Genomic DNA, 72089 nt, shown 5'->3' with positions numbered 1-72089 from the left:
CCAGTGGGAGCCGCGATCGGCCAGACCTGCGGACGGGGCAGGTAAACAGACCAGCCCGCCAGGGGCTTTCCCTACACAAGCGTCAACCCCAGTTTGAGAAACACTGATGTAAAGGAACAAGGACACTGAAATCAGTGAAAGTTAGGAGCCTAAATACCTTTGTGGATCTAGGCTGAATGCTAAACATACTTTAACATGCTTCCTAAATGCCCTAGAAATGACACAGAAATAAAGAGAAGATACAAAAATCATAATGTTTTGATATTTTATTAGAATCTCAGCTGTAAAGACAGATACATGAGTGGGAATACTGCATAATTATGGAAGATGTAAAAACTGCAGTCAGTCACAAGTGATTATTGTAAATTTATCTATGTTCCTGACATATAAACAGACAGTGACAGTAGCTGTGCTCTGCAACAACAGTTGACTAAATTTAGTGAGCATAGGGCAATCCTGTCTAGTGCGCACATTCGCTTTGAAAATGGAAAACTTTTACTAGCAGTTTCACTTCTCCCGTGTTCCTAGCCCCAAGATGCACTGGATGGAAATGTTGGGTTTATATGAACGCTGAGAATACCTGCTAGTTTGATCATGAAACCAGCAGCTTTGCCACAGCCCTGAGACACCCCCCAACAACACACATCCTTCACTTCTCACACACTGATATTTTCAGCTGGCAGCCAGCTTCATGCTTCTCTGCTCCCAGGATCTTCAGAGCACCAGCCTGTCCCCAGGCTGCCTGTCTGTCCCCAGTTCAGAACTTGTAACTAGGAAATGCTGCTCTAGTCTCAAAGAAATTTTAAAAAGACCATTTACTTTGTTCTGGGGCCTGATGTATCCCAAAATGCACTACACAGTCATGAGGAATCCTTGTTCATGTTCAGACTTTTGAATGCTTAATCAGAGCTTGTTCAAACTACCTCACCTTTTTCAGTTTGAAACATTCGTCCAAAACCATCACAAAGCCTCCTTTCTCCCAGTGCATCAGCACTTATGTTTCAGACTCCAGTCAAACAATACACCAGCAGTGCAGAGGTTGGTGAAAGTGAAAATGTTACATGACATTTTTCAAACCTCAAAAACACATTTAGGGTAAACTTGGATCAGTTCTTATTGTATCAGAACCTGTCGCCCATCCCTAGAAGTCCAAACAAAACAGCACATACATCTTAAAATGCTGCTGTTACCCAGCAGAACGAAACATAGATACTATTTTAATCACTGTTCTTATGCTAAGATAAGAAGTAAGGTTCACCTCCATCCTCATTCCTTAAATGTAGACACTCGTTCTAATTTGTTCATGGATGAATTGGAAAGTATACACAGTTCAGCATGTGAATGTTTTAACATGCCATACACTCAATCCTGCTGTCTCTTATAATTCTTCCTTCTGTTTTCATTGTGGATCCAGTTACCTGTACATTATACTCTGTGTTAATGCCTTTAGTGGAACAATATATTATAACATAATTGGGGTTTAGCTCAGGACTTCAAAACAAAGCTCAGAAATTTTTCACATTTCGCATATCAGATCACCACGAAAGCAATCAGTCTAAGGCAGGTGGAAAATATGACATTCTAGAAGGAGCTTGGGGCATGATCCCCTAGAAAATCAAGATAGGTTGGTGCATTGTCTATGGATGAAGCAGTAGACAGGTTTGTGTTTTAAACTGAGAGTGCTGGATTGCAAAATTAAGCCAGGCAGGCAGAAGATTCTTCCTGGTTTCCAAAAGGTGCCATTTTTGTTATCAGTGTCTTTTTATCTTTATACAACACAATTATTTTCTACCTCTCAGCTGGAGGTTGCAGCTTCTTTGTGATGCTAATCCTGGCTGAAGCTTTTATTCTTCAACTTGTCTAGAGACAAAAAAGCCCCCTAGGGCGATGTAAACTCAATGGTCCTAAGAAACATGTCCATCTCAGGAAGTGACACACCATGAAAGGCAGATTCTTTATGCTTTGTCTGTAGGGAAAATATCCAATACCTGGACCTTTGTGAACAAAAGAAAATGTGATTGGCCCCAGAAGCTCATCATATTAAAACAGATATTCAAACAGGTTATTTTACTGAGAAGTCATGTTTACAATAACAGAAATGGAAGCTCTTGCCAAGCCGTGGGAAATGGGTGTTTCCACAGCTATTTTCTGCAGGTTTCAGAGAATCTGCAATCCTCTCTTGCCTGCTTGTAGCTGCCTCTACCTCTAACTTCTCCCTCTATATATCTTTTCAAGGAGCATATGGTAGGTGGTATTACTCAGTTAACAGATATGTCTTAACAATGCCTTTGATTTGTACTGTGCATGCAGGGGACTAGTAGTATATAAATGGAATTTGGTAGCACTTGATAAGGCCATTATACTGGCTATTTTTGTTATGTGTCAGCAAACTGGTGGACTAAGAGAACCTAGAGCCATATATCTGACAAAGACCACGCTTTTATATGTTGAGTACTGTAGATTGGCTGTTAAGACAATCTGATTTATTACCTTTTATACAGGCCCTCTGCTATGCTTGCACAATGGGTACCTAGGCAGTCCCTTTCATTATTATCCCATAATGGAGTATTTATGATACCACTGTTGACAAATGGAGACATATTTTACATCTCTGCATAGTAAGTTAAAAATCTGGAGAGACACGAGTTTAGTGTCAAGGAGTAATAAAATAGGTTTGGTTACAATTACCCCAGTGTGATCTCTGACTATGCTAGCAATAACCAAAGCTAAGGAAAAAATGCAAAATTACAAGTCTTAAAGCAGCCTGAGAAACAAATATTGTGTTAGTGAGCGATATCTCACAGTGAAGCCTGGTAATAGGGATATGTGGATACTGCAAACCATGATAGATACTGTAAACTTGTAAGGAAGTGGATATTTTCTCTTTTAATTACATTAGGCCTGATTCTACTCTCATGGGTGTAACCCCATTGGCCTAAGCAGAATTACCAGTTTTAGTGGGAGTGAATTAGGCCCATCAACCGTGATGTCTAATATTCTTCTCACTATGTGTATAAACATAAAACAATGCCCCACTACCCTTCAGTTCAAAAGCAGATTTCTTTCAGAGTGAGTTGTGATTGCAATTTTGGTTCATTATTTGGTTCATCACTCACCCTCATCGGTTTCCACCACCCCCATTGGCCTGGGACAGCGAACCGCAGCCAGTGGGAGCCGCAATCGGCCGAACCTGCCGACATGGCAGGTAAACAAACTGGCCCGGCCCGCCAGGGTGCTTATCCTGGCGAGCCACGTGCCAGAGGTTGCCAACTCCTGCTCTGGACTGTACTCCGATATGTCACAAAGGTAATGCTTAAATCAGGGGTGGCCAACCTCTGGCTCCAGCGCCACATGCGGCTCTTCAGAAGTTAATATGCGGCTCCTTGTATAGGCACCGACTCCGGGGCTGAAGCTACAGGCACCAACTTTCCAATGTGCCAGGGGGTGCTCACTGCTCAACCCCTGGCTCTGCCACAGGCCCTGCCCCTACTCCACCTCTTCCCGCCCCCTCCTCTCAGCCTGCCATGCCCTTGCTCCTCCCCTCCCAGAGCCTCCTGCACACCACGAAACACCTGATTGGGAGGTGCTGGGAGCAGGGGTGGGGGAGCTGATGGGCGTATTACTGTGGCTCTTTGGCAATGTACATTGGTAAATTCTGGATCCTTCTCAGGCTCAGGTTGGCCACCCTTGGTTTAAATGTTTGCTCTATAACTATAAAAATGTTTGCTAATTTAACCCATGTGCCTAATCGGGAGATATTTCTTTAAGAGATATATAGAGAAGTGAGTGTGGGAATGAGTTGTGTCTGCATCATTGTTGCTAGGTCAATGCACAATTAGCAATCCACACCCACTAGTTTCTGGAATTGGGTGTGGTAGTTTGGGGCCATGCTGAATAGGTTCCTTGTAGTTCAAGGGTTCTCAAACTGGGGGCTGGGACCCCTCAGGGGGTCACGAGGTTATTATATGGGGGGTCGCGAGCTGTCAGACTCCACCCCAAACCCCACTTTGTCTCCAGCATTTATAATGGTGTTAAATATATAAAAAGTGTTTTTAATTTATTGGGGGGGGGGTCGCACTCAGAGGCTTGCTATGTGAAAGGGGTCACCAGTACAATACTTTGAGAACCACTGCTCTAGCTGTATTAATAGACTCCACTGAGGGACAGTAGTTAGGGTAGCTGCTTTACAAAAGGCCATGTGACCTGAATGGGCTGGGAGAAGCTGAGCTATAGGAGCTGTAAGCAGAGACTGTTTGCCCCTAGCTCTACAGTATTTTGTAGCAGATTGGTGAGGTTCTTTAACCCTCCAACGGGGAAGCCCTGGCAGTCTTGATTATAGGATGGGGAAATTGGGAGGGAAAAGTGATTTCTTTCATTTTAATTGTATACTTTGAATGTTATTTGATGTTAGCCACACTGTTTTAGATTGTCTCAACCAATATTGTTCACCAACTCTTCTCTTATTTAAATGTGGTGATGGGGAAAGAGTCAACTATATTTTGCTATTCTCCATTTTTTGTATTTTTCTTGTAACTGGGTATTTTTATTTATGTACTTAATCTGAGTGGTTGGCTAATTAGTTAGCTGACTAGCTGAGTGATTTCAGCAGAGGAGGAGGAGGAATCTGCATGGATTCCAGCTAGAGGTTTCTACAAGCAAGAAGAGAAAAGATATTATTGCAGTGCTTTTGACTCAGCAGACCGTATAGCTTTTGATGATTGAAGCCTGACTCAGGCGAACTCAACCTAAGGTTTTTGGAACTCTGAATTACTTCTCACTGTGTTTCTGTGGGGGCTGGCCTGTTTAGATTTAATTTGTTTACTATGTTTATATATAACTGTGAAGATAATGTATGTAGATTATAAAGTAGCTTTGTTAGGTTGCAGTAATTAAGTTATGTTTCTTTATCATTGTCAGATTTTTACTAAATTTATTCCTTCCGTACTTTTGGACTTACTAGTATTTCCTTGCTGAAAATCCTCAGTGACTGAATTCTGGGTTTCTGTGTGCTTTTCTATGGGAGTTGGGTTTTCTTTTTTAGGCACGGGAATAAACTTTAGCCCACCCAAAGTTTCACTAAAACTGTAAATCCCCGCCAGTCAAGTGAGAAGCATTACCAAGTGTGAAATACTAGTTCACCACAAGAGGTGTTATCTCCTTCCCAGCAAAAGAAGGTCTACAGTCATCAGACAAGCCATTGTGAATAAAACCATTTCTTTGCATTCCCCACAGCTCTGCCGAGGGTAGGTGCCCAAGCCCTTCTCCCATCACAGCTTGAACACTATGAGAAGGGAATAAGAAGGCCTGTTAAGGAGAACTTATTCCTATCCTTCTTGAACACTGAGAGGTGAAAATTTCTAAACATAAGTAAGAAGTCCCCAAATGTTTAGCGAAGCTTAGCCCTAAGACTATATTCAGTTTATAAGACATATAAAGTTTGCTTATTATAGAAGTTTCTATTATCGTTTGGAATTTAAGACTGTAACTAACCTGTGTATATGCTACCTGCTTTAAGCTTGTAAATAACTCTCATTTCCCTAGTTAATCAATCCATAGTTTGTTTGCTTTAGGATTGGCTATAAGCGTTGCCTTTGGTGTGAGATCTAAACTGCAAATTGACCTGGGGTAAGTGACTGGCCCTTTGGGACTGGGAGTAACCTGAATATTTTGTGATCTTTGGAGTAAAATGACAATCTATCAGAGAGGCTGGATGGCAAGATAGACTGGAGTGCCCAAGGGGACTGACTGTGACTCCATGGTAAGGCTGTTATAGCACTTTAGGAGTTCACGCTTGTTACTGGGTTGGTGAAATCTAATTCTAGAATATACAACCAGTTTGGGGCTTGTGACCTACCCCTTGACTGTCTGCCCTGAGGTTGGCACTCACATTCGACAGCGTGACAGCATCCTTCTCATGACAATGTTGGCACGCAAGGCAGAAACTAGTCTCCTCCATCCCTCTGTCATCAGCTGCTGCTTCTATCTGCTCTGCGCTGTTGAGACTGTCCTCCCTGCTAAGGGTTCTTCTTAAGTTTTCTTTTACGCGGCCTCATGTCCTCACATTAGTTAGGTTTCACCTCACCACTTCAAGCTGTGTGTTGGCATTTGGAGTACCTGCCCAAAATGTGTCTAATGCTTCCTTCTAATTCTAGTGAAGACAAGCTGCTAGTGGTGATTTCTCGGATCTTTGTCAGCGATAAAGTTTCTCCATCCAATGCCCAGAATCTTTCATTGGAATTTATTTTCAAAGGCAACTAGTTTTCTGTGTAACATTTTAATAGCTCCCTCAAGCGCTCACAACCATATGTTAGCACTAAGATGACTTAAGTTGAAAATTCAGTTTTATTTTGGTGCTGTATATCTTTGATTTCCATACATTGTTGAATTTTGTGAATGCCTTTCCTATCCCTGATGTCACCTCTTTTTTGAGGCTCTCTGTGCTAATTATTTCATGCTTCTCAGCAATGAGGCCTATCTTGTGCTCTCTTTCAGTCACCCAACCCCTGAATGTTACTTTTGATCTGAGGGAACCAAGGGCCAGATCCTGAAAGTTATTTAGGCACCTAAAAATGCAGATAAGCTCTTCTGTAAATACCACTAGGCACCTAAATAACTTCAGGACACTAGCCCTAAATGACCATCAGAGCTCAATTAAAGTCAGTGTCCTGATCCTCCATCCCCCATGTGCATAAGTGCTACTCAGTATGAGCAGAGTTTGTGTGCAAGTTTAGGGGATATTCTTCAATATAATTGCAAATGTGTTAGGCTGTTTGTATAAGGAAGCTGAAACCTTTGTTGTCTTGTGCAGCTATTAGGGATCAAGCTATATTCTAGTTAGTTCCAATACTGCAGTAAAAGATACAGTAAAACAATGGATTTACATAACTCATTAGCTCTACAACATGATTCACGCTTCAAACACCACTTCAAAGGGACTGTTCTTCAGGAGAGTTTTCTGGTCTATCAGCCTGCCATTGAAATACCGCCATTTTTCCATTCACCTTGCCAGATCATCAGAGAGCACCCTATGTGCCTTGTTATTTAATATCCACAATGGCAAGAGTAATAGGACTCTGGAGTAGGCCACACACTCAGGTTTCAGTGTCAAAGTAAAGTATCCTTGGAAAGTGCTCTTTTGTTCAGGCATTTCATCATCTGATGTCCCATGAGAGAGGTTTTGCTGTCAAGAGAATACCTGAAACATAGTCTCATTTAACCTACAAGACAGGTACTATGATCAGTTCCAGGCCAGCAATTGTTATCACCACTCTACAATAGAATATGAACCTGAGTTTTTAAACAAAAGCAAGGAACTGTATCAAAGATACTCTAGATGCATTTCTGTTTGTCACACAGGGAGTTGTTAAGCTAGTTAATAAAATACTTAATGATTAATAAACATTTAATAGTAGTTTTGAATGTGGTATGCCAAAATTAACTAACAAACTAATTTAGTAGATGTTTCATAGACATGAACTATAACGTACAATTTTTTGCAGCTTATAAATGGTGCTAAACACTAATACAGTAGTCTATTAATGCTGTATATTCTAATATGGTACATTATTAAGATGAATTTTACTACTTGCTTTTTTCCTTCTATTCCTTGGGTTACACTAAATATTGAACTTAGATTAGATTCAGTGATGATGCTATATTTGAAGGATTCCTATACTTTTTCTTTATAGTGCTGAACATATGCTTATATAGAGAAATAGAAAATAAAACTCAGCATTCCAGCATAGTCACCAAACTTATCCATTTCCACAAGCATTAAGTTATGGTTAATACAATGTTGTATTATTTTACAATGCCATAATTACCAGAGAATCAATTATAATAATACCTAGTTCTTATATAGTGCTTTTCAGCAGTAGATCTCAAAGCACGTTACGAAGGAGGGCAGTATCATTAGTCCTATTTTACAGATAGAGAAACTGCAGCACAGAGAAGTGAAGTGACTTGCCCAAGGTTACCCAGAAGATCAGTGGCAACACTGGGAATAGAACCCAGGTTACTTGAGCATCCACCTACGTTCTAGCCCAGTGTTTCTCAGCAGCTCCCATTGGCCTGGAGCAGCGAACCACGGCCAGTGGGAGCCGCAATCAGCCGGACCTCTGGACGGGGCAGGTAAACAAACTGTCCCAGCCGTCAGGGGCTTTCCCTACACAAGTGGCAACCCCAGTTTGAGTAACACTGTTCTAGCCTCTTTAGCAAGAGGCATGACCTTTTTGGAAGGTTGTGTGTTCTTAAACACATTGCAGCTGAAATCAGTGGGAAGGAAGGTTATCGCAGACACTGTCATGTTTGAGGTTTTTTTAATATGTTTAATTTTGCATGATTTTATTTTCCCAGAAATAGTACAATAATGTTAAGCTGAAGCAAATTCAAAGATATCTGTGGCCATTGTTTTATGCAAGTAACCCCCTGCTCCATTCATCAGTCAGGCATACAGGTCAGATTATTATGCAGCATTTATGTGTAGCAATTTTAAAATAAAATTTTTACTGGTGTGTCTGCTTATAGTAGAGAGGTTCTATTGTTTAATATTATAGAAAGGTTTAAAAAAACAGCATAGAGGAGAAAAGGGGAGAAAAAAAACCCTTTCTTCTAAGCATTCTGCCCATTAATAATTGAAAGTCCTTACAATGACCTGAACCAGATCACTAGATCAAGTTTTTGAAAAATAACCTGTGGTGTTGCTTCCCAAACAAACAACAACTGTTTCTGTGTCACCTGTGGAAGTCTGACAATGTCTGACACTCAGCTATTCCCGTGCTGCAGCAAAGGACTTTTTTGTTTGGTTTGGTTTGGGGTTTTTTTTGTTTGTTTGTTTGGTTGGTTTTTGGCACTCAGAGTCCATGGAAATTAGAGTATCCCCATAAGTTAATTTTTCTCTGTGAAGAAAATGTTTATGGCACATTAAAGACAAGTAGTTTCATTCAAAGGCTTGCTCAACAACATAGAACAAGAGCCTGCAATTCAATTGGTATTATATGACTTTGTGTGAATTTGATCAAAGAAAACATAGACTCTGGATTTTTTAATGTGTAATGAATGCAGAGGTTGACTGCATTATGATGCCAAAATATTAGAACGGCACTTTGCATCTGAGATTAGTGCGAATGTAACTTTGCTGTACTTAATTACTCAAATACTACATGATGATTTCCTATATAATATTGCAATTGGCATAAGAAAATTAATAAATGCAAAAACATACTGTTATTCTGAACTTAGAACTGAACTTTTACTAGAGATAGAAACAGGACCTAATGGAGGTGGGGTTAACATATGTGTGCTTATTACTAATTATTGATCAGTCCCCCAAAATATGGCTCATGTATTGGCTTTCTGAGATGGTGTCTTGGTTTGTCAGATGTAAGCAAGGTGGGTGAGGTAATCTCTTATTGGACTAACTTCTGTTGGTGAGAGAGACAAGCTTTTTTTTTTTTTTTTTTAATAGATCTCTCCACACACTTCCCCATGGATAAATACAGTGACAACACTAGTGATTGGAAGCCATTAAGGCTGAATAGTTCTAACTACCCATACAATGATGTAGCATCACAGAAACATTCAGCTACATGGTCTGGGCTGTCAGATTCTGAAAAAACTGTATGAGGGCTGGGTTACGCTGAAAAATGACTTCAACACAGCTATGTCTCTCAGGGGTGTGAAAAATCCACAGTCCTGAGAAATGTCATGAAGCCAACCTGACCGCAGTGTAGACAGCGCTAGGTCAACACAAGAATTCTTCCATCTAGCTAGTTACTGCCTCTCGGGGATGTGGATTATGTACAGCGACGAATCCCTGCCAGCGCGGTAGTGTATACACTAAAACTCTACAGCAGTGCAGCTGCTGTCCTGTAGCTGTGCCCCTGTAGCATTTTAAGGCTATGTACACACTACCACTTACGTTGGTATAACTCAGAGGTTCTCAAAGTGGGGGTCAGGACCCCTCAGGGGGTCGCAAGGTTATATGGGGGGGTCATGAGCTGTCAGCTTCCACCCCAAACCCTGCTTTGTCTCCAGCATTTATAATGGTGTTAAATATATAAAAAGTGTTTTTAATTTATTGGGGGGGTCGCACTCAGAGGCTTGCTATGTGAAAGGGGTCACCAGTACAACAGTTTGAGAACCACTGGTATAACTTATGTCACTTGAGGGTGTGAATAAGTCACCCCCTGAGCAACATAAGTTACATCAACCTAAGCACCAGTGAGGACAGTGCTATCTCAGCAGGAGAGCTTCTCCTGCCGACATAGCTACCGCCGCTCGTGGGAGCTGGAGTAATTAAATTGACAGGAGAGATCTCACCCATCGGCTTAGAGCATCTGCACTAGAGGCATTTCAGTGGTGCGGCTGCATCGATGCAACTTTACTTGTAGTGACACGTAAGTTTAGATGAAACTAAATACTTTTGTGGGGGCGGGGCTGTTTGTTGTATTAAAATCCTTTTCCCCTCTAATGCTTTATTCCAGTTGCCAAATAAAAATGTCCTTGTTTTAAGAAGGCTGTTAGTCACTGTATCCCGGGCCATGTGTTCTCCAGGGGACCAAATGCAGGTACCTGAAACCCATTTGGACATGCAGGGTAATGAGCAGATGTTATATACTGGGTGCTGTAGCCAGATGCTGATCTGAGAGTGGAAAAATCACATGATTTCACCTGAAAGCAAGTAAGGGCAAGAGATATAGGATGGGTGCTGGGCTACTGATGGCTAGTTCACTGGGTCCCAGCTCTTACCTCAGCTCCAACATCCCTTGCCAGCCATCACTCCAGCGCTGTGGGAGTTCACCTTTCAGTAGAGGCAGGGCTTACAGAGTCTTTATCCTCACTTCTTTTCTGAGTGGGGAGGTTATGTCCTTTTCACAAAAAGGGTGGTTGGTAGGGGAGCCTGGGGCCTCACTCTCCACCAGGCTCCAACCCTGGGCCCTATGAGAGGCAGTGATGTCAAATACCCCAGAGTACTTTGCATCTGCCTCCCTGGGCACTTCCTACGATTTGCTTCCCACAAGGCCTCAAAGTCCTTCACTTAAAGTCCAACAGAAAATAACAAATAACAAATAAAAATAACAACTGAATCTGCAGTCTAGCTGGACTCAGCTGGTAGCCTTCCTTCCTTGCAGGCTAGCCCCAGATTCACATGGGCCCAAGTTCCTGGGTTGCAGTCCTGTTCTGTTTTGTTACACTGTCTCTCCATTCAGGGTTTCAAGCAGGCTGCAGTCCCTGATCAGCCCCCATTTACAGTCAGGCTCCCAGCTCAGGACTAAGCCACCCAGGCTTCTCTCAGCCCTCAGCCCAAAAGAAAAAGCTCACAACTACGTTCCCCCCGGGTCTCCTCCCTGAACCCCTCTTCTAGGGCCTGTGGTAGCTGCTGCTTTCAGGCTCCTCCCTTGCAGCAAGGGCTTCTGCTGTGCTCTTGTTCAGGACCTCCCAGGATCAATCTGTCCTCTTATCCTGCTTTCCCTCCTTGAGAACTGTCTGGCTCCAATTAAGTTTCAACTCCAGCTGGAGCAGGCTCTGCAGGTGCAGTAGGGTGGAGTCACCTGGGCCCAGAACTGCTCCTTAACCCCTTCTGTGTCAGTGTGAAGTTCATATACCCCATTGCACCTGTCCCCTGATGGCGTGCACTTGGAGAGACCAAAAAGGGTAGGAAGGTACAGGTAGCCCTGCAACCTAGACAATAGGCCTTTGGTTTTGAAGTCCTTACTTGGGCTAAACTCCCAAATCAATAAGAGTTTTAACTGAACAAATACTGAGTAAGAACATCAAGACTGGGCTGTTAGTGATATTCTGGGTCATGTTTGTTCCTGATACAGAGGTGGGTGAGCCCCTTTTTTAGATTGTAAGCCCTGTGAGGTAGGGGCTGTCTCTTACTATGTGTGTGTACCATATATAGTTAATAGTCTTATGGGTCTGCTATCTTCATTGTCCTCTTCATAAAAAGAAACCCATATGGCTATTCTGTATCATATATGTTGCTTTATCAGCTATATGAAACACCTTTGATTGAACACCTCTCTGAAGACAGTAACATCCTCCTAATTTATTACAAAGTAACCCCTCCACTCCTGCTCTTTTTTTTTTTTTTTTTTTAACTGTGAACGGCTGTGTGGCCATGCATAGCATCAATCCCATGAAAAACCTGCAGCTCAAACATTACTAATACACATTTTTATCCTGTAACTGACAGGCATTAGAAAGCTCCCAGGTAGCATACTTGCCAACTACTATTTATTCATTTTTAGCCAACATACAGTCTTTCCATGATATCCTGTAAATCCCACAGACTATACATATTTCATTGTAACTTGTCAGCATGCTCTGTAACTGAGAGTGCTTGAAATAAAATAAGAGCCAAGATCCTTAAAGTGAAACTGCTTTTAAGTTCAAAGCCCAGGCTAAAAAGATAAATTTTTCCGGTTAGTCTGAATGGAAGCAAATTCTAGCCAGTTCAGTGGGAATGTATGGCAGACGACAAAACTTAACTCAAGTGCCTAAATAAATCTAAAGTCTGATGAAGGGATCTTAAAGTTTATAAAGAATAAGCAAGTTAACAGTATAAAAAGCATCTTGATATTGTTACCTCTTTTGGCCAAACGGAATGTAGACGAGGGCGAGAGAGTGGGGACCTGACACTAAGTGAACCAAAGTGAAACCAGACCCAGCATAACTGTAACTGATCCAAGACTGAACATCTCAGAAAAGTAACAGATAGACCAAGATAATGTACTCAAAGAACAAAAGTCAATAATAAGATTCTGACAACCATTCTGTCATGAAACTAGTTTTCTCATTTTAGATTTAGCATTAGCACTAGTGTCTAGTCCTATACCTCGCCTCTTCAGCATAAGAACAAGCCTTTAGGAAATGAAAATACAATCAGAGGCTGGGGGAATGCATTATATTGTTATAGACATGTCACCCATATAGTAGAGTATACTCTGTCATGCTAACAGGATGAAATTCAACTTTGAGCAGAGGGCCAGCAAAGGACCTATGCACCACTTAAATTGGACTAAAATGTTGCATAGGCCCTGTGCTTGTCATAACCACAGGGTGTATTTCACCCATAATTCATAATGTTACAAACTTTCTTACACAAATTCTCTAATGTTCTTTCTTCTCACATTTTCCAAGTACACAAGTTGTTGGAAGGTACAGCTGGAAAGATTTCATCTGTAACTCTCTGTGGCTGTGGTTTCCCAGGCAGCAATAATGACTGGTGAGGACTAGGTTTTGACTGAGTAACTGTGTTACAGGAGAAAATGGAATTCTGTATCATGGAACTTCTGGGAAACTAAGGGCTTAATGAACACCAAAATGGACTCTCCATACATGCAAGCAAAAATGGCAAGTGGATAGCAGGCACAAAACACTGCTGATGGCTAGTACAATTACAACTGGAGGATCAGATTGGTGGAAATAGATAGGACTCCTTCATTGTCTTCCACCCCATTGGTGTCTAACTTTTGTCCATCTTTTCTAGACATCGACTCCACTAGTATGGCAACAGACTTACTGGCCTCCTCAGCAACAACTGAGCCCATCCCAGTTTTTCTCTGCCACTCTTCCAACTGGTAAGTTAGAGTTAATGATCCCACAACTGGATATAATACTGCTCCATAAAGCAAAAGGGAGACCTGGCAGTATTTGCCTAAGAGATTCTTTGATACAGCATTATATGCCTATTATAATTGCTGGCATAGAAAAGCTGAAGTGGATGGCAGAAAAAAAAAGACAAAACTGACTGACAACTAGATGGGTGGCTGTATGTGGAACACCTGGGAGGCACTCCTCAAGAATCAATAAAGAATACTACAAAAATATCAAGTTAAAATGATGATTCAAATCACAATTGATGTAACTCCACTGACTTCAGTGGGGACATAATATGGCTGTAATTGGTCTAGTGACTTTATGAGAACTGCATAACTAAGTAAATGGCTACTGCAAGTCTTGGTAACTTTGTGTACTGATTTTACCATGCATACATTGATTAGATTGGTTGTACTATTGCAATATAGTTCCTGTGTAACTGTCTATTTGCCGGTAACCCTAATATTCTCAGTCTGCTGCACCGTATTTATTCTTGAGGGGACTGAGGAAGGAGGTGAGGAGAAACACATTGGGGAAAGTTGTGGGGCATCAGAGCTCAGCTAATCCTGTGAACATTTCTCTCTGCTCGGAACTTGCCATTAGTGTGGAACTCTAGGAATAGACCACCATGAAGTTTATTTACTTACATTTTTATTTATTTTGATTTGTAAAATTGTATTGATTCAATACTCTACACCCATAAACACATATTAGAATGAAAAAAATAGACCTTTGTCCCAAAGCAGTAAATAGTAAACTGTCCCAAATACCATAAACTCACCTCTTGCAAACACACAGCTCTCTTCTCACCTCCACCCAGCTTCTCTGCCACTCACCAAGTAAAAGCCTAGTGGAACCAAGGAGCCTTGTAACATGACCTGAAAGTCAATGGATTTGGGTTCTGAGGAACCAAAGTAGGAAGCAAATTCCACATCTGAACCTTCCACTGAAAATGGCCTGACTGAAGGCCCCTCATGATTAAACCAATTGAGAAAAGGCTTAAATCAACCTATAGGGCATTGACACAAAAAACTCTTTAGTGTGAGCAGGGGCGGCTCTAGGAATCCCACCACCCCAAGCAGGGCGGCGCGCCACGGGGCGCGCTCTGGCGGTCACTGGTCCCGTGGCTCCGGGGGATCTCTTGCAGACGTGCCTGCGGAGGTTCCGCTGGTCCCACGGCTCCGGTGGAGCATCCGCAGTCATGCCTGCGGGAGGTCCACTGGTCCCGCGGCTCCGGTGGAGCATCCGCAGTCATGCCTGCGGGAGGTCCACTGGTCCCGCGGCTCCGGTGGACCTCCCGCAGGCAAGACAGTGGAAGGTCCACCGGAGCCAGCTGCCGCCCTGCCGGCAAAATGCCGCCCCAAGCGTGCACTTGGCGCGCTGGGGTCTGGAGCCGGCCCTGAGTGTGAGAGGGTCCTGTGCTTCATAGGCCAGCACACTTATTGGGAACTTGGGGTGGGGAGGAGAAGGCATACACAGGGGAAAGAGTGGGTCCTACAGAAGTTCACCCAAGTTCAGCCTGGCACTGCTCAGCTCTCTGTTCAACATTCATTTCTGCCTGGCTCTGTCAATATGCATTGCCTTACAGCGTAGTGGCTAATCCTCAAAACTGACTACTACTTCCCCTCTTTCACTCTGAATAGCAGACACTAAATAAATGAGGTCACAGATGACATTTCTACAGGCATTTGCAACACATATTCAAATTCTGCAAGATAAATATTCCATTGCATCCTGTGCAAAGTCTACTGAAAGCCACTGAACAGTACAATACATATGGAAAATATGGTGGCTATCTGGTCCCCTTCCAAGTAATTGAGTGAGTCACCATGGTAACCCTGTTTCAGTTCAGACCTAAGGCACATGCATGGCCCCAGGTTTCTGGCTCACTGGTGTTAAGCTTGCTCACCGAGTGCATAATCACCTCCTAGAGGCTACTAACAAATTCCAGACTGTAATAAATTTGCTCCAGTAAATCCACAGATTCATTGGTATCTGCCAGATTTCCAGCATGGTAACCACTGAATTTCCTTTCACTTAAAGGGCACAAAGAGAATCATTGGGTGCCTGATGAGCAGTTAGTTTGTCTGGATGTAACATTACAGAAATGGATTTGGATGAAAAGAAATATAAGCCAGAAATATAAATCATCAATCTACTACTAAAGTCACTATAAAAACATGGGATTCTATCTCAAAGAAACAAATCTGTTTCCACTTCCTCTGTAAACAATATATGAAAATGAGGAAACAACTGTGTTTTTAACATCAGGGATTGTATAAAATATTGCAGCTGCAGCCCAAGTGCCACCACTTTGTCCCAGGATTTCTTCCAAGCCAGGAGGCTGTTCAGTTGTAATTAACATTTCTCATCCCAGTATCATTGTTGATGAGTCCCAATGTAGTCTCAAGTACAGCTGCCTGCTACAGTAGTTCATTATGAACAGAGGACCTCTACTGACTCTCTTTCCTTCTGCTCTACTTTTCACTTTCTTCAAAAGAATCACACAGTTTCCCTTTTGCCAGGCTTTGTGTGGTAGCTTCGCCATTGCTTACTCGATGATCTGCAGATTGACTGATTGTTTGTTTTTTGCTTAATCCTTTTTTAGCTTCATTGCCTTTAGGAGGTCTTTCATCTTCTGTTTAGATCTGCTGAACTTCATTTCTTCCTGGATTCATTCCACCTTAAGCTATATTTCCATCACCCTGTTATTAGTCCATTCAGTTTGGTGCTCAGATTAGCCAGATCTGCGTTTCACTTTGGCTCTTTTGAAATCATTTGGCACTACTTCTCCTGCGTTCCTTGGAGCCACAGCGCAAACTAAGTGGAATGCTAAATGATTACAAGTTAAGTAATGATGTGAGCAAGTGTTTTGAGGACATATTATATAAAATGGCCAGCATGAACCACAATGATAACAAGCTAGTATGAGAGTCATTTAGAAAAATATATTCTTCAGTTAAGTTCCTCTGTAATCACTAACAGAATAAACTAGATTATTTTAAATAAAAATCAATTATTATATTTGTAATATATTAGTTCACCTTTTTGTCTCCTCTTGTCAGTAACAACATTCAAAATTGAGGCACAATCCTGCATTTATTGTCCACTCAAATTCCCCATTGACTTTAGTGGTAATTTAGGATGAGCAAAGAAAGGGTGCTCCATTATGAGTCCAAGATTTAGTTACATTTTTTGCAAACACCTACAGAGAAAGGAAGAAATGGTGAATCACACTAATGGTTTATTAATAAAGCTTGTGATCATGTTGTCTATTATCATTTTCTAAAACACATCTCTCTGTTATCCACTGGGGAAATATTTTATTGTCCATTCAATGATATTTGTCAAAAAGTTTTTGCACGTGCAAATTCTATTGCTTGTTGTGCATGAAAATCTGGATGCCTAGTTGTGTGCACATGATACATGAAGTTCCTGGACTCTTAGCTGTGTGCATCCTCAAAGTTCCACATCTAGAAAGGGAGAATGAGGCAGATAAATTATACCCATATTTTCACCAAAACCAACCATAACAAACCTAAAGAAAACAATATTATTCTGCTTTACCAGCACTTCTCATTTCCTCTTCAGCAATGTGCCTCATATTTCAGGCATGTCTGGAAAACAGTATAGAAAGACAAGGTGGGTGAAGTAATATCGTGTATTGGACCATATTCTGTTGGCGAGAGAGACAAGCTTTCGAGCCACACAGAGCTCTTCTTCAGGGAACAACATAACTACAACTATACTGCTTAACACAGTATGACATTTTATACAGTAACAGCTCTCTCAGATATTATTGTTTATATATTTAATTGATTAATGCTAGGAGATGGGTTTTCCTTACACTAATAGGGCAATTGCTGCAAGAGTCCTCCTTGGTAGCATGAAATACGTTTTCTCAATAGCAATGTTCAGATTTTTTTAAATTGCACATTTGGAATCAGTTGAACATTCATCCATAGTGCTCAGTTTGCTGTGTAATTGTCCTAATAAGTTACCATGAAAAACAGTCAAGAAAAGACAGTTTTGAACCCACGGAGAAAGTCTAAGAGTAAAGTGACAGACACAAAGTAAGAAGGAAACTTCCTGGATAAAGAGAACATCGGGACAGGTTCCATTCTCAGTTACTCCAATTTTGCATGGATGTAGCTAAAAATAGAACTGGGTCCAATATGGTTTCCTGGAGTTAAAGTTAGGCAGAATTTGACCTAGGTCTAATGTCTGAATATCTGAATTCCTGAATATCTAAATGTCTGAATATCTGAATTCCTGCCTTAAGCCATAATGGAATCTACTCAGGAATCAATAATGCTTGGGGAAACTGACCTTAAAGTGCAATACAAGATATTAAACATTTATTTTTACCCTAGAAGACTTTATCTATGAGAAAAAGTCTCCGAACAGGAAGAGACAAAAAATATACAGAGATGTGCAGCAAAGGTCTTTCACTAAATAGAGAATGAGATGACTGAAGTTTTACAGCAGCACATCTCATCACCTATGGGATTTTTAGTTAACCAGGCTCATCAATCCCAGTCATGAACAACTGAGACCCTTTTGAACTCCAAGCTATGCAACCATCTTAGACATACATCTCTTAATGAGCAGCTAACATTACTCAGAGAGGTTAAGTACAGTAGTTTAAAACTAACTCAGTATCCCAAGCATTTTGATTTCTTGGAGGCATAGCTTTTCCTAGGTTAGCTGCTTTAATAGTTTAAAAAGCATGTTTTCTTTTGACTGTCAAGAAAGAAGCTAATTTAAGGTTTTCCTGTTAAAGGTGTAAGACTCTGCATAATCCCATGGGTCAAAAAGTTCAGTACATTTTAAATATTTTGTTGCAACAAAAATGCATTCTTTGTTCCACAGTTCCACAGTCTGGAATATGAAATAAGGGGGAAAGAGAATCTCTTCTCTAAAACTCAAAGTGGAATCTGATAAGCATTTTCTGATTGTATGTCATCTGCTAGGGAGACTTCTTACAGAGTCAGTACAATCATATCTGCACAAATGAAGATTTTGCTAACAACACTTAGACACCAATCCTGCAATTAGATTCCTGTTGGAGAGCTACTATGCCCACACAGAGCCCCAGTGAAATCAGTGGGGCTTTGCTCAGGTACAGCATCCCAATCTACACAGATATCCTTGTGGGATCAAAGCTGTGCTAGTCACATGAAATAGAAATCATGGGTGAAGGATACAACTCAACAGAAACAGAAGAAAGAGACATTTTTTTCTACTATAATTTTGCTTGAAATGATTCAGCCCTGCTGAAAGCAATGAATATGAATCAGAAACATTTATGAGCTAAGGACCCAACAGTGTCTGAAGTCATTAAGATCTTTTATATTTCTTGTTCATATCAGAGTGCCTGTCACTCTCCTTTGAAGTGGCTGTTGGTTCATAGAGCACCCAGTGGTCTCAGAGAAAAGGCTTTTTTTTTAATATAACAAACAACATTTGTTATTTCAAATATGAGATGACTCAGTTGAAATTTTTGATAGTATAAGAAGTTATTCCAGGGCTCATTTTGTTTCTGTCCCCCTACAAACAATTTCTTCTTGACAAGGAAAACAGATGCCAAATCTCACTGGATGGAATATCTACACAAAAATATAGCTCAGCATTTACTGAAACCAATTGTAGTTCCCAACCTTTCATATTTTCAGAGAAGAGGCTATAATCGCTGAGACATTTTCCAGAAAATCTGTTCTTAGGAAGCAGGATTTAGAAAGTCAACTCTTTTTCTTTGGCTGACTTCATATGGAGAAAAACAACCCGCAATCTATTTAAAATTGCTCAAAACATTAAATACAGTACTTAATAATGGTGTAATATTGGAACTCCACTTTTCTGGGCCTTTGTGAAGGGTGGCTGTTCAATACAGAGTGAAGGTATAAAAAGACACCTTTCACTTACGCACATCAAGCTTTATAAGGTGTTTAAGTGATGAATTGGCAAGTAAGCTATCATTCTAATTTGTTACATTGCTGCTTTTTGCTCCAGCAATAAAAAAATTTGAAGTTCACAGTAGAGAAGTCACAAAGGCCAAAGTAGCAAAGACTAAAATCTGATGCTTCACCTTGGGGTAGGTCTACACTCAAAATGCTACAGGGACGCATCTTCTGCACTGCAGGTGCACCTCTGTAATGCTTCAGTGTAGACTTTCACTACAGTAAGAGAAGGGCTGTCCCATTGCTGTAGATAATCCACCTCCACAAGAGGCAGTGGATGGAAGAATTCTTCTGTCAACCTAGCACTATCAGGGGTTAGGTCAGCTTAAATACGACTCTCTGGGAGTGTGGATTTTTCACACCCCTGAGAGATGTAGGTGTGCTGAAGTAATTTTTCAATGTAAACCAGTCTTTAGAGTAGCCTCCTATCAACCAAAATGCACATGGTATTACACCAACGGCCGTAAAAGAAATGTCAGTGAATGAATTAAAATAAATATTACCTGAAATAAACAAAACAACATGTTGCCACATGTTTGGAATTAAGCACATACATGATGATTGGTCTAATTACACACAACTATAACTATGTCACTTGGTGGTATGATATTTTACCAATATAATTATCGTGGTGCAAGTCCTAGCATGGACACAGTTATATCAGAATAAAGGGCCCTTATACTGATGTAGTTCTTCCCTTCCCATATGGAAATAGCTACACTGGTATAAAGCACCTTAATACAGTACTGATATAACTACAAAGGGGTTGTACAGCTTTAGCTATCCCAACAGCATAGTTAAAGTGGTACAAATTTCTAGTGGAGAGAAGTTCTAAGACTTTTCAAGAAAGAGTCTAAGTCTGCGTCTACACTATAGGTGGTACAGCAGTACAGCTGCGGCATTGTAGCGATGCCCTGTTAGTGCCATAGTGTAGATGCTTCCAGTATTGACAGGAAGAGTTTTTTCACTGATGTAGGTCAGAGGTCAGCAACCTCTGGCACGCGGCTTGCCAGGGTAAGACCCTGGGGGGCCGGGCCAGTTTGTTTACCTGCTGCCTCCACAGGTTTGGCCGATCGTGGCTCCCACTGGCCGCGGTTCACAGTCCCAGGTTAATGGGGGCGGCGGGAAGTGGCGCAGGTGAGGGATGTGCTGGCCACGGCTTCCAATCACCCCCATTGGCCTGGGCCAGTGAACCGCGGCCAGTGGGAGCCGCGATCGGCCGAACCTGCCAACATGGCAGGTAAACAAACTGGCCCGGCCTGCCAGGGTGCTTACACTGGCGAAATGCATGCGAGAGGTTGCCAACCCCTGATGTAGGTCATCCACTTCCCCAAGCACTGGTAGTGAGGTCAACAGAAGAATTATTTTGTTTACCTAGCCAAGTCTACACCAGTAGTTAGGTTGGCTTAACTGTCCTGCTCAGGGGTGTGAATTTTCTACCCCTCTGAACAACAAGCAAGGTCAATCTACATTTTAAATGTAGAACAGGCCTCAAGGCTTTGCAAAGGAAATTATGTGACTAAAGCATTCTTTCCTGTCTATTACTAAGAAAAAAATATTTTTGAACCATACTTTACATTCATTACACACACACATACACACACACACACACACACATCTGCTTGGTGTGTTTATTCTCCAGAGTTTATTTTGTGTCAGTCAAGTATAATACATTTTTAATGTTCAATTAAATGTTATGATAAAAAATACATAAGCATGGTGTCACATCATTCTAAACTTGCCCATTACACAGTAAATTCCTATTTTATTTGCAGTTATTTTAAACAGGCATTTTACTAATTATAATGAACTCATTAATTAAATATATTAATGAAAATGACTAAGCTTCATCTCTGTCCAATGAAAAACTATTTGTGTGAAAAAGAATTGTTATATGGCTAATTTCATTTTAAAATGTGTATTAAAATCAAATGAAATGTGTTACTGTCATTGATTATGCCATCTTGAATGGAACAGTAGTACATTCTGCAGCTAGTTTGGGGCTCAAATGGGCATGATGCGTAGACAGGTGGATGGTGGAAGCTCTCCTTGCAATTGTGTGGCCCACATAACAGTCAAGGAAAATGTATGGCCTTTGTGTTAGGGAGCACTCTGAACCCCCTACCTGTTTGCCCAGGACACAGAACACGCCACAGGAGACAGAGCTAAAACTCTACCCAATCTACATTCCAGAGCTCCCTTTTGAATGGTGCCACTCTGCACTGCCTCATTCTATGGCCTGCGAGGCACACTTGAGCCTATGATGAGCACATTTTTTATTTTGGGATTAAAGGGTCAAATCCAGTACTTAATTTGTGCGAGGGCTGAGCCCTGGCACCTCTAGGCTTGGCAGTTCATAGCCCCAGGACTTCTGGGCTTGCTGCATCAATCATGAATGTAAAAAAATTGCTTGAGCCCCAACACCTCCATCATTATAAATTAAGCATTGGTCAAATCCTCTACTACCCACAGAAGCAAACTTCTTTAATAATCACAATCTGCACGTCTATAGCATCATTAAGATGAGAATCTAAGAGTGTTTTACAAACTTTAATTAAACATAACTCTAGGAGGTAGGATATATTGTAAGTGCTGAGGTAATTTTTTGTTGCTGTTGTTGACAAATTGTTTTTTGCCTAAAAATGCATTTATCAGGCCCCAAAACTATTTGTCAAATTAATTCAACACAGTTTCAACTGGTATCTTTCCCCTAAAAGAATTGAAATGTTTCATCTTGACCATTTTGAAATGTTTAATTTAAAAAAAATCAAAATATTTTGTTTCTACTTTTTGAGTCACAACAGCATTTCAGTTTCAAATATGGCAAATTAAAAAAAATACATAAAGGGTGAAAGGCATCTGAAAAAACTGAATCAAAACAACACACACACACACACACACACAATTTTGATTCAAACAAAACAAATTTTGATTTTGGTGGCTTCAAAACAAATCCAACCCTTCCCCCAAAATAAAATATTTTGAGTTGACTTGAAACACATCAGCTGATTTGAAATATTTTTTTCAAGTTTATCAATTTAATGGAAAAAATTGTTTTTGGTTTAAATCAAGAAAGATTTTTTTTCAGTTTATCTGGCAAACTGAAAAATACATTAGCCATGTTGCTCCAGCTCCATAGCTAGGACAATGACACGGGGAGTAAGGGTGGGGAGACTGGAAGAGGAGGCATGACAAGTTTATGTACTCACTGAAAAATGCAGTCTCAGACAGAAGCCTTTTCTTAAACTTCATTTTTTTAAATAAGAAAAAATAAGATACATATTTATGTGATTGTTCAGTATAACAGTTATTCAAATATTAAAAAAAATAATAGATTCAGAAATATAAAAGTATAGCTCTTAACATGAAACATAACAACTGTAACATAAAGACTGTTCAGAAAACTAAAATTAAAGTCTTCTTGGGTAATGGTGTCTGAATTCTTCCACAAAGACATCCAGGTTCAGTTTTGAAGTTAAATCACTTTCATATGACAGGAGAATTAGGTTTCTCTTTCTTTCAGGGGTCAGGCTCATCCTTTGGTATGACAAAATTCTTTTCAAACAAGAAAAGGAATTCTCACAAACAGCAGTCAATGCTCCAAATAATAAGACCACTATAGACATTTCAAAAATACATGGGAAAGTCTCATTTAATTCTTTGAAAGCACCTAGAACATCTTCAGATTCTTTGCAATTTCTCTTATATGTCGGTGGTTTAACTACAGCCATTTTAACTTTCACCATCTTCTCAATATTTAATCCAAGCAAGCCAAACAAAGCACACACTGATTCCAATCTCAAGAAGTCTGGAGGGCTGGTGGAATAGATTGCTGACAAGTTTTTGTATAACTTAGAGTTCTTCTCAGAAAATCTCCTTTGCAATTCACCACTGGTTTTATCAATCAATTCATGGTAAATCTGGGACCACTGATGCTCATTTACACTTTGGGATCCTGGTAAGTGCTCAATGACTATAGAACCTTGACATTTTGGCGGAAATACCTTGGCTCTTTTGGTGGCCCATCTTAATGTTGATGCTTCATCATGTGTATCTTTCAAAACAGGGTGCTTGGAAAAAATCTCTGAGAAAAAAAACCTTCAAACATCTCTCTTTTGTTGAAGTTCTTCACAGGCAACAGTATTCAATTCAATTCCTTTAGCAAGGTGCATTAGTTCCTTTTGAAGGTAATTGTTCACAGGAGCAAAAACTTTCAGAATTGTTCTCATAATTCCTAAGAACAAGAATTTGGATGATTCTGTAACTTCCAACAGCCCTCTTGCTTCAAGCTTTGAGTATTCCAACCATGACCGATACATGTACCACTTTTCACTAAGACACAGCACACGTCCAATTTTTTTTTAGGAAAATTAATTTCCAGTTGAGATGGTTTGTGAGTTCCAAGATCAAATGTATCAATGAATCATTCTTGTATATAACTTCACTATGTTCTTTATTATTTTCAGAATTAGATGGTGAGGTTGATTGAGTCTATGATATGGACGAATCACAAATTTGACCATTTTGAAAACTATTTGTAGCTCCTACTTCACCATGGGGGGGGCCTGAGTCCATAGGTCAGCATGGTGTTGTCCTGCCATAAGGTATCTCTGTAGCATAGTAGCGTACATAAGCTCTTGCTTTTATGCAGTGACCAAGATACCGGTCTTGAAGGGAGTTTGGGAGGAAGCAAACCTGTCTTACTGTGGGCCCAGCCAATAGGAGGAAGCAGGTGGTAGATTTGAGTTTCCCCACCAGCCTCTATAGAGGCACTCTACTATTGAGTGGCAGTGGCTGCAGCTTGTACCTATCCACTCCCCTAACCTCCTGCTGGGGTCAGGGGAAGGGTAGGTCTTCCCCTTCACTCCTCCTCTGGGGGGATTCTACAGCTTTTTACAGCTGGCAGTGCCACTAGTCCTGTTTGGGGGGTGTTGCAGTGTTATGATACCTTCCTCTGAAGAACAAAGGTCTTTCAAGCAAGCCTCTGAGGCTACTTTCCTGACTCCCCAAACACAAGAAGCTTAATCTCCACTCAAAAGGGAATTTATTGGGGGTGAAGGAAAGGCAAAGCAAAGTAGAAACAGGATTTAACAATCCACAGTTGCTGGGTGAAATGGTACTCACAACCCTGTTATCAGTCAGTCTAGGTATTCCACTTGACTATCTGCAGTAGCATCACAGTCCCTAGACAGTCCATGGAAGGTTTCTTCTGGGCTGTAGAGGAGCATTCCAGTTCTCATCAGTCCATACACACTCTTCCTCCTCTCCCTCAATTCAAAAGGAACTCTCACTTCTCCACTCTCCTTTTCCCTTCAGTCAGGGAGGCAGGGTCTGGTCACAGAAATTCCACCATAGAGCCTTGTGTTCCCTCTTTCCTACTTTGTAAGCTTCCCTACAGAGGCTGTATCTGCAGACACTTTCTTACCAGGGTTTCACTTCTTTTATTATAGCAACAACATAATGCAGACTCCACACTTCACATTGCTGAAACATGGCCAATATCACCCCCACCCACCCATGCCCCGCCAGCTACCAGAATTGTGACTATCACACATCTCAGGAACACAAACTAAGAAAATGGGAGGAAAAACTGGAAACATCTTATTTCTATGGGGGGCAAAGAATTTTCCAGGGGGAGAACGGTCCCCTCATGCTCCTTTTTAGCTATGGCGCTGCTCTGTTTTAATGATTATTTCCCATTTCATGGGGAGGAAACTGAAGTACAGAGAAAGAAAGATTTGCTTTAAATCACCCACCAAGTCAGTGACAGAGCCAATGATAAAATTCAGAACTCCTGATTTCTAGTACTAAACATTAAGAAAACAAAATTAAGAAATTCTGGTTTTCCTTTCAAATATTCAGCAAAGACTGGAGCTTAATTTCTGCAGAAATACATTTATTTTATGGAAGAAACATCAGGAAGGACTTACACAGAAGACAATTGCTCTGATTTTAGTCTTCCCCTTTGTATATTAAATTACGGTGATGACTCAATTCAGTGCGATACACCACACTCAGGCTGGTCCTTCTTTCTAGACTCCCGGGTGACTTGTTAGTTCTACCTGATCTCAGAAACCATATTCCTGTGAGGCAAATCAGAAAATGAGATTCATTGATACCTAGATACAGTAAAAGCTGTGTTATCCGGCATTTTGGAGGAATGTGGGGGAGGGTGCCGGTCAGTGTTCCCTCTAATTTTTTACATCCATGTGCAGAATGAATTTTGTTATGTGCACCAATATGGAGGAGATGTGTGACTCTCCACCTTCATATCGGTACAAATAACAAAATTCATGTGGTGGGGGTGGGGCCAAGGGGTTCAGAGTGTGGGAGGGGGCTCGGGGCTGGGGCAGAGAGTTGGAGTGCAGGGGTGTGTAGTCTCTGGAGTGGGGCTGGGGATGAGGGGTTTGGGGCGTGGGAGGGGACTCAGGCTGGGGCAGACAATTGGGTACAGGAGGTGAGGGCTCTGGCTAGGGGTGAAGGCTCTGGGGTGGGGTCAGGGATGAGGTGTTTGGGGTGCAGGCTGTCCCGGGATTGCAGTATGAGAGAGGACTCCCCACAGCCTTCTCTTGCTGCAGCAGCTCTGTGCAGCTTAGAGGGAACTTAGGAGCCAGTTAATCAAATATTCCAGTTAACTGAGAGTTATAATTTTTACCAATGGAATACCAATTTTCAAAGAATTAGAATACACTAAAATGAATAAAGTATAAAATACAGTAGTACAGTATACAGATATTCACCAATCCAGTAGTTGTACTGCACTGCAGAGTGGTTGGTTTCTTGACACACACAGGTGTATTCAGGTAAAGTTTTCTATACAGTAGGTTATTCACCCAGATTACTAAAAATACGCTTAACACTAAAACTATACTGAGCATAATTTAATCTTTCTTTGATGATTCAGAAGGCACTTCAGGATCTTGCAGTGCCTCAGGGTCATCATTATCAACATCAATTATCATTGTAGATATAGAAGGTGTAGGAGATTGGGCTGAATCTGTAATGACCCTATGACACACCCTGGAAGCTGCTTTTTTGAATAAATCCCTGATATCAGCTTGCTTACTTGTCTTCTGCCTCTTTTGCATAAAAGTAGAGTGTAGAATGGGAAACTGCATAACCTCCTGGGCAGTATACTAGTCCCAGTTACTAAATTGAAGATTTGTATTGGGAGATATCAGAAATGCTAGTTAATAGAGGTTTCCGGTTGATAAAGTGCTGGATGACACAGTTTTTACTGTATTTGGGGGAAGATCACAGTCACCTGGGATAGGAAGACAGGACCAACTTGCATTTAATTTTAGAAACAATAGTTGGTTTTCTTTTGCTTATTTGCAATAGAAGGCTAGAAATTGCAATAAATGCTGCAAAGCCAGAAAATAATTCAGGGAAAAAAAGAAATAAAACCAAGACAGTCTGGGTATGATTTTGAAAAATAGACTAAAAGGTTATAGTTATTTGTACCAATGTTTCCGTACCACTTGAAACAAGTTTCCAGGATTGGGGCCAAATATTATAAGCTCAGGGACAGATAACACACTCTCTGGTGACTGTGGCCCTAATGAGATTTGCCTGACTGGAGAAGCTGACTAACATATGAACATAGCAGGATATTTTATTGTAGTGTTGATAAATGAGATCAGCTAGAACAGGCAGAAAAATGGAAAACCAATATTTTCATGGTTTATCTTCCATGTAATGTAAGTATCTGTCACACAAAGTTATATCTGCAAAGGGACAATATTAATTTGTGCTCCTTATTCCAAAATCAAAAAACATGTTTTCTGAAATTATCTTGCTCATTCTATCTTTAGGTTTTCACAGTCACCAGTCCCTGCTGAAATTAATTTAACTTCACTACCTAGCCAAATAGACCCTTTACTATGAAAAGAAGAAATAAAGAGTCCTATTTTCCCCTTTCTTTTTATTTGACTCCACTATGAAATACAAAGATACTCACAGTTTAGACACAAAGGTCTGTGGGCACAAAAGGCACCTAAATCTGAGTTTAAGCACAAAAATCCTAGTTGTAGGCTCCACTGCAATTCACAAAACTCCTCCTGGGGCCAAAACTCACTCAAAGCCTAAGTTTTTGCCATAAAAATTTCCTTCAGCATCTTTGTTTCTGCCTTTGAATATGCACACTGCTGCCTCTGTCCCAGCAAAGCCCCAGAGAGAGTCACAAACTCAGAGGAAGATAGGTGTTCAATTGTGCATTGGGCCTGATCCAGTAGGCATGCTCAGAGGCCACCTACCGGATTGGCCTCTCAGGCAAGTTCATGCAAACCAGTAGGGGTGGGAGGAAAGGCACCCTCCCTCATAATTTTCAGCCCAGTGATTAGGGTACTTACCCAGGAAGTAGGAGGCATCCAGTTCAAGTCCCCACCCTTCCTGAGTAGGAGAAAGAATCTGAATATGGATTTGCCAGCTCAGTGCCCTAGCCACTGGGTTATGGGTAAGGCTAAGATTTTGTCACACATATTTTGAGTAAAAGTCACAGACAGGTCATAGGCAATAAAGAATAATTCACGGAAGCCTGTGACCTATCTGTGACTTTTCTAAAAATATGTATGACAAAGTGGGGAGCTGCGGGGTTCCCACACCTCCCATGGGGTGGGGGGCCATCTTAGAGCTGCAGGGTCCCCCCGCCACCTGTGGCTTGGAGCTGCGGAGTCCCATGGCTAGGATCTCCATGAGCCCCAGCTGCCTGGAGCTCTGGGGCACTTCTGCCACCCACAGCAGCCTGGATCTCTGGAGAACCCCCACTGCCCACAGTAGCTGGGAGCTCCAAGGTCCCTCCACCGGCTGTGAGCTTTGGGTTTCCACCGCCTCCCACAGGGCCTGGGAACTGCAGAGCATCCCTGCCATCTTGGCGCTTGGCAGCTTAGTCCTCCTGCCAGGGGCGGCTCTAGGAATTTGGCCGCCCCAAGCAGGGCGGCATGCCGCAGCGGGCGCGCTGCCTGTCCCGCGGCTCCGGGGGACCTCTTGCAGACGCGCCTGCGGAGGGTGCTCTGGGAGGGCGGCAGGCGGCTCCGGAGGACCTTCCGCAGTCATGCCTGCGAGAAGTCCACCCGAGCCGCGGGACCAGCGAACCCTCTGCAGTCATGCCTGCGGGAGGTCCGCCGGAGCCGCCTGCCGCCCTCCCGGCAAAATGCCGCCCCCAAGCGCGTGCTTGGCGCGCTGGGGTCTGGAGCCAGCCCTGCCTCCTGCCCTCCCTCCCACTGCTTGCAGTGGCTGGGAGCTCTGGGATACCCCTGCCACCCGCGGCAGCTGGGTGCTCCAGGGCACCCCAACACCCACGGTGGCTGGAAACTGTGGGATACCTCTGCCGCCCATAACTTCCAGGAAGTCTAATGTTCCCCTGCCACCCTGGGGCCCAGGCGCTGTGGAGCACCCCCGCCACCACCTGCAGCGGCTCAGAGTTTCCAGAGCCCCACCTGCTGGTAGCAGCCGGGAGCTGTGGGGTTCCCCCACCCGCTGCGGCGGCTTGGAACTGCAGGGTCCCCTGCACCCTGTGGTGGCTTGGAGTTGCGGGGTCCCCTGCCCCCTGTGGCGGCTCAGAGTTGCAGGGTCCCCTGCCCCCCACAGTTGCTTGGAGTTGTGGGGTCCCCCGCCTGCTGCAGTCACTTGGAGCTGCAGGGTCCCCCGCATCCCATGGTGCTACAGAGCTTTGGGGCCACCACAGCTGGTGTGGGGACCCTACAGGCTGAAGTCACGGAGGTCTCTGGAAATCACAGAATCTGTGACTTCCACGACCTCCGGGACAAAATTATAGCCTTAGTTATGGGATATTTTCATGTGGGGCTTCCTTAGTCTCTCGTATTGAAGTTGCTTCACTGTGGATAACCAATTAAAGAGTCATAGGAGAAGAAGGCTTGGATTCTGGGGCTCCCTAGTTCTGGGTTTGTGCTCTAACCACCAGGCTATAGCATCATTCACATGATTGTGCTTTCTCTCTGTGGCCCAAAGGGCTCTTCAAGGATTTAGCTTCAACAGGAGAGACTGAGGGAGCCCCATATCAGAATATCCCATAACCCAATGCTTAGTGTACGCACCTGCGAGGTGTCAAATCCCTCTTGAAATCCCTTCTCACCCTCAGGCAAAGGGGGCATATCTGAACGCTGGTCTCCCACATCCTATATTAGTGCTCTAACCACTGTGATGAAATTATGAGAGGGCAGGGACAACCTGCAGCAAAAACAGCATACATGCCTAACTCTAAACAGGGGCTCCTTACCGTGAATCACAAGCAGACGCGGGTGCCTCCCTGCAGTATGGAATTCAGTGCCTATCTCTATGGATATGTCTACACTTCCACAGTAAGTCGATCTACACTACGCAACTCTAGCTACGTGAATAACGTAGCTGGAGTCGATGTACCTTAGGTCAAGTTACTGCAGGGTCTACACCATGAGGGGTCAGTGGGAGAAACTCTCCCATCGACTTACCTTACTCTTCTCGTCCGGGGTAGAGTACAAGGGTCAACTGCATCAATTGGCAGGTCTTCACTAGACCCGCTAAATCGACCGCCGGTGGATCGATCTCAGAGCGTGGATCTGGGCTGTAGTGTATTCCTGCCCTCAGAGAGGTGCGAGGCTTAGCACACAACCCTCTCCTCAGCATCTGCTATTGACTGTCTTAGGGGGCTCCCTGCTAAGCAGGCTGGCTTTTGTGAATTGCAGTCTTAAGACGCTCTTCCCATTCATTATATAGGTAGTCTGGTGCCTAGCACAAGCTTTGTGAATCTCAGTGTGTTCCTGTTTCACAATACTTATCTCCTTCTGTGCATTCAAGTCAGAGCATTTTACCAAATGTTAATAGCCAGAAGCAGCAGAAGCTAATGTGGTTAAAGTAAAGAAGTAAAGAACTACAGCCAGGATAAACACAAAGCATTTAAAACAATTAAAGATTGTGCAAAACAGAAAGATTGGGTGGATTGAAGAAAGCCCCTACTGTAACAGATAAACATAAATGATTAGTAGAGCAAAGAAGAAGGACAGAAGTTTTTTTTAAGTATGTAAGCAGTCAGCAAGGGTGAAAAAAACATTTTATCCTCTTAAGCATGATAGTGGGAAATTAGTGCCAGTGGATAAAGAAACAACATTAAACATTAAATAATCACTTTGGATCTGTCTTAAGAACTGAAGAGGGTGGAGATTTGCCTAAATCAGGGATCAGATTTACAGGGATAATAGACAAGGAATTAGAAAATGTGCAGACAACATTAGAATTGGTTACAACAAGGTCAGAGACACTTAACATTGAAAGACACCAGATCCAGATAATACAGAGCACATCAGGATATTGAGAAAAGAGATGAAGCCGCTCTGGTAGAGGTTTCACAAGTTCAGTCACTGAGGGCCTATCTACACTTTAAAGGCTGCACCAATGTAGCTCTGCTGCTGTAGCGCTTCAGTGAAGATGCTCCCTATGCCAATGGTAGGCCTTGTCCCATCAGCATAGGCAATCCACCTCCCCGAGAGGTGGTAGCTATATTACGGGAGAAGACTTCCCACTAACATAGCTCAGTCTACACCTGGAGTTAGGTCAGTATAACTGTATTGTTTGGGGGTGTGGATTTTTCACACCTCTCAGCAACCTAGTTATACCAACATAAATTGCTAGAATTGACCAAGCCTAACAGAAATATCCTGTGGGATCTGAAAAAAGGTCAACACTGTGGAAATTTATGTCCAATGTGCGGCAGTCAAACAAACGAACAACCTGTGAGGATTCACAAGGAATTGGATGGAGAATAATACCAAAAATATTATAAATCCATTATAAAAATAAAGGTGAATAGTATGTTCTCAACTGGAATATTTTGTTCAGTAGTGATCACCCTATCTGAAAAAGGATGTAGCAGAAACAGAAGTGTTCAGAAATAGCAACACAAATGATGACACACAGAAAAGCGTTTTATGAGGAGAGATTAAAAAACTGGGATTATTTACTTTCACACATCACACAATTGGCTTGCAAAACTCTTTCCCATCCGATACTATTAAGGACTAGAAGTGGCGCAGGCGAGGGATGTGCTGGCCGCGGTTTCCCCCCACCCCCATTGGCCTGGGATGGTGAACCACGGCCAGTGGGAGCTGCGATCCGCCGAACTTGCTGACACGGCAGATAAACAAACTGGCCCAGCCCTCCAGGGTGCTTACCCTGGTGAGCTGCGTGCCAGAGGTTGCCAACCCCTGGACTAGAGCTTAGCAGGATTCAAAAAAGGGTTGCAATTTGGATAGATAACAAGAACATCCAAAGTTGCAACTGCAGAAATAAAAAATAATAAAAAAATACTATAAAAAAGAAAAAAGGTTTGAAGGGGATATAAACTCTCATGCTTAAGGGTACAAGCCAGTCTCTAAATGGGTGCTAGAAAGAAGCTTTCCTTGTGAGTGGTTTTCCTCTGTCAAGGTTCCTTCCCCACTCTGAACTTTAGGGTACAGATGTGGGGACCTGCATGGACACTTCTAAGCTTAATTACCAGCTTAGATCTGGTATCGCTGCCACCATCCAGAGCCCTCCGTCTGGAACTCCCCCTTTCCTCCCAAAACCTTCCCCCTCCCAGGGTAGCCTTGAGAGACTTCACCAATTTCCTGGTGAACACAGATCCAAACCCCTTGGATCTTAAAACAAGGAGAAATTAACCATCCCCCCTCCTTTCTCCCACCAACTCCTGGTGGATCCAGATCCAACCCCCTTGGATCTAAAAACAAGGAAAAATCAATCAGGTATTAAGAAAAAGGCTTTTAATTAAAGAAAAGAAAGGTAAAAGAAAACCCTCTGGGAGAGATTAGCATACCAGCTACTCTCACAGACAACAGATTCAAAACACAGAGGATGTTCCCCTGGGCACAAATTTAGCTACACAAAAAATACCCAAATTTGATAATTCCCTTAACGGTATCAAGACAAGTTACAAAGAAAATAAACATAAACCTATTTATTCCTTTCTAAAACTTACTACTCTGATAAGAGGCTGGTTCCTTGATCTTTTTCACTCCGACTGAAACTGAAACTCTAAACAAAGGAAAACTTCCCTCCTTCCTTTTGAAACATCTTGTTCCCCCATTGGTTCCTCTGGTCAGGTGTCAGCTAGGCTAGGGGAACTCCTTAACCCTTTACAGGTAAAAAAGGCATTAACCCTTAACTATCTGTTTATGACATCCCCTGTCTACCTAACTGTTCATTGCACCTTACTGTGAGGCATCTGGCATTTTGAGACAGGATAGTGAACCACTCATCTGATCCAGTACAGTCTGTTTGTATGGATGTATTATATTTGTATCTAAAGTTATGAATATTGACCATAAATCTGTATTTCAAATGTGTTGCTTCTGGAGTAATGCCCATGATGTAGTTTGCATCCAGTCTGGCCAGCACTTTTTGAATGGACTATTCAAATTGATCAGGGCCGGCTCCAGAGCCCAGCGGGGCAAGCACCTGCCTGGGGCGGCCCTTCCCCGGGGGGGCGGCAGGCTGGGCCGGCGGACCTGCCGCAGGCATGACTGCGGAGGGGACGCTCGGCCGGCGGCTCCAGTGGACCTCCCGCAGGCATGACTGCGGACGGTTTGCTGGTCCCGCGGCTCGGCTGGACCTCCCGCAGGCATGACTGCGGCAGCTCAACCGGAGCCGCCGGACCAGCGAACCGCCCGCAGCTGCGGGAGGTCCAGCCGAGCCGCGCGACCAGCGGACCCTCTGCAGTCATGCCCACGGGAGGTCCGCTGCTCCCGCGGCTCGGGGGCGCCTCCCGGGCATGACTGCTTGGGGGGGGCGGCCAAATTTGTAGAGCCGCCCCTGAAATTGATGGCCCATTAACAAACACAATGGGCCATAGAAGAAGCTTTTCCCCACCACACTGGCCTTCCTTTGGACATTTTAACCAGAATATGGGTTAAAGCTCCTGCTCATTGAAGCATGCAAGGGCATGTGACTTGCTTATGTGACCCTGGACCCCATCTTGTACCTGTAATTTTTCATAAACTAAGAGTGAGAGTATCCCCTCCACATGGGAGAAAGTATAAAAGGCCCTGGAAGCATCTTCATTTTACCACTTGCCTGCTCATATATCTGGACTATGGATTTACAGCAGGGGTAGGCAACCTATGGCATACATGCCAAAGACGGCACTCAAGCTGATTTTCAGTGGCACTCACACTGCCTGGGTCCTGGCCACCAGTCCAGGGGGCTCTGCATTTTAATTTAATTTTAAATGAAGCTTCTTAAACATTTTAAAAACCTTATTTAAAAACCTTATTTACTTTACATACAACAATAGTGTAGTTATATATTATAGACTTATTGAAAGAGACCTTCTAAAAATGTTAAAATGTACTACTGGCACGCGCAACCTTAAATCAGAGTGAATAAATGAAGACTCCGCACACCACTTCTGAAAGATAGCCGACCCCTGATTTACACTAAAGGGAGCATTTCACCAGAGACTTAAGCCAGCAGTTTATTCCATCGCTCCTTCAAACCTAATACAGGAACTTTGCAATGATTGTATGTATTTAATTCCTTGACCATTTTAAATAAACTTTTAGATATTAGATACTAAAGGACTGGCAACAGCATGGGTATTGGGTAAGATCTGAGTTATATATTGACCTGGCTATGTGGCTGAGCTTTGTTTGATTAAATTGATTTTAAATAACCATTCTTCATTAAGTCTAATGTCTGGGCAGTGAAACAAGGGCTGGGATACCTAAGGAGACTGCATTTGTGATTTCTTGTTAACCAGTGTGGGGAGACAGAAGTTAGCTTTTGTTACTGGTTTGGTGTATCTTATGGAAGAATAACCACCAGTTTGGCATGGGTCTGTCCCATTTCTCAGCAGTTTGTCCTGAATCTGGGTTTCTCCGCTGTGACTCACTGAGGCATGGTGACACTGTCTCACAGACCATTGGTCTGTGACCAATTGTTAATGTCTGTGGCTTGATTGTGACTGGGTAACCCCTTCCTCTGTCAGGCATTAAAGAAGGCTGCAGGAAAGGTCTTGTCCTGTTTTTTTATATATACACACACACACACACACACACACACTTGCAAAGATGCTTTCATTTCCTGGAGTGTCATCTCTAATCACTGCCTTCCTGTTTCTAAGTTATTTTACCTGTAGTTTTGTGCCAGTTGTCAAAGTACAGCTGCATTATATGTTTTGCTTTGTACCGTTAGACTGTTCAGTTTCACATTTATCTTTCATTCATCCCTGGCAGTAATACCTTGCCTTTGTATAGTCACTGTCACAGCTTGTTCATGTTGTATCCAGTATAGTAATTTGTTTCACAGCCATAGGGCTTGTCCTAGCTGGTAAAGCTGGATGAAAAGGAAGAGATGGATGAGGTAATTCACCTTCTCAGATGCTCACTAGCTGAGAGGCTTAAAGTGAGTAGCATGTATAGTCTGTCTCCAAAATCACTGCCAATGTAAAGAGCTGCAAAATCTACGGCATTGACTTTTGTTACATTTGGCAAGTGGCTTGTAAGGATTGTTACTGATCCATTTTGTCATCGTTTTGAATGTTTCTCCAACACCATGCTGCCTTGACAATGTTTTACCCTGTCTGTCTCAACTGCTACCTTACACACTTCTTTGAATGTTTCCAGTAGCCTTGACTTAAATAGTTATAGTGTGCAAGGGGATAATGGAACTTATTGGCATTGAATAGGGCAGGGGTCGGCAACCTTTCAGAAGTGGTGTGCCGAGTCTTCATTTATTCACTCTAATTTAAGGTTTTGCTTGCCAGCAATACATTTTAACGTTTGTAGAAGGTCTCTTTCTATAAGTCTATAATATATAACTAAACTATTGTTAAAGCAGCAAAGACAAAGATGTGACATGCATCCGACGAAGTGGGTATTCACCCACGAAAGCTCATGCTTCAAAACTTCTGTTAGTCTATAAGGTGCCACAGGACTCTTTGCTGTTTTTACAGATCCAGACTAACACGGCTACCCCTCTGATACTAAACTATTGCTGTATGTAAAGTAAATAAGGTTTTTAAAATGTTTAAGAAGCTTCATTTAAAATTAAATTAAAATGCAGAGCCCTCCGGACCAGCGGCCAGGACCCAGGCAGTGTGAGTCCCATTGAAAATCAGCTCGTGTGCCACCTTCGGCACTCATGCCATAGGTTGCCTACCCCTGGAATAGGGCATCTGTCTTTGGCCCACTCCTCCTGATCTAGTTTCTGTGTTCTCCAAATTCCCTTTCCTACCTCCCTTACTTTAGTAGTGATGATCTGATGGACACTGCATAAATGTCTTTCTTACAGAATGTTTTGGTGTACTGTATAGTCTCCATTTATTTGCCTCGCCAAGCAATAGATTACATTGCTGCTGTATTCATGAGATAAAAACTCACAAGTATGTTAGTGTTCATTTTCTGGTAGTATGGAAATGGGTCACATTGGAAGGAATTAAAATTGTGCACCAATTTTGAATGCTGTTTGGCTTTCTTTTTCAGTTCCTTTCACTGCCAGATTTTTTTTCAGTCTCAGTTCACTTCTGTGACATTTAAAAAAACAAACAACTTTCCTTCTTTTGAATTAGGGAAAGATTGCCAATTAGTATTATGACTGTTACTCAGGATTACTTAATGACTTTGCCATCGTGATTTATCTACATCAATGTGAAACAGAGAGACAGAGCTTGATATGAAGAACAATTCAAACCATTTATACGGAAAAAAGTGACATTTTTACATTTGCCAATTTAGATTTATAAATGACAGTCAAAGTTCACTGAAGGTCAATGTAGCTTAATAACTAGGAACAAGTAACTGAAAACAAAATATGTTCCAAGGTGAAAAGTCATGCAAGATGTTTATTGGGGGAAGGGTTAAGGCGTGAGAAAGAGAATCTTTCATTTAAATTAAAGAAGAAAAACTGTGATCCAGGTTGTTAGAAAAACAGAATGTAAAGGAGATTCCTTTCCTGCCAAGAATTGGGGGAACTGATTTGCACAAAATCGGGAGCAGTCTGAAACTCAAACTGATCCTAAACTAAATCTTTGTTATGGTTTGAAAAGGCATATCAGAGTTTGTTTGTTTGTTTCATTTTTGTGTCCCTCTATACTTCCTGGTTCTTCTCAATGTCAGAAGTAAAAGCTCTACAATACTAAGGCCAGTCTATAAGGTGCCACAGAACTCTTTGTTGCCTTTTACAGATCTAAACTAACACGGCCACTCCTCTGATACTTAAGGCCAGGTTGTGAATCTCTTACTCACACTGATGAACAGTTAATCACTTGATCAGATTCACTGGCTTCACTTATGTGAGCAAGTGGGTCACAGTCTGGCTCTATAAAAACAGCTGTTTTGTCGAGTTTCCACCCTCTATGGAAGAGCTGAAAATCTCATGGGAAAGTGTTTCTGACTAAGGCTATGGAATATTCATATTCTTGTTTATATATATATATATACACGCAAGAATTTGAATATTCCATAGTCATATAAAAGAAATAGATATATCTTACAAGCTATAAAGATAGATAGAAAGATAGCTAGCTAGAGAGAAGTGACTAAATGGGTAAGATAAAGAATGCTTCCTGCAGGAATGAAAGACAAGCGCGAGGGGTAAATGATACAAAGCCCAATACTGAAACAAACACAGATAAGAAGTCTTTCGAAGTTTCACCTTCCTTGGAGAAGAAGCAACATGACTGATTTGGCCTGGTTCAAAAGGCTGAAGATGGCAAAGGACTTAAAACTATATAAAATGACAGCCCTGATTCCTGTGAAAAAAACACAGACATCTGAGAACTGACAGGCATGAGGCTGTGACCAACAGAAACAGGCCCTACAGGAGAAAATCTGCACATGGAAAATGGGTGACACCTGGTGTGATAAATGAAGGTGCGGTAGCTCCCTTTTTTGGACACCCAGCCAGCCAGTTAGCTACAAAATCCCTGTTAGTAGCTATTCCAGGGGTCCGCAACCTCTGGCACGCAGCTCGCCGGGATAAGCACCCTGGCGGGCCAGGCCAATTTGTTTACCTGCCTCGTCTGCAGGTTCAGCCAATCGTGGCTCCCACTGGCCGTGGTTCGCCGCTCCAGGCCGACCCCTGAGCTATTCTCTACTTGCTTTACCTGTAAAGGGTTAAAAAAGTCCATAGGTAAAAGAAAAGAAGTGGGCACCTGACCAAAAAAGCCAGTGCGAGGGCTAGAACTTTTTAAAATTGGGGAAAAAACTTTCCCTTTGTCTGTTGTTGTTGTTCTCCGGAGAGCTGCAACCCAAACCGGCAATGCTGTAAGCAGCTTTAAAACCAGGTATGAAAAAGCATCAATTCATACCTTGAACCAACTTATCTGAAATCCCAGATATGTAAGTAAATCAAGGAATGTCTAGGAAGATGCGATTAGGGTTATTTCTTTTATTTCTTATTGGCTTGTGAGCTCCTCTGTGCTAACCCAGATGCTTTTTTTTTGCTTGTAACCTTTAAGCTGGACCTCAAGAAGGTTATTCTTGATGTTTAATTTTTAAGTGGGTTTTTTAAATCTAGAAAAAGCCTAAGTTCCAGATGTATTTTCTTGCTTTTTGTTTTTAATAAAATTTACCTTTTTTAAGAACAGGATTGGATTTTTGGTGTCCTAAGAGGTTTGTGCACATGTTTTTAATTAGCTGGTGGCAACAGCTGATTTCTTTGTTTTCCTTTCTCAGCTCTTCCTCAGAAGGGTGGGTGAAAGGGCTTGAAGGTACCCCACAGGAAGGAAATCCCAAGTGCACCTTCCTGAGTTTCCAGGTGTTTTGCATTTGGGTGGTGGTAGCATCTATCCATCCAAGGTCAGAGAAAAACTGTAATCTTGGGAGTTTAATACAAGCCTGGAGTTATCAGTATTAATTTTTAGAATCCTTGCAGGCCCCCACCTTCTGCACTCGAAGTGCCAGAGTGGGGAATCAGCCTTGATACCTGGTAAGCTAGGCATGTGTATAAGCTGTTTGTTGTTTTTAAGATATGTTTTCTCAAAATTCTTTTGTTCTGAATAATTACTACTTTGCTTTATGAAAGTATGCTGGACATTGCCCCTACAAGGACAGAATTATAGGCATCAGTCCTGCTGAGAAGATCATAGTGCACTGCAGGGGTCTGTAGCCTAAGGCTCTGATCTGGAGCAAGAGAATTGTTGGAGTCTGTCCCAAGAAAGAGGATGACAAGAGCCCTGAGAGCTAAACAAGATCTCCCACCACGATGGTGGTCAGAGGTACACTTAATCCAGGAACTGTAACAGCCTGTTCTCCTGGGACTTCAGTCTCACTTTGCAAACCCAAGCTGTATAGATTCGTAGATTTTTAAGGACAAAAGGGACCATTAGGTCATCTAATCTGACCTTCTGTATGACACATGCCATAGAATTTCTCCTAATTACCCCTGCTTTGAACCCAACAACTTGTGTTTGGCTAAAGAATACCTTCCAGTCTTAATTTGAAGACATCAAGATATGGAAAATCCATGCCTTCCCTTGGTGATTAGTTCCAATTAGGGTGACCAGACAGCAAGTGTGAAAAATCGGGACAGAGGGTGGGGGCTAATAGGAGCCTATATAAGAAAAAGACCCCAAAATCGGGACTGTTCCTATAAAATTAGGACATCTGGTCACCCTAGTTCCAATGGTTAATCACCTTCACTGTTAAAAATGTATGCCCGCTTTCTAATCTGAATTTATCTGCCTTTCATTTTCAGCCTGTCATAACTATAAAGGGAAGGGAACAGCCCTCCTGTGTACAATACTACAAAATCCCTCATGGCCAGAGACGCCAAAATCCTTTTACCTGTAAAGGGTTAAGAAGCTCAGGAAACCTGGCTGACACCTGCCCCAAAGGACCAATAAGGAGACAAGATACTTTCAAATCTTGGTGGGGGGAAGTCTTTTGTTTATGCTCTTTTTGGGGGGGTTGTTCGCTCTTGGGACTAAGAGGGACCAGACATCAATCCAGGCTCTCCAAATCTTTCTGAACCAGTCTCTCATATTTCAAACTTGTAAGTAACAGCCAGGCAAGGCGTGTTAGTCTTATTTTTGTTTTCTCAACTTGTAAATGTTCCTTTTTGCTGAGAGGATTTTACCTCTGTTTGCTGTAACTTTGAACCTAAGGCTAGAGGGGGTTCCTCTGGGCTATATGAATCTGAGTACCCTGTAAAGTATTTTCCATCCTGATTTTACAGAGATGATTTTTACCTTTCTTTCTTTAATTGAAAGCTTTCTTTTTAAGAACCTGATTGATTTTTCCTTGTTTTAAGATCCAAGGGGATTGGATCTGGTCTCACCAGGAATTGGTGGGGGAAAGGAGCGGGGATGGTTAAATTCTCCTTGTGTTGGATCGGTGTTCACCAGGAACTTGGTGAAAAAGTCTCTCAAGGCTACCCAGGGAGGGGAAGGTTTTGGGAGGAAAAGGGGTGTTCCAGACTGAGGAATCTGGATGGTGGCAGCGAAACCAGATCTAAGCTGGTAGTTAAGCTTAGAAGTGTTTATGCAGGTTCCCACATCTGTACCCTAAAGTTCAGAGTGGGGGAGGAACCTTGACACAGCCATTGATTTTTGTTATGCCTTTCTCTGCTAGATTCAAGCAATCTTCAGAACTTGGTATTTTCTCCCCAGGAAGGTACTTACACACTGTAATCAAGTCACTTCTCAGTCTTCTTTTTCATAAACTAAACAGACGGAGCTCTTTACGTCTCTCCCTGCAAGGCATTTTCTCCTTTTCTCTTTCCTGCACCTTGTCCAAATGTCGCAAACCCAAACAGCTGGGATGAGAAGACTGTTTTGTACGCTTAGCCCAACTGAACCTTTTAAGGTTTACCCATCACTTACTGTGGCTTTGTGAGTCAGTGGCTAGGCTTCACCTATAAGTGTGTGTGAAGTACCAGCTTGCAGACGTTAGAAGGAAAGGCAAAATAGAATATGTCCTGTGGAAATAGAATGTTAAGAGACTCTTGGACACATCGGTATAGGCGAAAGGTCTACTGCTTTGGACTGGTAAATTAGAGTAGGTTTAGAGAAGAGCTAGGAGAACAGTTAAAAGATTGGAAAACATGCCTCATAGGGGCTCATTCAAGGAGAGCCATCTATTTAGCTTAACAAAAAGAAGGTTAAGTGGTAACTTAATTACATCTTATAAGGACCTATATGGAGAACCAAAAACTGATAGTGGACTCTTCAGTCTAACAGGCAAACATGTAACAAGATCCAAAGCCTGGAAGTTGAAGCTATCCAAATCCAGACTGGGAATAAGCTGCCGATTTTTATCAGTGAATGTCATCTTGACTGTATCACAGGTTGATAACAGTAAGAGTAATTAACCATTGGAACACCTATCCAAGGGTTGTGATGGATTCTCTATCATTAGCAATTTTTAAGTCAAGATTAGATGTTTTTCTAAAAGATCTGCTCTAGTTCAAACAGGAATTAATTCAGGGATGTTCCTGTGGCTTGTGTTAGACAAGAGGTCAGACTAAATGATCATAGTGATCTCTTCTGGCCTTAAACTCTAAGAATCTATTAAGTACAAGTTACCCCTAAACTAAATAACAAGAAAGAGGTCCTAGATGGGGAACCTCACCACAGAGGAAAGTGGGTAACTTTCCCAGAAAACTCCAACGGATTGTATGAAACTGATGAATTAAGAAGGACAAGCTGCTTCTTAAGAAAATGTTCTCATCCCATCTGTGCTGCAAATGAATAGCTTCTCTGAGAAAAGTCACTGAGGAGATAACCAAAAAGGTAGAAAGGGGTGACTTATTTGAAGTTTGGTACAGAATGAAGTGCTAATTAAATTAATCTGAACAATTCTTCCCATTGTGGAAAAGAAATAAACTTCAGTGATTTAGGAGCAACACTGACTCATGCAAAGAGATGTGAAAGAAGGTACAAAGAACAGACATTTAAGTAGGAAGGCATGGAACAGTCAAACCTTTTGTCCCCTTAGATGTAGAATGGGAAGCAGAATTTAAAAAGCACATAGAAATAGTCTACCAGACTGTAAGCAAAGATACAGCTTCCAAGGATTCTTTCACTCTTAAAGTTTTAGCCCTATAGAAATTTTAGGACTGATATGACCTTGCAATTTCCTTCACCTCCCCCAGTAGCTGGGTTTCAGGGAGATGTGGTATGAGACAGAAGCTGGGGGAATGGGAAATTGAACAGTGTTAACAGCGTTCCTGGGGGGGAAAGGCTGCCTGTTGCCAGCTGCAGGGAAAGCTGATGGGCCAGCACTTCTCCATACATGTATCATATGTACATGGTAAGACACACATCTACCCAACAATGGAGGCTAAGCTGGGGGTGCAGGGCCAGAGACATCAGCTACATGTCAGGGTAGTTAAGGATTTTTCATGGCCAATGATGCTAGGAAGAGGCTGGCAGTTTCCCAGCCCTGGTGCAGAGGAAAATAGCACAAAAGCTGGTGGTGAGGAAAGGTGTCATGAACCCAGAGCAACAGCCTAGGACAGAGAAAACCAACAGTCACTCAGAAAAGAAGTGGAGGGAGCTGGAAGTTTGAGCTGAAATAGCTGCAAGGTGCCATGTCATAGGCAGCCAGGCCTAATGGTCAGAGCAAGGGTCAGGGAACAGGAACTGGAAGTCATAGACTAATTCAGAAGTCGAGGTAAGGATCAGAGTCTGAGTCAGTCGCCAGGGGTGGAGCATAGAAACCCTGAAGAAGGAAATAAGGCTCTATAGAAAGTGGCCTTGTAAAGGTGTGGACTGTAAAGCTTGCGCTAGGGGTGAGTAATGTCTTCAAGGGGGAGGAGAGTCACAGGGTTCTGGCTCCTTAAAAAAGGGGGAGCAGAGCCTTTGCACCTGTGATGGGTCAGCTGTGAGGTCACCTGGTCCTAGGGGCCAGAGAGACCTGGTGTGTTAGAGCCAGGGAGATGCAAGAAGTGGGAGTAGCAGAAATGCTGCCAGAGTCCAAGGTGAAGCAATGGGAGCCTTCTGGGGGAAAAGACTCTCTTGGGAAAAGCCTTGGGTGACAGAGCTCAGAGAACACAACACAGGTGCAGCAGGGAGGATTAAGAGGTAAAGGGGAAAATCCCCTAGGAGGTGTAGTCTAGGATGGGCTAAGGAATGGTTTTGGTAATTTTGAATAGGGAAAAGAAAATTGCCTGGAAAGACACTGTGTATGTGGCAGTGAACTGGGAAGAAGGTTGTTACAATCCTGATATTATACTGTTATGTGAGCTGCTCTGTGTAGTTTTTATTTAAATAATAGCAAATCCCAAGGCTGCAAGGCATAAATTGGCACAGAATTTGGCCCACCATTTGAGGAAGGTGAAAGTAAGCTATCTTGTTGTCAGTTTTTAAGCAGGATTGATTTCAGCTGGGTAGTCCTGCAAAAACTGATAGCTCAACGTGACTCACTATTTAAATGACTATGGCTCACTCTTCTCTACCTTGGGCACACAGATGCCTATTTCAATATTGCCTTTCTGGGCCCTGTTTTCTACCCTCTCTTCACCTTGCTGGTCCTGCAGACCTATGCAGTGAATATTCAGATTGGAACCATGGAATATTTGCATTAATCTGTTTCCCCCCACCCTCCACTCTTGTGCAGTAAAGGAGCATATGGGTTTTGATTATATTTGTAAATATCATGGGCCCAATCATGAATCAGTGTAAATTAGGAAAAACTCCACTAAAATCAGACCAAGATAAGATAATTTCACCCCTTATCTTTCTGTTGCTGACTTTCTCCTCCCGCCCCAATTTGGCTTAATTAGAGAAGTACTAGAGTACAGCCTCAAACAAACTAGTTTAATTGATTCTGCATGAAATAAGATTGCCAGATGTCCAGTTTTCGACCAGAACATCTGGTTGAAAAGGGACCCTGGCAGCTCCCATCACCACTGCTGACCGGGCCATTAAAAGTCCGGTCGGCGGTGCTGCGGGGCTAAGGCAAGCTACTTCCTACCTGTCCTGGCACCACACTGCACCCTGGAAGCGGCCAACAGGTCCGGCTCCTAGGCAGCGGGGGGCCCACAGGGCTCCATACACTGCCCCTTCCCTGAGAACTGGCTCCACACTCCCATTGGCCAGGAATCCCAGTTAGAGCCTTCACCCCCTGCCCCAGCCCAGTAAAAGTGAGTGAGGGTGGAGGAGGCCGAGCCACTGTGGTGGGGGAACATAGTGAGCAGGACCTCAGGCAAGGGGTAGGGCCTCGAGGCAAGGAGGGGGCTATGGTGTTTGGTTTTGTGCAATTAGAAAGTTGGCAACCCTAGCATGAAATTTTAATCAATACATGTTTTTAAATTTTACACTTGGTGCTGTGTCTATGTTTTGTTGAACTTAAAAGAATTATGGAAAATATTTTGTCAGAGACAAGCGTGAAATTAAAAAGTGTTAAATGGCTAAGGTCTCTACTTTGTCATTTTAAATAACAGTAAGACCTCCAACTATCCCCTAGTAAAGACTTAATAAAAGCTGTCTATAATGTCATAACAGACAGGACAACATTGTTACATCAAGGTATAAATCACTTGAGTGCTTCCTGATGACCAAAGAACTCTGTGTTCATCCTGCAAGGTTTCCCATGCACCAAAATTGTATGAATGGCATATGTTACTTGTATAATTAAAATCTGATTATATTATAATGTAGAAATTAACTTTCTGCAAGTGCCTCATTATTTCCTGTTTCATCTGCCAAATGCAAGAAGTAAATTTTATTGTGTGAGTGAATTAAGTCAAATCATGCTACCAGATTGGTATCCTGAACAGAACTCATTTACTGATGCATTTCATTCTTAAAATATGTACAGATGGCCATGCTAAATGAGACATAATAAATGTTCATTTTGTTGTAGATCACAACTCATTTATAAATAAAAACAATCTTGATAATGTTTGGAGCCTGATTCTGGTCTCTTCTGCAATGATTTTACAGTAGAACAATATTACTGACTTCACTGGATTTATCTCCCATTTGCACTAGTGATCAGTATTGGGCTCCTTGTGACCAGTTCCATGTATATAAAACTAGGTAGTGATTTAAAAATATTCCTTCAGGCCAAGTCTCCCACTGAAGTAAAAAACCTACATAGAGGCTTCAAGACTGGGCCTGGAATTGCCAAGAATACCACAGTGTTGTGAAGTTCAAGAGATGACTAAAATTTGCTACTCAGCCAGAATGTAGTGTTATTTAATGCTTTTATATTTTACTTTGCAGTTGTCAAAAGTCCTTTTCACAAGAAGGAGCTACTAATATTCAGAGATGTTTTTCCCAGTTCTGGTTCCAGTGATGTCATGCAACACAATACCACCATTACATAATTTGTGGCCTGTCTTGCCTCCCTTAAGTACTCCACCTGATTTGGATCATGAGGGCCACATCAGTGAAGGTAAATTCCATGTTCACTACGGAAAGCCAGTTCATAAACAATAGATGCGTTCATTTTTCTTGAGCCTTTTTTCCCCTCCTTCGTGTCAACTGACTGACCATTTTCAAAGAATTGATTGCTAACTGGTGAGCTAGAGAGAGGCAAATAAGCTTAACTACTCACACAATCTGTTAAATATCTAGCACTCATGCAAGCATTTAGTGCAGTTTGAAGGATGAAAACCAGAATGTTCAGTGTAGAATGAAGAATTATTGCACTGTGACATACCTTTGCAATGTTGACTAGATGGCAAAAAAACACTTACTCTGTGTGTGTGTGTATATTTAATTGTAGTATGTGGGTAACAGGGTGCCCCTGCATATCTAGCCCCTTGGCCCTGCTTCTCACAGATGTAAGGACACTCCAAGCTGGTACAACTTGCATGCTCTTTGTGTCAGTTTCCTACTATTACAGGGGTGAGCTCCATGCCCCTATCTGCAGCCAGCCCCACATCCACTGGTGCCCTGCAGTTCCCAGGGCAGTAACCCTGCACACCTGCTTTAATGAGGGTGGGGGGCAGGGAACAGCTGGGACTCGCACATGTGCACACCCTAGAGTGACCAGACAGCAAGTGTGAAAAATCAGGACGGGGGTGAGGGGTAATAGGAGCCTATATAAGAAAAAGACCCAAAAATTGAGACTGTCCCTGATCACCACCCACACATGTGAAACAGAGCTCATTTCTAGTTCAGCCCCATCTTTTTAAAAAAGAACTTTAGGTAGGGTTAAAATACATCTGTATTTTCCTGGACATGTCAGGCTTTTCGGTTCTTAATCACCTCCTGGGAAAATATGGATGTATGGTAACCCTATTGGTACAAAAAATACATGCTGTCGCACATCCCTTAAATCAGAACTTTTTATAGGGAACCTGTTGTTAAATCAGAACTTTTTATAGGGAACCCGTTGTTAAGATTTTGGCAGCTCATCACTGTATATACATGATATTTACAGTAGCTTGGCCTAGCGCAGGCCTTGTCAACAACAGCATAATAGACATCTACCTCTCCCTCCGCATCCTACTCCCTCCCCCTCCCCACTTCCTCCCAGCCTTATAGCTCCTGCCTAATGAGGCTGGCAGGTGCAGTCAGTGATTAGGCAAACCTAGGCTAATTTACCCAGCCCCAACCCATTTTCCGTGATTGGAGTTGGCCTGGCAGGAGCTGATTGTGGCTTCCCCAGCAGCCCCCTGCCACAGTGCGATTACATTCAGATTCAACTCTTGACTAAAATATTATACATTTCATACATGTAAACAATATTTAAAATGTTGCTCTCAAAATTATCTAATTTCACTTGTATAAGGTTTCTACTGAGAGCAGCATCTTCATACTGCATTTGAGGTATTTTAAAATGTAAGGTAATAAACACTAGCATGTCAATTGATTTTAGTCTGGCACCTAAAATATTAATCAACAAGCTGCCTGTATGGTGAAATATAGACACTAGGGCCAGGTCCTCAGCCAATGTAAGTGGGTATAGATCCATTGACTTGACAAAGTACATGTCTCACATCCTTAGCTGCCCCAGGAACTGCTCAAACTTTCTTCTTCTAGTGTCCACTCTATATAATTTACTCAAATCCCTTCCGCCAACACCTATACACTTCATCACAATAGTCCTAATTCCTATAACTGTCTAACCTGACAGGAAAAGAGCTCTCCCTTACTTGGGATCTCCTTTGATCCATACACTGCTGGTGCTGTCCTCCCACCCTAACCCTGCCTTCCTGCCTTTTATCAAGATAGTCAGCCAATTAATTCCTTAACCTACTCAGCCTCTCTATCTGATTAGCCCCCTATTTCCTCAATCAGCCATCACTGGGGAAACTGAGGCTACAATGATCAGGGTGCTGACTCATCTGTCAGGCCTCAGCACTCTGTTACAGGGACCTATGCTCATTTATACCAGCTAAGGATCTGGCCTAAATCTGTTGCAAGGGTTTTAATAGTTTCCATGTAGGGTTATTTTTCATATGGTCTTTGTGCAGTGTTAGTTGTGAATATTTAGAACCACATTCAGGGTAGCCACTATGGGGCATATCGAGTAAGGAGGTAAGAGTCTGTGTAAATAGGAAATAAAGAGTCTGGCATTCACCCAGATTGCTGTGTCCTGCGTCTCTAATCTGTATATTTTCATATTAGATTATGTTTGCAGAGCTATAACTAAAAGTTGATAACACTTCCAACATCAGCCCCTCTTTTAGAATGAAAGCAACCAGTGAGAAGGCCTCACCCCTTCCAAACTCTTTGCCTTTTCCCACTCCTCTCACTTCAGGAAGTTGTATAGGAAACTCCATGAGATTGACCTCATTGAGTTTTCCTGCCACTCTGGTTCCCTGTTGTGCGAGCACACATGCAAGCACAAATTGGAGGAAGCAATATGGCATGTCTTAAAATATTCTGCACATAGAATAGCAGGGTTGGAAGGGACCTCAGGAGATCATCTAGTCCAACCCCCTGCTCAAAGCAGGACAAACCCCCAGACTTTTTTTTTTAACCCCAGCTCCCTAAATGGTCCCCTCAAGGATTGAACTCATAACCCTGGGTTTAGCAAGCTAATGCTCAAACCACTGAGCTATCCCTCCCCCCTGCATTAATATGCATATTAATGTAGAATTACTCTGAACTATAGTATCTATGGACACAACAGTAAAGGAACCATTGAAAGCCACCACTGCAAAGCTCTGCCTACTGGGTGAGATTCTGTGCTGTGCCTCTAGAGGAGATACAATGCAGAACTTGCAGCCCGGGGGAGAGGAAGCTAAAGTGATTTTAAGATACTTTTGCACCCTTCCAATGCGGGGCCACTGTGGAGGGTGGAAAGGCCTGCAGAGTAACTGAGACAGCCCTGGTGGCTTAAGTGACAGTAGCCTCCCTAGGCTACTTTATGGGCCATAGCACTACCCCAAATTTCCACCACGCTATGTGCTTTGGCCCTGCCCTCACCACACCCCCATACCAACAGCTGATGAGGGGGCACTCAGAGGGGAGCCTTATGGCTGTCTTCCACAGTTCCCCTGGCTTATAAGAGCCTTTTAAAGCCCCTTTATGCCACTCTGGCCTTTTTTACATGTCTTTAAAAGGCAAAAGCGGAGCTGAGGATCTCGCACATTATCTCCATAATATGGACTGATATGCTACACCAAAGAAACCACTATGAAATAGTCTGTCAAAGATCTGTACGTCTTCATGTTTCAGATAGATACATTACCCACAGCTGTGACTAAAAACTCACACTTGATAAATTGGTTTTAAAATGTTTGTTTGCAAAAAGTGAAGGATTTGGCGTTTAAAACTGACTTTCAAAACCATGTATGGAATCTGGGCATTTGAATCCCATGGCAGTCTAAAAAAATCCCCTAAAAATGTTTTTACTGTGGCCTGAAATGACTTCAACAAGCTAAAAAAGCTCTATCAGTCTATGTATCCCTCCCTGACTAAGACAGCTTAACTGGAAGCTAATAAGTGAGATCCTCTGCTGGCGTAAATCACCAATGAAGCCCTAAGTCTTGACTGTTTGAGACTGATTTTTTTTTAATACCTCTTGGGGTTGCATGACTTCACCATACCCAGATTCAGTCTTGTCATTCTGGAGTGGCAGAATGGAGTGTCTCTCAGTATCCTCATGGAGAGTGCCATGCTGAGCTGACCATTGTATTCCCTTCAACTACTGTATATCTACCAGTGGTGACTGGTGATATCTGAAACTTCCATAAAGCTTGTTTTTAAACATTTCCTACTAACTTCTAGGTCATTTGCAGTAGCCTATCACTTACTGTGGTCTCCCCATTCTTCCCAGAAGAACGTCCTTGCTTGAACTGATTGACTGCATATTTAACTTTATTGGAAGTAATGCTTTCTTATGGATGTCAGGTAACTAATTTCTTCAATTATTTCTATATCAGTGTCATTCTTTTCTTGCATTACTGTCACTGACTACAGTAAACCTTCTAATATTACTTATTATCAACTCCAAGGATAGTTAACTTGATTCACTCTCCTGTTCAATGAAAATTATCTTGGGTTCTATTTGACTGACACTTTTTTCATCACTCAATGATACATTGTTTTATATAATTGGCTCTGGAGTCATTTCTATTTTTTCTTAGCCATCTTCTCTTCATTAGGTTGGTATGCTTATGTTTTACCTTCTAAATAAATGTGCTGTGATTTGTACTATAATATCCAGCAATTTAAATTAAATTATTCAGACTGCATATGTCAACTTCCTTCCTTTCCCACACAATATATTCTTTCAATAGCTACTTGTGGTGTCCATTCTTTTCTTTACACAGAACTCCAACCCTGACCTGTAGGAATTAAATTAATTCTTTAGCCCTGTCTTCAGAAACTTTTATGGGTAGTGTAACGGGCCTGCTCACCCCTGCGGCGCCTCCTGCTGGTGACTCCGGGGAATTAGCTTGGTTTCCAGCACGGAGCACCCTCTCAGGCCAGTGATTCATCTGTTCCCTGGCCCCGAGTCCCTTCCTGGACCCCGGTGCCCTTTTACATGGAGTGCTGCCACCCCCAGCAGTAACCCCTTTCTCTCAGGGTCTCCCCTCCCCAGGGAACCCCCACCCTCTATCCCCACCTTGCCTCAGTGTATGGCTACTGCCAGTCATTGTCTAGCCCCACATCCTGGGGCAGACTGCAGTATCAGCCTACTCATCACTGGCAAGGAGGGTTTGGACCTGCTGCTTTGGCCTACCCCTGGGTTACCCTCTGCAACCCCAGTACCTGTTAGCCCAATGCTAGGCAGCAGCCTGGGGCTTTCCAGGCTGAAGCTCCCCAGCCTGTCCCCAGCCCTGCGCCCCTCAGGTACTTTGTCTGTAGCTCCCTGCAGCCAGGCCCTTCTCCCTCTTCAGGCAGAGGAAGACTGTCTTCTTGGGCTTCTGGCTCACAGCCTCTTATAGGGGCCAGCTGGGCCTGATTGGGGCATGGCCCAGCTGCAGCCACTTCCCAATCAGCCCAGCTTAAAAGCTGCTTTCTCCAGCCACAGCCCCTTCCCAGGGCTGTATTTAACCCCTTCAGGGCCGGAGCAGGGGTCTACCCTGCTACAGGTAGTACTCAAAATTCCCAGTTTTACATGAGATATATAGATAAATTTACTACAACCGACCATGTTAATTCCCTTTACTAACTAATTGTGCAAGTATGGAAGTTGTTTTGTTGCAAACACTTATCTAAGATAACTGACAAGTTTAAAGGCCTACTGCTGTATTTCCATTTCTTATTCCAAGAAAACAGTAGTAATTTTCTCTCTCATTCCTGGCAGAAACAAAATGAAAACTTTCCTCACTGCTGAAGGAGGGTAGGGAATCACTTTATTTATCTAAGGTGTCATAAGTGCATCGACAAAGCTGCAGTAATTGCCAGTGTTGCCTCCACAATAATTTGATTCATTTCTGATGCTCACTCAGTTTTGCTGGAAATTTCCCACCTGCTTTTCCCTAGCTATTTCATCTGCAAAAATGACATTATTATTAGAGAGCATGTCCATCATAAATGCCAAATTGCTTTTCTTCTCTCTCCTCTTATGTATGCAGACTTTCAAGTAAGTGTTATTCATTTTTGTAAGTATTGCATCTATTCTATATTGAATTATAGCATTCCTTGCCATAGTATTTCTTTTGCTCCATTCATACTGTCACTCAATTCCTCTCTTCAGAGAGAAATCATAGTCTTGTTGTTCAGGCTCAAGACTGAAATACAAGAGCCCTGAGTTCTTTTCTGAGCTCTGACCCAGTTTCATGCATTACTTTAGGCAAGTAATTTAACCACTCCGTGCCTCAGTTTCCTCATTTGGAAAAATGAAGATTAAAATGCTGACTTACTGTATCTCAGAGATGCAGTGATACTAAATTTATTAATATTTATAAAATGCATTGAGATCCCCATATAAAACAATATGAGTGCAATATTAGTCATGATCATATATTCCTACCTAATAATTCCTAATAATCCTATTACTTCATAGACTGTGGAGAGAAAAATGGATGATGGGTAAAACATCATTTCCTCTTATTCTGGCCTTGCTAAAAATCATATTCTGAATATTAAATATATTTATTTTGTAATCATAAAACATTGTTGTTCTGTATTCTTTACACTTTCTTCATTTTATGCCAACCCTGTTATAATTATTCCTCTTCTATCAGCCTTGCAGATCTCTCTCCTAAATCAAAGCTGTTCCACTGAACATGTGTAAATTCTTCCCACAGCAGTTCAGGAAAATAATATTGACAACAGTCCACCTGTTCAGAAACGTATCAGAGGGGTAGCCGTGTTAGTCTGGTTCTGTAGAAGCAGCAAAGAATCCTGTGGCACCTTATAGACTAACAGACGTTTTGCAGCATGAGCTTTCGTGGGTGAATACCCACTTCTTCGGATGCAAGTAGTGGAAATTTCCAGGGACAGGTATATATAAGCAAGCAAGAAGCAAGCTAGAGATAACGAGGTTAGATCAATCAGGAAGGATGAGGCCCTGTTCTAGCAGTTGAGGTGTGAAAACCAAGAGAGGAGAAACTGGTTCTGTAATTGGCAAGCCATTCACATTCTTTATTTAATCCTGAGCTGATGGTGTCAAATTTGCAGATGAACTGGAGCTCAGCAGTTTTTCTTTGAAGTCTGGTCCTAAAGTTTTTTTGCTGCAGGATGGCCACCTTAAGATCTGCTATTGTGTGGCCAGGTAAGTTGAAGTGTTCTCCTACAGGTTTTTGTATATTGCCATTCCTAATGTCTGATTTGTGTGCATTTATCCTTTTCCTTAGAGACTGTCCAGTTTGGCCGATGTACATAGCAGAGGGGCATTGCTGGCATATGATGGCATATATTACATTGGTGGACGTGCAGGTGAATGAACCGGTGATGGTGTGGCTGATCTGGTTAGGTCCTGTGATGGTGTTGCTGGTGTAGATATGTGGGCAGAGTTGGCATCGAGGTTTGTTGCATAGATTGGTTCCTGAGCTAGAGTTACTATGGTGCGGTGTGCAGTTGCTGGTGAGAATGTGCTTCAGGTTGGCAGGTTGTCTGTGGGCGAGGACTGGCCTGCCACCCAAGGCCTGTGAAAGTGTGAGATCATTGTCCAGGATGGGTTGTAGATCCCTGATGATGCGTTGGAGGGTTTTAGCTGGGGACTGTATGTGATGGCCAGTGGAGTCCTGTTGGTTTCTTTCTTGGGTTTGTCTTGCAGTAGGAGGCTTCTGGGTACACGTCTGGCTCTGCTGATCTGTTTCCTTATTTCCTCGTGTGGGTACTGTAGTCTTGAGAATGCTTGGTGGAGATTTTGTAGGTGTTGGTCTCTTTCTGCGGGGTTAGAGCAGATACGGTTGTACCTCAGTGCTTGGCTGTAGACAATGGATCTTGTGGTGTGTCCGGGATGGAAGCTGGAGGCATGAAGGTAGGCATAGCGGTCGGTAGGTTTTTGGTATAGGGTGATGTTAATGTGACCATCACTTATTTGCACCGTGGTGTCTAGGAAGTGGACCTCCAGTGTAGATTGGTCCAGGCTGAGGTTGATGGAGGGGTGGAAGCTGTTGAAATTGTGGTGGAATTTTTCAAGAGTCTCCTTCCCATGGGTCCAGATGATGAAGATGTCATCGATGTAGTGTAGGTAGAGAAGGGGCGTGAGTGGACGGGAGCTGAGGAAGCGTTGTTCCAGGTCGGCCATAAAAATATTGGCATATTGTGGGGCCATGCGGGTTCCCATAGCGGTGCCACTGATCTGGAGATATATATTGTCCTTAAATTTGAAATAGTTGTGTGTGAGGATAAAGGCACAGAGCTCAGCAACCAGTTGTGCTGTGGCATCATCAGGGATACTGTTCCTGACAGCTTGTATTCCATCAGTGTGTGGGATGTTTGTGTAGAGAGCCTCTACATCCATGGTGGCTAGGATGGTGTTTTCTGGAAGGTCACTAATGCATTGTAGTTTCCTCAGGAAATCAGTGGTGTCACGGAGATAGCTGGGAGTGCTGGTAACATAGGGTCTGAGCAGAGAAACAGAACTCAGATTTCGCAAGCACCAGAGTTTCTGGCAGAAGAAGTTACATTTGAATCCCAATGAAGAGAGAGGATTTTCCATGGCTACCAGTACAGAGTTCATATTGATCCTAGAAGTACCGTATTCACTAGTAGACAGATTCTGACAAACTTACACATCTTGATTTCAGTGGGAGCACTGGTGGAGTAAGGTATTCCTCCTGAATAAAAGTAGAAGAACCCACCCCTTAACACTGCAGTTTACTGCTTACTTCCAGACTCAAAAGCATCACTTACTTCTCATGGGAAAATGTTTTATATTTTTAAATTCAGAGAGTTTTAAGGTACATTATGTACCAAAAATGTCTGCATGTCACCCGGCTCCTTGTTCAGACCAGTTTAGGGTGGGACAAGCAGGTTTTTGTTGGTTTCTTTGTTTTACACTTGGATTTAATCCACGTAGGTTTCTGAGACAAGTCCATTAGTTTTGCTTGAAAACAGTTCAGGGTGGTCTACACATAGTTTCTTACGCTGATTTCATTATAGAAACCAATATAGTTAAATCATTACAAAACTGTAGGTAGACCAGCACTAAGGGAGTTCCCTTTTATAACCCCATAAAATAACCACTGAAGATAGAGACAGAAGAATAATTAGTGTAGTTACTTCCATTCACTCTTTACTAGGTCATTTATCAGAACTGAACTTTTAATACATGGGAAAAGTACCTAGAGCCCAGGATGGGCGGTTTGTAATGTAATGGATATATTTAAATAAACAAGATTAATCATTTTCCAGTAGCCTAATTTTCAAAGTCTAAATCTTTTCAAATAATGAAAGCCCCCTTACATTTCATAGTAATGACAGAACTGCTTTATCTTCTGATTTTGGCCCAAACTACCATGGCGCATGGATGCCAATTCCTTCCAAGACTCGGATTGCATTGTCTGTTTTCTCCATTTCTGAGGAGGATATCAGTCATGTCATTCTTTGCCAAGCTCTTTTTGAGCTTTCCAGGAATAACTGGAACTGGGATATCTAAAAATCCTGGCTCCTCTTTCACCAGAGATGCTGAGGAAACTGAACTTGATGGGGAATTTAGTGTATAACTCACCTCAGATACTTGTGGAAAGTGCAGTGTTACCAGATGAATGGACAGTTCCTGCTTTCAAAACTCTGCAGCAGATTCGTTAATGATATTTTGTACAGTGGAATCAGCATACTAGAGTCATAATGTCCTGCCTGTTCATTTTCTGATTTTCATTTTAACAGCATTCAATCTTTAATAATGATAGTATTGGGGGGGGCATTAATAGCCATATTACCCAATATACTGTTTTGTTACTCAGTGATCTCTAAACCTAAATTAGTCTTATTAAAGCTGGCCAAATGATTTAGTGCAAATAATATTTTCATTGAATTTGGCCCGTTTTGCTGCAAATATTTACCAAATAATTTTTGCAAACAAATTTCAGCCAATAAGTTGTTCACATCAACTATTCTGTATTCCTGGGATGGGAATGGTAATCTAGTCCCATGTTACTGTTCCCACTCTCTGACTGGATGACTGAATTTTTAAACAAGCACATAAACTGACATACACTTCCTCTATGAAGTTCTGAGTGAATAATTATACATGCTAAAATTAATGAAACTTCTGGGATTTGCAAATATTTCCATGAATGTCCAGCTACTGATCCCGCAAACAATGACCCAAGCATGCTGCTTTTATTCACGAATCACATTTTGTATCTGTCAGTCAGTTCTGGCTTGTCTTAAAATTATGAGCAGTTTTCTGAAAGTTGTGGAGACCATATCTGCTTCCCTTCATATGATATGGTTTATCTCCTCCTTCTCTTGTCTGTGCTACCTGTACCATTGGTCCAGTAGATAGTGCTTTGGGCTAGGACTCAAAAGACATGTGTTTTATGTGTTCCTAATTTGGCTGCTGACCTGCTGTGCCAGCTTGTGCAAGTCAAGTTGTCTCTGTTTAGACTGGAAACTCCTTGGGAAAGGGTCTGACTCTCGCTATATGTTCGTACCACCTCTCTGAGACTGGGCCTTCGAGTGCTACTGCAATGCAAATAATTAATAATAGCTGTCTGTGAAATACACAAATGGAGAAAACTTATCCTTTGACTCTTTAAAAACATTACCCTGGAAAGGGGGCATGAATTATAGTAATCCAGTGTCAGATGAAAGCACTTTGCATTCACTTTAAGGTTCTTCTACAGTACCAGAGTAAATGAGAATCATATGCCAAAAGCTTGGATTGCTTTTATGCCTCTGTCTGTCTCCATTGCAGATGGAGCGGTTAGTAAAGGCCCACTTATACCCATATTTCATTTTGTACAGGTGTCATCTGAAGAAGAAAAAAGTGCTCCTGAGCAGAACAGTGTGTCACACCTCCATGAGGAAAAGCGGAAACAGGTTCCTGTGTGCTACCGACACTGACTCCTGTGCTGGGAGATGCTTCTTCTGATTTGTCAGTCTTCCTTTCAGTCACCTGTAGAGAGTGGAGGACCCATTAGTATGGATTACCGGAGCTACTCACTGAACAAAATTAGATTTTTGTACCCACTGGGGGTTATGACTGAAGAAAAACAAGAATTCAAGATCAATGCAGACGCTGAATGTGTTTTGGAAATGTGTATTGTTAATCTCTTTTGTATAAGGTACAGGGATATGAATTCAATATTATTAATCATGTTTATTATGGTAACACCTAAGGATATTGACGATTGGAGCCCCATGGTGCTAGGCACTGTATAGACAGAGGAAATAAATAACAAATAAAAACCTACATTATGAAAATATTAACTCTGATAGATTATTTGCCTAAGTATGAACAGTAAGATCCAGGCGTGGTCATAATGTAAAAGTGAAAAGAAGGTAAGTAAAACAGGAATCAAGGGATGATCCAGATTCCACTGAAGTCATTAAGAGTTTTGTCATTGATTCCAATAGGAGAAGGTTTTGGCCCCCAGACCAGCAGCCAGCCCCTATAGTAACTAAAGAATGGTAGTTGCACGGCTTAGTTGTCCAGTATGATGACACTTTAATTTGAATGCTTACAAGACTTTGAAAAGTGCAATGCCAGTAAATAAGAGGCCTTTCATGTATACAACCTCTCAAAGAGGTTGGATAGTGGTGCATAATTTTCCATCGGGGCATATATTTCAAATGCATAAAATTAATCTATTTGGTTAGAAACAATGCAGAAAAGGAAGAAGAAAAATCCTTTTTCAAAAAGATAACAAAGAGCAACCCTATTGGTTTTGCATTTACTCTTTGCTTGAATCACTAGCAATAAATAATTTAATCTAATAAAGCTATCAAAGTCATTGAAACCATAAATCACCATTTTTACAGTGTACATCTAAGCACCTTTTTTACTGCTCCAGTGTTTTGAATTAACTGAATAAAACTTAAAAGCATTCCCCTAGAGATTCACAAGAGAGCTGGGCTTGGCCTTTGTAAACAAAATCAGATATTGTCATAAAAATGTGCTTCCAGCTGCTTCGGGGAAACTATCATCCATACAAATCTCAAAGGGTTTCTCTTAAAATGTGAACTTGTGGCCTTCATTGCAGAGAGAAGAAAAACAGAGACAAAGAGAATCAGGACCCTGGTGTTTGTCTTTTCCCAGCAATCATAATGGAATTTTTTTTTTAGTGGGGGAGAGGTGTCAGGAAAGGGAGGGAGGGGTATAACTGGGGAGGGAAGGGGATTTTGCCTATTCTCAACAACCCGTGAAATATCAGTCATTGTCAGCTAGGACACTATAATAAGTGACTCAGATTTTTAAATGACACAGTTTAATAAATTCAGGGTGATAAACTTCAAGCTCATAAAAGTCTATTACTATCATAATAAGCAATAATGTTTATTACATATGCAAATAAGTGTACAAACATGAGCTAATTATTCCTCACAATATTCCTCAGAGGTAGGTAAGGAAGCATTTGTGTCCCCATTTTACATATGGGAAAGCTGAGGCGGAGGAAGTGATTTCCCGCAGACAACATGGAAGCAAGGTAGCAGCAGATTCAATTTAAAACTTAAGATATCCCAAATCCCAAAATTGTGTTTGTTCCTCCAGCCTGCTTAGTCTTTTATTCAGACTGAGCTCTCTTTGCCATACTATAATCAGGGGGACTTCTGACACTAGGCGATTTAGCTGTCCATTCCTAAAATGGAGCTATCGGACAACAGGCCCCCATGCTGCTCCAATTGAAGTTTAGAGTTTTGACAATGACTTCAAAATAAGCAGGATCAGACCAAAGGATTCAAAGCAGTTTGGAATGTCAGGGTAACTACAACAACCAGACCCAACATACCCGCTCCCTATTCTAAATCTCATTTTTCTACTTCATCTGATTTTTTTTCCCCATTTTCTTCCTGGCCTGATGTGTAGGTGGAAAACTGAATGAAAAGAACCCAACTCCTGCTTGTATCACTCACCTGTGTAGTCCTATTGGAGTCAATAAGATTACTCAGTGGAGGAGATGTATTTAGGATTATTAACTTCCCTTGTTTTCAGTAAAGCTGAGAGCTCTTGGGAAAACACATCTACAGAGCAAGAGTTTTTTCAGACAAAAGTCAGCAAATGTGACCTAAAACTTTCCAGACAGTTTAATTTTCTTCATGAAAATGGTACCATTTTCACGTAACATCAGCATGAAAGAGGATACATTTTAAAAGACATGACTAGATCCATGCTAGCAGGTCTGCCAGCTGCTTGAACAGCTCTCTGCTCGTGATCATTGCGCCCCATTTTAAGGAGTAGCACTACAGCTGTTATCAGGCAACACAGCAACCAGGTAGTGGGTCAGGAACAGATCAGGCTGACAAATAGTCACAGTGTGTAGCCCTGCCCAGAGAGGATTTTACCTACCTCTGGAGATACCTGGGGTTATTTTATTTAATTATTTTACATGTTGGCACCACTTACATAGCTTGCCATGCCAATAAAGTCTCACTGAATTGAAAAACTATGTCACAGCATTCCGGCTTTTTGCATAAGATTTGTCCCAGTGGCCCCTAAAATATTGGACATTGGAATGCTGAGCATGGTTCTAAACACTGCAGGGTTCACAAATATTTAAAATTTAAACTATAAAGAATGTTTACTGTAAAACAGAGGCCAATCTATTTATTTATGACGTATAGTCCTGGTCTATACTACGAGTTTAGGTCAAATTTAGCAGCGTTAGATCGATTTAACCCTGCACCCATCCACACGACGAAGCCATTTTTGTTGACTTAAAGGGCTCTTAAAATCGATTTCGGTACTCCTCCCCGACGAGGGGATTATCGCTGAAATCGACCTTGCTGGGCCGAATTTGCGGTAGTATGGATGCAATTCAACCGTATTGGCCTCCAAGAGCTATCCCAGAGTGCTTCATTGTGACCGCTCTGGGATAGCTCTCAACTCTCAACTCAGATGCACTGGCCAGGTATACAGGAAAAGCCCCGTGAACTTTTCAATGTCATTTCCTGTTTGGTCAATGTAGCGAGCTCATCAGCACAGGTGACCATGCTCTCCCAGAATTGCAAAAGAGCTCCAGCATGAACCGAACGGGAGGTACCAGATCTGATCACTGTATGGAGAGATGAATCTGTGCTATCCGAACTCCATTCCAAAAGACGAAATGCCCGAATATTTGAAAAAATCTCCAAGGGCATGAAGGATAGAGGTTATAACAGGGACCCGCAGCAGTGCTGCATGAAGCCTACCAAAGAAGCAGAGAGGCAAACGGATGCTCTGGGTCAGAGCCTCAGACATGCTGCTTCTATGATGAGCTGCATGGCATTCTAGAGGGTGCCCCTACAACTACCTCACCCCTGTGCTTCCCTCCTCCCACACCCTTCCCGGGCTACCTTGGCAGTTATCCCCCCATTTGTGTGATGAATTAATAAAGAATGCATGAATTTGAAACAACACTGACTTTATTGCCTCTGCAAATGGAGATCAAAGGGGGCAGGGGAGGGCGGTTAGCTTACAGGGAAGTAGAGTGAACCAAGGGGGCGGGTTTTCATCAAGGAGAAACAAACAGAACTTTTACACCATAGCCTGGCAAGTCATGAAACTGGGTTTTCAAAACTTCTCTGATGCACAGCGCACCCTGCTGTGCTCTTCTAACTGCCTTGGTGTCTGGCTGCGCATAATCAGCGGCCAGGCGATTTGTCTCAACCTCCCACCCTGCCATAAACATCTCCCCCCTTACTCTCACAGATATTGTGGAGCACACAGCAAGCAGTAATAACAATAGGAATATTGGTTTCACTGAGGTTTAACCAAGTCAATAAACTGTGCCAGCGAGCTTTTTGTTGTCCAAAAGCACATTCTACCACCATTATGCACTTGCTCAGCCTATTGTTGAACTGCTCCTTACTACTGTCCAGGCTTCATGAGCCATAGGAGCAAGGGGTAGGCTGGGATAGGTGTGACCACCAACTGGGAGAGCAGCCTGAGGCAGAAGCCTCCAGCTCGCATGATATTTCAGGCAGGACTGAATCTCCATTAGATGAAACTTAAAGAAGAGAATGACTTGAAGTCATTCCCATGTCTGCCCAGGTACCCCCAACCAACCTAACCAAAGTTGGCCAGGATCACCCATGGGACAATGATGATGGTTAGCAGTCGTATTGTACCGTCTGCCATCCGCAAGGCAAGGCAAAGCTATGTAGCAATGCAGTACCGCATCTACCAGCAGCACCCAGGAGACATATGGTGACAGTGAGCGGAGCGGGCCCCATGCTTGTTGTGGTATGTCATCTGCACTGGTAATCCAGGAAAAAAGGTGAGAAATGATTTTTTGCTGTTGCTTTCACAGAGGGAGGGAGGGAGGGAGGGAGGAGGGCCTGATGACATGTACCCAGAACCACCCGCAACAATGTTTTTGCCCCATCAGGCACTGGGAGCTCAACCCAGAATTCCAATGGGTGGCGGAGACTGTGGGATAGCTACCACAGTGCAATGCTCCGAAAGTCGATACTAGCCACGGTACTGTGGACGCACACCAGCGACTTAATGTGCTTAGTGGGTCACACACAATCGACTTTATCAAATCGATTTCTAAAAAATTGACTTCTATTAAATCGACCTAATTTTGTAGTGTAGACATACCCATAGAGAGAACTCAGAGGGATCCCAAACAGATTTTTGGGGAAAGAAGATCTCTACCTTCCAGCTTGAAAGAGTTTGGGATAGTCAGATCTGAGAGTCTGGAGAGGTTAGAAGGTCCTGACACTAGAACCTGGAGACTATTGGGTATGGGAAAGGTGGCACATCCCAGAAGTTAGTCACATGTATGTGGAGTCAGGATATGCCAGACACAGGACATTCTAAGAGCAATTTCAGTCGTAATTTTGTAGGTCTGGGATTTCCAAAGCATTCACAGACATCCACTGTAGTAGGCCCAAGATCTACTGTGGAAAAATAGATTCATTTTATTTTAAACAGACAGCTTCTACAAATAATCTCAAGCCTTTTCTTCCACCAGTAAGTAATTTACCTGATTCCCACTTAATGCAACACTGAGTAAACAAGTATCATCTATTCCTTTGTTCTACCCTACCTTAGCTATACGGTTCCTTCCAAGACTCATTTTAAGCCTTGACTAAGAAATACAGCTATTTCCCCCCTCAATGAATCCACATTTTCCTTCAGTTAACACATACAGTGCCTGATCCTTTCCCCGTTGAAGCCATAAACATTCTCCCATTTACACAAGGGAGAGCAGAATTGGGCTTCTGGTTCATTTTTAAATAAAACACTTTTCATAGTGATTTTTCCAAGACTGGCTGATTGTCACTCTGCATTGACTTCAATGGATGACCCCAGCCTGGAGTTGCAGGCTACCAAACCAGAACCCTCAGCATCCTCAGCGACAGCAGCAGTCCTCTCTGAGATGACCCTCGGGGATGCCAAGCCTGAGGGATGAACATTATAGACAACACAAGCTTTTGAGAGCTTGTTCATCAGCACTTGAAACTGGTGAGCATCTCGCATAGCAGTTTGATTTTCAAAGACCTTTCTCAAAAAGACAGAGAAGACAGAATTTTAGTAATAAAGGGAAATTGTTCAGGATCATAATTAATTTTAGAGTTGAGACATATACAGATGCATGGGTTCTGATAAGAGGTAGACTAACATATTTATAAAAAATAAAGAAAGGCTCTTTTCCAATACAATTTTATCACATTTATTTTTTAAAATCCTGTATGATTTGGACTTTGATCATTTTATTCCTGACTCATCCTATTCATTCTTAAGTGCCCAGTCATGTTTTCTATTAAGACATTTTATATCTAGATATAGATATATATGGAATATATGCTTTGTAGTGTCATTGCAATTTCATTTACATGAATTTAGCATGGGTGCATTGATTGAGAATAGTAAAGCTATGATTGAATTCAGCAGATGACGGCAAATGTATGTGAGTAAAACTTTTACAACACTGTACAACATCAACTCCATATATGGCTCATATGTTGTAGAAAAGCTATTTTAGAAAAAAATAACAAGTATTAGGACTTTTTTTGTAGTCTATTCCTTTGCCTTTAAAACAAGCTGTCTGATACAAAAATATCCAGAAATGGCCTCTGGTTTTCAGTGCCAAACTTGAGAAAATCTAGGGTCTTATTTTCAGAAGTGAGCTGCTCTTTCTTCCACAGATGCACCTACAACTCCCACAGACTTCAAGAACTCTGGGCAAGACAACAAAATCTTTCTGTGCCTCATCTGTCAAAGGGACTAATACTTTTCTGCCTCATAAAGGACTGGGTGTGTGTGTGAAAATTAAATTAATTAATGTATCTGAAGTGTTCAGAAACTATGGTGATGTAACTGTGATGGAATACACCCCTGTATTCACACCCTATACAGTACTGTACCAATCTGTGTACAAAATATGCCTTATGAGGTATCATTTGAAAACTAAACTTGTTGGTCAATAATATTACAGTAGAATGTATATTGCAACATTATATGTAAAGTTGTGAATTCCCTCCTGAATGAAGTTGGTGGCACATGTTCAAACTCACATACCACCCATTAGGCAGAACTAGTCAAGCATGTCTTGAACAAAGGAATGAATGTTTATCTCAATTTACATATAAGTTATAAACAGGATCTTAGGACAGCAAGACGAGGAAGAGAGGAGACAAGGAAAATCTTCATTTTAGCAAACAGAGGTGAGAATAAACAGCATGGAACTTCTTTCACCATCAGATACCATGTCACCTCCTTTACTATTTGAATAAACTTTTCTTTGAGGGGTAACCTTCAGTAAAATGCATTTCCAAGGGGGTCTGAAATAAGTGAGGGGCAAAAACACTCCAAGGGATCTCTATCTATCCATCTCTCTCTTTTCCACCTCAGAAAACAAAAGATACGGCCGACGGACTTTGGGAGGAGAGCCTGACCTGAAACTTGGTCAGCAATGATACTGGGAATCTATGGTAAGAACTTCACCTTGAACCAAATCTAGTTTAGTTAGTTAAGTTTAGAAAGCATTTCATCTTTATTTCTCTAGTAACTATTTCCGACTCTAATGCCTCAGTATTTGTACTCACTCAAAATCTCTCTTTGTAGCTACATAAACTTGTTTTATTCTTTAATTAAAATGAACCCCATATTATGAATTGTTTGGGTAACTCCCCTAAAGGTAGCAAACTGTTGTATGTTGATCCCCTTAGAAGGGCGATGGATCTAATATATCTAGACTGTCCAGGAGAGGTCTGGACAGTCCAGAATACAGGTTTTTTGGGGGAAATCTGGGAGTAGGAGTGTGCTGGGGTCACCCTGCAAATAACAACCATGGCTGCTGGAAGCCAGAGTGTGGCTGGTGTTTCCCAACAGGCTGCTGGGGTCAGAGCTGCTGGACCAGGGTGGTGGCTATACACAGACACTCAGGGTGTGACCTGCAGGCTGTTTGTGAGGAGCCCAGGTAGGAGCTCCAGCAGCAGAACACTGTGAGGCATCCCAGATTTCAGGTCAACTGGTGACACAGACCCTTATTCGTCTGGATTGAAACCCTGAATGTCAGTCACCCATAGAAAAGCCTGAATTCACAGAAGGGACAAAACACGTCTATGCATTAATTAATTAATTAAATGGCTTAGAACTTGCCTACAAGAGGAATGACCTCGCTCCTCAAATCATACTACCAGCACTGTAAATCAATTGCGATGCGCAAGTGGGAGCCACTTGATTTAACAGGAAGGGGCCTGCTGGACTTAAATGCTTTAATTTAATTGAAGTCATTGGGCACAATATAAGGGTGATTTGGATGAAATTTAATGGCCTGTGATATGCAGGAGGCAACAGTTGATGATCAAATGGTCTCTTCTGGCCTGAAATGCTATGAAATAACGAAACTCAGGAATTTATTGCCCCTCCTTAATCCAAAAAACAAAACAAAAAAACAAAAAAACCCCTGTGACTGTATTGGCCTTTTGTCATGCTGCACAGCCCCTCTCTTGTCCCAGACTTTTGAAGTGAATGAAGAATTGTAAAAGAATGAGGGTTGTTTTCCTGTTTACTTTTTCTGCTTGAGGGTATTGGTCAGAGGGGTTGAGATGAAATTTCTGTGGTCATTTTTACATTCTCTGGAAGGGAATTCATAGTCTTAAGCCAGTTCTTGAGAAAGTTCTGTCAACTGCTTTCATGAATTTGACCCTTGCAGATGAAAGTTTCTGTGTTTCATCATCATGTGAATGCTTAATTCAAGATTAGATGTTTTAATAAATGATGGTGGATCTATGACTGGAATATTGGTATAGAGGGGTATAACTTTTGTAGGAAGGACAGGCAGGATAAAAAGGAAGGAGGTGAAGTATTATGCATCAAGAATATATACATTTGTTCTGAGGGCCAGAAAGAGGTGAGTGGCAGACCAGTTGAAAGTCTCTGGGTAAAGATAAAAGGAGAAAAATAGGAGTGACGGGGTCTACTATAGACCACCAAATTAGGAAGAGGAGGTGGATGAGGCATTTCTAGAACAAACAACTGAAATATCCAAAACACAAGTCCTGGTAGTAATGGGGAACTTTAACTACCAAGACGTCTGTTGGAAAAACACGATTTCCAGTAAATTGTTGGGATGTACTGGGGACAACTTATTGATTCAGAAAGTGGAGGAAGTAACCAAGGAGGACAGCCATTTTAGACTTGATTCTAAACAGCAAAGAGGAATGGGTTGCAAATCTGAAAGTGGAAGGCAATTTGGGAGAAAGTGATCATTAAGTCTAAGATTTTGTCACAGATATTTTTAGTAAAAGTCAGAGAGAGGTCACAAGAAATAAAGAAAAATTCACAGAAGCCTGTGACCTGTCCCTGACTTTTACTAAAAATATCCATGACAAAATTGGAAGCTGCTGGGCAGCTGTGGGGCTGGCTGGGAACTCTGAGGGCCCCCATCACCTGAGCTGTGGCTCAGAGCTGCTGGGGTCCACCCACCACCTGCGGCAGCAGGGAGCTGCAGGGGTCCCCCTGCTGCCTGTGGGGGCAGTGGGTTGCTGTGGGGATTCCCTGCCACCTGCAGTGGCTGGGAGCTGTGGAGTACCCCTTCCACCCACAGCAGCTCAGAGCTCAGGGGCCCTGCTGCTTCAGGCAGTGGGGGTAACCTGTAGCTCCCAGGTGCCAGGGACTGAAGTCACGGAGGTCTTTGGAAGTTATGGAATCTGTGACTTCCTCGCCCTCCATGACAAAATTGTAGCTTTAGTGATCATGAAATGATGACTTCATTATTCTAAGGAAAGGAATGAGTGAGAGCAGCAGAAAAAGGACAATGGACTTTAAAAAAAAGTAGACTTTAACAAACTCAAAGAACTGGTAGGTAAAGTCCCATGGGAAGGCAATAACAGGGACAGAGGAATTCAGGAGAGCTGGCAATTTCCTCAAGAAGAGGATATTAAATTCACAATAGCAAACTATCCCAATGCAAAGGAAAGGTAGGAGGGAATAGTAAGAAACCAATATGACTACATCAGGACCTCTTTAATGACCTGAATTTCAAAAAGGAACCCTACAGAAAGAGGAAACATTGACAAATTGCTAAGGAGGAGTACAAAAGGATAGCACAAGTATGTAGGAACAAAATCAGAAAGGCTAAGGCACAAAACTTAGCAAGGGACATAAAAGGCAATAAGAAGTTATTTCAGTACATTAGGAGCAAGAGAAAGATGAAGGAAAATGTAAGGACTCTAGTGTGGAAGAAGAGCAATAGCTGATGACATCAAAGAAGGCTGAGGTGTTTAATGCCCATTTTGCTTTAGTCCTTGCTAAAAAAGGTTAATAGTGACCAGATACTCAATACAAATAATATTAACAACAAAGAGGAAGGAATACAAGCCAAAAAAGGGAAAGAATAAGTTAAAGAATATTTGGATAAGTTAGATCTATTCAAGTTGGCAGGACCTGATGAAATTCATCCTATGGTACATAAGGACCTAGTTAAAGCAATCTCAGAACCATCAAACTTCCAGAACTCATGAACTGGAGAAGGGAAAACTCAGAGAACTGGAGAAGGGAAAACATAGTACCTATCTTTAAAAAGGGAAACAATAATGACATAGGGAATTATAGACCTGTCAGCCTAACTTTGATACTTGGAAAGATACTGTAACAATTATTAAACTATCAATTTGTAAGCATGTAGAAGATACAGTAATAGGGTTTCAGAGTAGCAGCCGTGTTAGTCTGTATCTGTAAAAAGAACAGGAGTACTTGTGGCACCTTAGAGACTAACAGGAGTATAGGGTTATAAGGAATAGCCCGGAAGGTTATGTCAAGAACTAATCATGCCAAAGCAACCTAAATTTCCTTCTTTGACGGCGTTACTGATCTAGTAGGTGGGGGTGAGGGAGCAGTGGATATGATATATCTTGATTTTAGTAGGGCTTTGGACATAGTCCCACATGACATTGTCATAAGCAAAATAGGTAAATGTGGGCTAGATGAAGTTACTATAATGTGGGTGCAAAACTGTCTGATAGACCATATTCAAAGAGTAGTCATCAATGGTTCACTGTCAAACTGGAAGGGTGTATCTAGTGAGGTCTGCAGGGGTCAGTCCTGGGTCTCGCACTATTCATTATCTTCTTTAATTATTTGGATAATGGTGTGAAGCGTATGCTTATAAAATTTTCAGATGACATCAAGCTGAGAGGGGTTGCAAGCACTTTGGAGGACAGGATTAGAATTCAAAACAAACTTCACATGTTAGAGAATTGGTCTGAAATCAACAAGATAAAATTCAATAGAGACAAGTGCAAAGAACTACACTTAAGAAGGAAAAAAATCAAATGCACAACTACAAAATGGGGACTAACTGGCTAGGTGGTAGTATTGCTGAAAAGGATAGGTGGGTTATAGTGGATTACAAATTGAATATGAACCAACAATGTGATACAGTTGCAAAAAAAGGCTAATATCATTCTGGGGTATATTAATGGGAGCATCATGTGTAAGAAATGGGAGACAATTGTCCCACTGAATTCAGCACCGTTGAGGCCTCATCTGGAGTACTGTGTCTAATTTTGGGTGCTACGCTGTAGCAGAGATGTGGACAAACTGGAGAGAGTCCAGAGGAAAGTAGCAAACAGGATAGAAGATTTAGAAAACCAGAACTATGAGGAAAGGTAAAAAAAAGTTTGCATATCTAGATACAATCACCTTAGGTTTAAATAGGGACTGGGAATGGCTGAGCCATTACAAACATTGAATCTATCTCCCCTTGTAAGTATTCTCACACTTCTTATCAAACTGTCTGTACTGGGCTATCTTGATTATCACTTCAAAAGTTTTTTTTCGCTTACTTAATTGGCCTCTTAGAGTTGGTAGGGCAACTCCCACCTTTCCATGCTCTCTGTATGTGTATATATATCTCCTCAATATATGTTCCATTCCATGCATCCAAAGCAGTGGGCTGTAGCCCACGAAAGCTTATGCTCAAATAAATTTGTTAGTCTCTAAGGTGCCACAAGTACTCCTGTTCTTTTTGCGGATACAGACTAACACAGCTACTACTCTGAAACCTGTTAAATATTAGGAAAACCTTTCTATCAGGGTAGTTAAGCTCTGGAATAGGCTTCCAAAAGGAGGCTGTGGAACCCTCATCATTGGTGGTTTTTAAGCATAGATTAGTGTGACCCTAAAAGCATCCCAATGCAAGAGGGCCAGGGGCCTCACTGATATCTGGTAGTGAGTTTCAGCTGGCCTGACAAGTTGGGTGTACCCAATTCACAAATGTCATAATCTGTATCTAAAATGTCTCATGTAAGATATCAACAGAAAGCTAATAACATACTGATCATTAGTATTACTGTGGAGTATATGTATGGAGGACAAATTCAAAATTACAAACATATTGTGTATTATGTTCTTACAGTGTGTCTGCCAGACAGGGCTGAAGTTACCCCACCCTAGACAAAGGAGTGTGGTTCTGCCATCTTGAAGGGGCTTCCAAGGTACGTTAAGAGACCATGGGAATGCAATTTACACAGAAAATAAACTGTACCATCAAGCCAACAAGGAGTGGGGGTTAACCACTGAGCGTCACAGCACAGGGAGGAGATTGCAGGAGACAGATCAATTTGCATTTTCCAAACACCAGAGGGGGAAGAAACCAGCATGAAACTTCCTTCATGAGGAAACTCCATGTCTTCTTCCTCACAGCTTGACTGAATTTTACTTTGAGGGCACAGGGTGGGTAATCGTCAGAAGAATCCATTTCAAAGATTCACTGAACTACATAAGAGAGGGGCAAAAAAGCCCATGGGATCTTTCAATAAGACAAAGGTACTTTGGATTTTGTGGGAGAGCTTGACCATAGGTGTGGTCAGCCATCTTGCTGGAAAGTAGATTGGTAAGGAAACTGCCATGAACAAAGGCTGTAGCTTGTTGTATTAAGTCTTAGCCACTAGAAAGTGTTTTTCACTTTTATTTATGTGTAACCATTTTTAACGCTCTCCTTTATATTTGAACTTACTTAAAATCCTATCTCCTGTTGTTAATAAACTCATTTTGTTTTTAATCTAAACCAACCTAGTGCTGTGTTTGATATAAGTGTTAGTTTATTCCATTTAGGGATGATCTGTGCATTATATCTCTTTAGAGAACCAAAAGAACCGTATTTTAACTCTGGATGGTTGAGAAAAGGGCTGGACATTGCAAAGCACACTGTTTTGGGGAAATTCAGGACTGGGAGTGTGTTTGGAGTCATCCCTACATGAGGTCAGGGCCGCCCGGGGGGGGCAAGTGGGGCAATTTGCCCCAGGCCCTGGGCCCCACAGGGGCCCCCACGAGAGTTTTTGGGGCCCCTGGAGCAGGGTCCTTCACTCGCTCTGGGGGCCCTGGAAAACTCTCACGGGGCCTGGGCCCCCAGAGCGTCTTCCGCTCCAGGTCTTCGGCAGCAATTCGGCGGCGGGGGGTCCTTCCACCCCGGGACCCGTCGCCGAAGTGCCAGGTCTTTGGCGGCAATTCGGAGGCGGGGACCCCAGACCCCCTGAATCCTCTGGGCGGCCCTGCATGAGGTAACTGGGCGATAGAGACTAGAGGGGGGCTGTTGTGTTGTAGGCAGGCTGCTGGTGTCAGAGTGCTGAACCAGAGCTGCAAAGCACACAGACTTGGCATATTGCATGTTTGTCTGTTAATTGTCTGTGTCCAGCAGCAGAACATTTATGAGTTATGGGTCTATTACAGGAGTTAGTGAGTGAGGTTCTGTGGCCTGCAGTGTACAGGAGGTCAGTCTATTAGTCTATACCAGGCACACAGCATTATGGGGCAGACAGTGACCTATCCCTTACTGGTCTCGATTGCTACCCAGAATATGACAGTTAGACAAACATCTGTCAGGGATGGTCTAAGTGTACTTGGTCCTGTCTCTGCACAGGAGGCTGGGACTTGCTGACCTATTGAGGTCACTTGCAGCCTGCATTTCTATTATTCTATCCTCTAGTTCAAATGAGAATTAATTCAAGGAATTTCTGTGGCCTCTGCTATATGTGAGGTAGGGCTAGATGATCACAATGGTCCCTTCTGGCTTTATAGTGTATGAATAGGGTGACCAGATAGCAAGTGTGAAAAATCAGGACAAGGGGTGGGGAGTAATAGGCAGCTATATAAGAAAAAGCCCCAAATATCGGGACTGTCCCTATAAAATCGGGACATCTGGTTACCGTATGTATGAATCTATGAGTCATTCCTGTGAAACTTGGCTACAAAGGGACATCACGATCCCTTGACAAGAGAAGTTCATTTAGAATTCTTGGTCTAGTGCCACGGAGAGCAATAAACATGAGCACCAATATCTTGGAATTAAAGCATTGTTCTCTGGGAAACCAATGTAGTGAGCCCTGGGTAGATAGCATTAAACTCTACTTGTAATAAGAAAGTCATAACACATTGTCACTGCCAACTGGAAGAAAATATTTTTGGTAACTACTGTAGCTTGAAGTGTCCAAGTATAGTGCTGAGTCAAGTACTCTTCCTGGTCTGTTGCTGAGCAGATGCTCTTGGCCAAGGTTGAAATCATGCATTGATGCTGCAAGATTTTGAAAATTATTTCCTCTTGAATCACCTCCATTTTAGTTGGACCTAATATGAAAGATCAAAGTACTTATCCAGACACTGCATAGTTGGAAGATGGTATTGTCAGCTGTAGATTAGAATGGTAGGCATAGCAGCTTGCTTACTTTTGGCATTTGAATTGCACAATGTCTCCTAATGGCTTCATATGTGTGTAGAATAGGACAGGGATTGAACTCTGTGGTACTCTACAGGACAAGGCTTTTGGTGAGGAGGAGCAGCTCCTTATCACAAACCTGTGGAGTTGAATGGAGAGAAATGAGCAAAGTCATCTGAAAGCAGTTTCCTGGATTCCCTCTTTATTCCAAAGATGATCTCAAAGTACCTGTTGGATGACTGTGATGAAGAAAGTAGGTAGATCCAGCACAATTTGTATGGCTGCTTTATCATTGTCCATATAATAAGGAGAACATTCACCAATATGACTAGAGCTGTCCTTATAATAAAACACAACAGACGTAGTTTAACAGAATGATCATGAGGCTTTATTGCGAATCATGTGATTATATTATTGTAACCTTTCTCCAACTCTGCTTCTCCCTCCTCTCTTTTGTTTGTTTGCATATGACCTTGCCTCACTCTTTCATGTCTGAATTCAGATTATTAACTCTACAGGGCAGGAACCATGCATTTACTTGTCTCTGTGAATGATCTCACACTCTTTGGGGCCTTAAAATAGTAAATAGTAATAGTAATCAGAGCTGAAGCCTAACTGAGAGCAGTGTGGGATGCTAGCAACAATTAGATACTACTAGGGATCGTTTTCCATTACCTTCTCTATGATCTTGCCCAAGAACGGAAGCTATGAGATGGGGTTGCTAGTGAGATAGTTGAAGTCCTTCAATGTTTCTCAGAATTGGTCAGATTATTGCATGCTTTGGGAGATTACTTTCCTTGACATGAGAGTTTATATCATCAATGAGAAGCAAGCTAAGGTTTTCTTCATTTGCTTTCATTACCCAGGGAGGTGGAGGAATCTGACTCTCCTATGATGAGCTAGACTTCTTTTTGTGTTTTCAGTGCCTTATACTGTGTGATTGGTTCAATATTAAAGGTGGTGTGAAGCAGAGTGGTGCTTTAGTCAGTATGCACATGTATATAGTGTATATATTTAGATTTATATGATAATGAATTACTATAACACACTTTGTAAAAATGCTAAAAATAGATTATTGTGAAGTGCTTCACGGAGCTGGTGGGAAGGGCACTGCACAAATCCCATTTGGAATTGGTTATACATATAGTGCAGTAGGCCCTGAAGGTTACATAGGATTTCGACAAGGTTTATTCACAACTGCCCTTGATAAGTTTTGTTCTTCTTGCTTCATACGCCTGGTCTGCACTACGCGTTTAAACCGGTTTTAGGAGCGTTAAACCGATTCAACGCCACACCCGTCCACACTAAGAGGCCCTTTACATCGATATAAAGGGCTCTTTAAACCGGTTTCTGTACTCCTCCCCAACGAGAGGAGTAGCGTTAATATCGGTATTGCCATATCGGATTAGGGTTAGTGTGGCCGCAAATTGACGGTATTGGCCTCCGGGCTGTATCCCACAGTGCACCACTGACTGCTCTGGATAGCAATCTGAACTCGGATGCACTGGCCAGGTAGACAGGAAAAGCCCTGCAAACTTTTGAATATCATTTCCTGTTTGCCCAGCGTGGAGCTCCGATCAGCACGGCTGGCAATGCAGTCCGAAAACAAAATCCAAAAAGAGCTCCACCATGGACCGTACAGATGTGATCGCTGTATGGGCAGGCAAATCTGTTCTATCAGAGCTCCGTTACCGAAGACGAAAGTCCAAAGTATTTTTAAAAAATCTCCAGACAGACGCCATAGCAGGGACTCAGCGCACTGCTGCGTGACAAGCATAACGGAAAGCCAAAGAATCAAATGGACGCTCATGGAGGGAGGGAGGGGGGACTGAGGACTCAAGCTATCCCACAGTTCCTGCAGACTCCGAAAAGCATTTGCATTCTTGGCTGAGCTCCCAATACCTGTAGGGTCAAACACATTGTCCGCGGTGGTTCAGGGCATAGCTCGTCAATGTACCCTCACCCTCCACCCCCAGAAGGAAAAGGGAAAAAAATCGTCTCTTGACTCTTTTAAATGTCACCCTATGTGTACTGAATGCTGCTGGTAGACGCGATGCTGCGGCACTGTACTGTAGCATCCTCACCCCCCCTCCTTGGTGGCTGATGGTACAATATGGCTGATATCTGTCATCATCATCAGCCTTGTGGCAGATGGTGTAGTGCAATAGGACTGCTATCCGTCCTCGTCATCAGCCCATGAGTGCTCCTGACTGGCTTCCCGGTCATTCCCAGTAGACGGTACAGAACGGCTGGTAACCGTCTTCATCATAGCAACAGGGGGCTGAGCTCCATCAGCCCCCGCCCTTCATGTGTAAAGAAAAGATTCTGTACTGCCTGGACTATCATAGCAGCAGGATGCTGGGCTCCTCTCCCCCACACTGCTTAATGTCCTGTCTGGACTATCATAGCAGCTGGAGGCTGCCTTCCCCTCATTTCATTTCACTAACAAGTCACTGTTTCTTATTCCTGCATTCTTTA

At 42.3% G+C, this 72089-nt stretch overlaps 2 long non-coding RNA genes across 2 annotated transcripts; one reads left to right on the top strand and one right to left on the bottom strand.

Annotated features, from left to right (window-relative positions):
* Positions 1–16937: 16937 nt before the first annotated feature.
* On the bottom strand, positions 16938–37625 carry LOC123376807. Its single transcript, XR_006581965.1, has 3 exons — positions 37564–37625; positions 17173–17222; positions 16938–17078 (listed from the first exon to the last, which is right to left on the bottom strand). It is a non-coding gene; the product is annotated as an uncharacterized LOC123376807 (long non-coding RNA).
* Positions 37626–42448: 4823 nt separating this feature from the next.
* On the top strand, positions 42449–55655 carry LOC123367589. The gene is made up of 3 exons (XR_006578543.1): positions 42449–42576; positions 44722–44893; positions 55270–55655. It is a non-coding gene; the product is annotated as an uncharacterized LOC123367589 (long non-coding RNA).
* The last annotated feature ends 16434 nt before the right edge of the window (positions 55656–72089 follow it).

This window comes from Mauremys mutica, chromosome 1 (assembly GCF_020497125.1).
Source record: "Mauremys mutica isolate MM-2020 ecotype Southern chromosome 1, ASM2049712v1, whole genome shotgun sequence".
Classification (NCBI taxonomy): Eukaryota; Metazoa; Chordata; order Testudines; family Geoemydidae; genus Mauremys; species Mauremys mutica.
The sequence above is the reverse complement of the archived record's forward strand: the minus strand, read 5'-3'. Positions and strand labels throughout refer to the sequence as shown.